Source organism: Hibiscus syriacus, unplaced genomic scaffold (assembly GCF_006381635.1).
Source record: "Hibiscus syriacus cultivar Baekdansim isolate YM2019G1 unplaced genomic scaffold, ASM638163v2 tig00111947_pilon, whole genome shotgun sequence".
Classification (NCBI taxonomy): domain Eukaryota; kingdom Viridiplantae; phylum Streptophyta; class Magnoliopsida; order Malvales; family Malvaceae; genus Hibiscus; species Hibiscus syriacus.
Genome location: NW_024063219.1, coordinates 12,081 through 84,169, shown reverse-complemented (window position 1 = coordinate 84,169; position 72,089 = coordinate 12,081). Strand labels below are relative to the sequence as shown.

Genomic DNA, 72,089 nt, shown 5'->3' with positions numbered 1-72,089 from the left:
TCAGTTTTGGGACTACAAAAATCGAAAGATCAACAGAAGCAGAGATGTTATTTTCAATGAAAATGTGATGTACAAAGATAGATCAACCATAGAATCAAGTAGCTCCAATACCGAAGCTGAAACAAAGGAATTTGTTGAGTTCGAGGAGATTTCTGGAAATGATGTTCAAATCAGACCTGAAACAGTTCAAGAAGAACCAGGCACACCAGAACTAAGACGCTTCTCCAAAATTCCTAAACCAACCCAGCGTTATTTGCCTTCTTTGTACTACTTGTTGCTGACTAACAATGGTGAACCAGAGTGTTACGATGAAACAATGCAGGTGGAGGATTCAGTCAAGTGAGAGTCTTCCATGAAAGATGAAATAGACTCACTTATGTCAAATCAGACGTGAGAATTAGCTGAATTACCACCAAGCAAGAAATTGCTCCACAACAAGTGGATTTACAAGATCAAAGAATAGCATGATGGGAGCAAATGCTACAAATCAAGATTGGTTGTCAAAGGTTTTTAGCAGAAAGAATGTATTGACTACAATGAAATTTTCTCTCCAGTCATAAAACTATTTACAATCAGACTGGTGTTGAAAATTGTAGCTGCAGAGAATTTACATCTTGAGCAGTTAGATGTGAAGACAACTTTCCTTCAATGTGATTTAGAGGAAGAAATTTATATGAGGCAGCCAGAAGGATTCATAGAGACAGACAAGAAAAACTTGGTATGCAGGTTGAAGAAGAGCTTGTATGGTTTAAAACAAGCTCCTAGATAGTGGTACAAGAAGTTCGATAGCTTCATGAGTAGCAGTGGTTTTACCAGATGCCAAGCAGATCATTGTTGCTACATCAAGAGGTTCGACAACAGCTTCATTATTTTATTATTGTAATGCTCGTTACAGGCTCAGACATGCAAGAGATTATAAATTTGAAGCAAAAATTGTCGAAGCAGTTTGCTATGAAGGATCTAGGCACTGCAAAGCAGATTCTTGGGATGAGTATTAAGAGAGACACAAAGTCGAGGACTTTGATGTTATTACAGGATGAGTACATCAACAAAGTACTCTCCAGGTTCAACATGCAAGATGTTAAACTAATAAGTACACCTTTAGGTGATCATTTTAGACTCTCCAAAGAACAATAACCAAATACGGAGAAAGAACGTGCACACACGGTGAAGGTGTCGTATGCCTCAGCAATTGGAAGTCTGATGTATGCCATGATTTGTACTAGACCAGATATTGCTCATGCAGTGGGAGCTGTTAGCAGGTACATGAATAATTCGGGCAAGGTACACTGGGAAGCAGTCTAATGGATCCTCATATATCTGTGGGGTACCACAAACAAAGCACTTTGTTTCAAAGGTAGAGATACGATACTGACAAGCTATGTAGATACTGACTTAGCCGGAAATGTTAACATCAGAAGGAGCACTATAGGGTATGTCTATACTCTAGGAGGAACCACAGTGAGTTGGGTTTCTCAACTACAGAAGATAGTTGCTCTCTCTACAACTGAAGCAGAATATGTCGCTATTACAGAAGCCAGCAAGGAGATTGTTTGGCTCCAAAGTTTCTTGGAAGAGTTAGGCAAGAAACAAGAAAACAATGTCTTGTATTGTGATAGTCAAAGTGTTATCCATCTAGCAAAGAATCCTTCTTTTCATTCCAGAACGAAGCACATACAATTGCGATATCATTTTATCCGGTCTTTTCTGGAATATGAGATTTTGAAACTTGAAAATATTAGTGGAGCTCAAAATACGGTGACCATGAACAAACTGAAGTTGTGTTCAGCTTCAGTTGACATGCTAGACTAACAAGACCAGAAATGTTGTTGCATTGATCGAGGTGTGAAGACAGATTAAAATCAGTCTTCAAGTGGGAGATTGTTAAAAAAGTCTAAAATGGTTGCTAAAGGGGGAACCAAATTCGGTGCAATAAATTTTGGTTGAAATTTTTAATGGCATAAGTGCATTTTAGTCATTGTACTTTAGGGAATTTACAAGATTAGTCCCTAAGCTTCAACTATAAATACCCTCACCCATTTAGGTTCAAAATCATCCCAAAAATCCCAAAATATTCTAGTTCTCTCTCAAGTGTGTTTTGTAAACACCTGTAAATTTTCTCTTTAGTAAAAGATCTGCAGTAGTCCGGAGACGTAGGCAAAATTGGCTTAACTCCATTATCAATTTCGAGTATTATTTTTCGCTTTTATTTCGTATTCTCACTAATCTGGTTATAGGGAAATTACTTGTTATCGTTTATTTCCCAACACCTACAACACAGCGTGCATCATCGACTATGAGCTTAACTTCAGGCTTCTCGAATCTTTTTCAAGCACAACATGCAATATGCCATGCTAGTTAGCCTACAGCTCTATCATTATTCCAACATTCCTCCTGCTTCTTCCTTTAGACAGACATTCACTTGCTCTCGAAATAATGTAAAAGCTGACTTTGACAAAGGCTTTGTGAATCCATCTGCAAGTTAATGTGTTGCAGGAACATAACTAACATATAATTGATTTCCAATAATTTCTTCCCTAAAAAAATGCACATCTAAATCTACATGTTTAGATTGTGCATGTTGAACATGATTCACACTTAATGATATGGCACTCGTGTTATCACACCAAACGATTGGCTTTTCCTGCTGTGTTACTTCAATATCATTCAGCAAGACATCTATCCAAGTAACCTCTGCAACTGCATCTGCAAGGCTACGATATTATACTTCTATGATGGATCTGGAGACAACCTTTTGTTTCTTTGTACTCCAGGACACCAGGTTAACACCGAGTAAAACACAATGACCTGACACAAATCTTCGATAATCCACACAACCACCTCAATTAGCATCCGTGAATACTATATCTCTTAGTGCTTCATTTGATGGCTTGAAGAGCAAACCATACTCAATTGTGCCAGCTAAGTATCTTAGAATACGTTTGGCAGCCTGCAGATGACTCTCGCATGGTTCATGCATAAATTGAGCAATCTTGCTCACGCTATACACTATGTCTGGTCTTGTGTGACATGCATAAAGCAGTGCACCAACTATACTTTGAAACTCTCGAGCATCTTCAATAAGTTTTTTAGCATCTTTTTGAAGTTTATTAGACACTACCATAGGTGTGCTGGTAGGAGTTGCCCTTGTCAAACCTGACTTCTCCAACAATTCTGAAATAAACTTCTTTTGAGACAATATAAGACCATTAGTATTACGCTGAACTTCAATCCCCAAGAAGTAATTCAAATTCACCAAGGTCATTTAACGAGAAATTAATTTTGAGTGACTGAACCACTCGTTTAATTGCAGCAGTTGATTGACCAGTGATCACAATGTCATCGACATAAACAAGTATATAGGTGACTTCTCCTTGAGCAAGTGAAATAAACAAGGACACATCTACCCTTAACACATGAAACCCATATGTATCAGACTATCTTTCAGCTTGTTGTTCCAGTTTCTGGGAGCTTGGCGCAGGCCATACAAAGCCTTATGAAGCTTACATACAAGCTTGGTGCCATCCTCAGCCAACTTCTCAAATCCAGGCGGCTGTTGCATAAAGACTTCCTTATTTAAATCACCATGGAGAAAAGCGTTATTAACTTCTACATATCGTAGTGGCCACTTGTTTGTTACAGCTATGGATAAAACCACATTTAGAGTTGGGAATTTGACCACGGGACTAAATGATTCCTTGAAGTCTTGACCTGATATTTGCATAAATCCCTTTGCAACTAACTTGGCTTTGTAACGTTGAATTGATCCATTGGGATTTTTTTTCAGCTTAAATAGCCATTTGCAGCCAACTGCTATTTGACCAGTTGGCAATGGAACCAATGTCCATGTGTCATTTCGTTGTAAGGTAGCAAGCTCATCAAGAACGACTGATGTCCATTGACTAGACTTTATTGCTTGGTGAATGTCAGTAGGTATAATAATATCTTCCATAGCAAGGAACATATTAGGTTTGAAAATACCATGCTTACTTCTAGTAACCATAGGGTGAGTGTTGGTTAGTGGTACCTAATCAGGAACACTAACATCCTTGGCTGAATGTTGAGTTGACTCATCAAATCCTCCAGCACTGGCCATAGAAGGGCTACTCATGTGTGGATTTTCAGTCGAGTGATCTGAAGATTCAACTACATTACCCAATTCATTATCATGACCTGCTTCAGTCTCAGCATGGCTTGCCTGAGATGATGCACCAGTATGTTCTAGACTTGGTTCTACTATAGTAGGACACTCATTATGCCTTCGAGGAATGACCTCTAGCGACATTGACCGTGGAGATGATGTCATGTCACGATCATTACCCTGTTTAGCAACTGCAAAGGGAAACACAAGCTCATCAAATTTAACATGGCTGTTAATAAAAATACGACCATTGGCTCCAAGATATTAAAACCCTCAATGCTGAGAGCTATAGCCCATAAATGTACACTCTTGAGATCATGGCATCAATTTATGATTTTGAAAGTCTCACAGATGTGGAAAACATCTACAACCAAAGACTCGTATGGTTGTGTAGTCGGGTTTCTTGTTAAATATCTTCTCAAAAAGAAATATTCTTCAACACCTTAGCTGATAGTCTATTTACCAAATATGATGCTATGGTTACTGAATATGACTAGAATTTAATTGGAAGAGATGTTTGTGACAACAACACAAGTGCCAACTCAATTAGATGTCTATGCTTACGCTCAACGACTCCATTTGGCTCAGATGAGTGAGGACAAGTGAATATATGCAAAACTCCTGCTCGAGCTAACTCATATGTCCAGCTTCTATATTCACCACCCCAATCGCTTTGCACGACTTTTATTGGTAGTGAGAATTAAGTCTCGACCATGCTCTTGAACAATCTAAAGGAAACTATAGCCTGTGACTTATTCTTCAACAAATATACCCGCGTATGCCTGGTACACACAACTACAAATGAGATGTAATACCGAAAACCAGCTGAGGGGTCAGGTGAAGCCCCCCAAAGATCTGTGAAAACAAGTTGAAATTGTTCATCATACACCATGGTTGAGTCAACAAAAGGCAACTTGTGGCTTTTACCCAAACAGCAAACAACACACAACTGATTTGCATTATTTGGAATGTTAACAACAATAGAATTACAAACTATTTTCAAAGTAGAAAAGGTTGGATGACCTAATCTCCTATGCCAAAGCTCAAACGAGTTACAATGACTATGAACTGCATAAACCTTAGCATTATTACAAGCACTCAGCTGATTATCCAAGGTAAAAGTATAAAGTCCCCCTTTCTGCCTTCTTCGAAGAAGCACATTGCATATTACTTCATCTCGAACACAACAAGTATTAGCATGAAACTCGAAGAAGATGTGATTATCCTTAGCAAGCTTTGACACAGAGAGAATGTGTTTAGTGATTTCAGGAACATGCAACAGATCAGTAAGTGGTAAGGTTTGAGAAGACGACCTTAAGACAGACCGACCTACTGATTGAACATTAAGAGTGGAATCATTTCCAACCACGAGATTACATGGTCCATCAAGATCAGTGGAGTGGTTGCTTTGAGAAGCATCAGGAGTGACATGATGCGTCGCACCCGAGTCCATGATCCATTGAGTATGAGATGATTTTATACTTGTAGAAGGAGCAACAGAACCCTGTGTAGACACTAAACTGACTCCAGAATTACTAGCACAGTACGTACAAGCAACACTATCAAGGTTAACATAGTTAACACTGCTCGAGTCATCCTTGTATTATGTTCGAGCATTATTGGCAAGAATTCCTGCAAAGTCACGGTCAAAACTGTACCAGCATCAATCAACCGAATGGCCAAATTTACCATATAGCTGACATTGAAGCCGTGCACGACCTCGACCACCACGCATTGATGACTGTTGTTTGAATTCATGAGAGGTTTCAGATCTAGTAGATATACCATGAATTTGTCCTTGAGCCATATTAGCACTCATAGGGAGATTCTCAGGCTGCGAATCAAATCCTGCTAGTTGTGTCTCTGCACCAACCAACATAGAATATACTCGATCAAGTGAGAGTGCGTTAGTTCTCGACGTTATGACTGCCATAAAGGATTGATATTCTCTTGGCAATTCTTTCAGAATACTAACCACATGCTCCACCTGCGAAACCGGGCTGCCACATGATGCAAGTGCATCACAAACCTCTTTGATTCGAGTGAGGTACACTCGCATGGAGTCATCACCCCTCCTCAGTGATTGCAGCTTATAATGCAAGTTCGTCATACTAGTTGTGGATTTGTTAGCAAAGAACTGAACAATTATACTCCACACAGTTGTTGCAGTCTCAGCTCCAACAAACTGTGACAGGAGAGGAGCACTAATTGTCGATAAAAGCCAAAAGGCAAGAGCATTATCTTGTGCCATGTAATCCTCAAACGCCTCGTTAACAATCGATGTACCTTCAACATTGACAGTAAACTCAGGCGGAACAGGCATCGTGCTATTGAGGAGCAGCTCCAAACGATGACTATGTACCGTAAGTAGAGTCTGTTGCCTCCACAGCAGGTAGTTCATCTCTTCTAGCACCACATTAACCTTCTTATTGGTAAACATGATGCTCAGCAGGATCTAAGAACTTAAGCAACAACAAGCATAGAAGCCCCAGGATCTTTAGCGAAAGATACCATGTTGAGAAATGAGAATTATTTATAAAGCAATTACTGTAATTTTCCTTAATGAACCAGTGAAGTATTACATGACTTATATAGCACTTGATTGCTGAACTGAGAAGCAACCTTCTTAACAAACTTTGACAAATATAACCGTGCAACAATATTCTAACAGTCTATGGTTTTGATTGCCTACAACACAGCGTGCATCGTCGACTATGAGCTTAACTTCAGGCTTCTCAAATCTTCTTCATTCACAACATGCAATATGCCATGCTTGTTAGCCTGCAGCTCGATCATTCTTCCAAAAAATGGGAATTATGATAAGCCTGGTTGTTTTCAAGTTTGAATTTGAAAGTCACTACTAGTAAAGCTTTCCATTAATGACATGCATAGTTGGTGCAAACACAAAGTGAGAGTGAAAATAGAGGATGAATGATTAATACATTATTGACGTATAAAGGCAAACAGATGATGATGGACCAGACTAAAGGGGAAAAAGGAGGGGAAACAAACATATATAGAAATTAGGCATATGATTGTGGTTGTCATCGTCATGCAAATTGGAAAACTGGGTTCCTTTATGCACCCGATCAAGAAGAAAAGGCAAGCGAAATACTGAAGGAAAAAAAAGCAATCCAATGGACCTGGTTTTTCTCTACAAATTCAAACTCTTCACTGACATTATTGTCTCGGTTTCTTTCATCATAATTGTTTGTGTTCTTTGAGCGCAACATTGGCCTTTCGTTGTAATTGTTTATAGTTCCATTCAAACGCAGTGGTGAAACCAGAAATTTTTTGGACTAAAATTGAATTATACTTTTTTATGGGAGTCAAAATACAATTTTGCCATTATATTAGTTTATAGCTTTATAATTTTTATAAGCAATAAATTGCAGTTTTATTATTTTTGGGGAATAACATGCAACTCTACCATTTATTAACTTATATTTTTTTATATTTTTCTAGGGGCTTATACATAATTTTACCATTTTGGAATAAAATAATGTATGAATTTTGTTTGTTTATCTTGAAGTTTTCATACATACGATATCATTCATTTAACTGATTTACGTTATTCATCATTATGTCTGATAATTTTATTGGTACAAAAAAATCAATTAGTTAATAATTATATTATTAAAAATCTCAAACATTAATAAAATGTTTGAAGATTATTAAAAGCAAATCAAGAAAAATAGTGAATTTTTAAGGGTAACATGTGTAGGATAAAAGAGTGCATACAAACCACAAAGATGAAGCTGATGATGAGGCCATTTTATCAATGGAAAAGAGCCCCAGAATAGCAAAATTCCATGCTCAAACAAAAAAGAAGCAAACTTCCAACATCATTTGTACAACTAAGCTTTTACCATTGGGTGTTTGTCATGTCTCTTAAAACAGCCATACATGTCAGTTCCACATAATGCCAAGCAAGTCTCGGACGTGGACAAACATGAACATCATGGATTAAATATGGTTTGATTCCAACAGCATGGATCTGTGTCATTTGTTGTTGTCGTGCTGATTATAGGGGTTGATTTTAGGGTCTAAAAGCTAAAATGATTAGATAGGCAATGCTCCAAAAAGGTTGCCATGTGATTAGACGGGTCGACCAACCCAAAAACAAAATGGACGACTCAACATTCCAAATTAATGAGCAAAATCCGGTACGTAACACCTAATTTCGTCTGGATAGGTATATACACCAGGCCCACGTATCACAAGTCTAGATATGTATCGTTCTCAGGCCTAGTCACCAGGCCCACGTCAACAACATTAATTGGGTTGAATCCTCTGAATGTGTAAAAAGATTGTTGTTGTCTGAGGCATTCAGATTTAAACTTGCAGCGCTTCCCCGTTTAACCTTTTTGTTTGAGGTTTGCAGGTACATGGAAATGCAGGTAAACGTTTTTGAATCTGTTTAACAATGAAGCTGAGTAAAATCATCTTAGTTCAAGACAGAGCTCACTTCTTTAACACCCATGAAAACTATAATGATTCACAGCTGAACTTCTAATTCTTTTTGTCCAAAGTTGAACTTCTAGTATTTACTTGTAACACAAGCTACTTCTCTAATCGACCTAAATGTAACATTAACCGGAAGTTTGATGTGATTTTATGAGTAGCTGATAGCTTTCTTCTGGTAGGGAAACAAACCTTCACGCAGTAGCCAATTTTACTCCAGTCACAAAACTCTACACGCATGGCTTAAGTGTACAAAGCTTGGAAGTTTTACAGAATCCAACTTGTAAAGGTAATGCTCTCAATACATAATCGTGTAACTCGAGCAATGTATGTATTGTCTTAGGTGTGGAATCAACTATCAAATTGATTGAGATAAATGAGATAATAAGTCCCTTAAATAATGTCTAGGATTTAAACCATAATATTATAAATAAACCAAAGTTGATTTTACGAGAATCGTCAAATGATGGATCTTATAAGTATTTAATATTGAGTAATTAATCTAAATCAGATGCATGATTAAACCAAAATAAGATATAATTGTGTTAGTGTTCACAAAACAATAAGCTATTTCCTCACTACCCGGATGATGAATGGGGGTTCAAAGGTTGAGTTATCAGCAATACTCCGTGGACAGTGAGATCCTAGTGGTTCCTGCCCATAATTTATTTATCAAATTATCTCCAAACATAAGCCTGAAAACATTGATTAGTTGTCTAATGCCCCAATTATTTCAAATTCATCAATTTAATTGTAATGTAAAATAATAATAAATAATTTATCTAAATTATTCTAAGGGTCTGTTTGTTTGGTTGTAATTGGTTTTTTGGAAAATGAATTACTAGAATTTGAATTACTGAAAAATGAATTACTGGAATTTGAATTACTGAAAAATGAATTACATTTTTGGAAAATGTTTTCCGTTAAATGAATTATATTTTTCTAAAAAAACATCTGGAAAACGTTTTATAATGTTTGGAAGATGTTATTTAAACATTTTTTTCACTAGTTGATGAGTTTTTTTAAAATTAATTATTACAAATATTAAATACAATAAAGAATATTAATTATCATAAAACTTAATATTATTATTTTAAAATATTAAAATAATTTATTTATTATTAAATATTTTTTTATAATTTTATTAATAAAAATATTAATATTGGTATATTTTAGTGAAATAAAAATATTATAAATTATTTATTAAAGTAATAGTGTTATATTATATTTTAAAAATATTAATTAGTATATTTTAAATATCTTTATTAAAATATTATTAGATTACTATATTAATATTAAATATATAAATAATATTATTCATTATTAAATATATAGAAAAATATTATATATTTATTAAAATAAAAATATAATATCTTTTATTATTATAATATAATTGATTATTTTATTATAATATTAAAAAAATAATATTATATTATTATAAATATTAATAAATATATTTTAAATATTTTAATAATTAATATTTTGATGAAAATGATATTAAAATATTTTATTAATATTAAATTAATAAAATAAAATTATTTTGACTATTTATTCTTTGAAGTGGAAAGTTCGAAAAATGACTTACGTAAAATCAGACCGTAAATCATTTTCAAGAAAACACAAAGGAAATTCTGTTAACCAGAAAAATGAATTAAATTGACCAACCAGTTTTCCTCTAACCAAACACTGGAAAACATTTTTCGGAAAATAAATTACGTGAAACAAACACGAGAAAATATTTTTCAAAAAACGAATTACGTGAAAAAAATACGGAAAAATATTTTTCAAAAAACGAATTATATTAAACAAATACGAGATTTTGAAAAAAATCAATTCCGTAATTTATTTTATGGCATTATAAATATAAATTTAAATACAATTAGTATTTGTCTAATAAATCGAGGCCTTCTACTTTTTCTTACCATGCATATAACGGCTGCAAAATCAGCCATGCTTCTTCACCTTATCCAAGCTACCCTAAAACCCTTGCAACCAAACCCCTTCTTCTATGGCAATCTAACCCAAATTCTCCATTTCCCATTATCAAACACTTCAAAAAAATAAAATAAAATGCTTCAATCCTTTAATTCAACCAATCCTTCAATGGAACTCTCTTCTTCTCTTACGCCTTTCCCAAAAAAGCTCTCCGAAATCTCATTCTCCTCATCCCTCTCTTCCTTCCCACTTCAACTCCGCCAAAAGCCATCGAAACCCAATAATCTCCTCGTCTTCTCTGTTTACGTCGACCCATCGCAAGATCTTCCCAGAAACAGCCCGCAAAGACTCCTAAAAGAGCTTGTCCAGCGTAAAAAAACCACAGCTCCGAGGAAAAAAGTACCCCCAAAAAGGTTCATTTTAAAACGTCCCCTCGATGACAAAAAGTTGACAGAAAGGTTCCTGAACAGCCCACAATTATCCTTAAAACAGTTCCCTTTGTTAAGTTATTGTCTGCCTTCTTCGAAGTTTAACAATGCTGACCAGACTTGGATAGACGAGTATTTGCTCGAAGCTAAGCAGGCTTTGGGGTACCCATTGGAGAAATCCGAAGAGTTGGGAGATAATAATCCCGCGAAACAGTTTAATACTTTGTTGTATTTGGCGTTTCAGCATGTTCTGGAGTTGGCTCTGGCGGAGTTTTTCTTGCAGAGGTATCCGAGGGAGTCGCCGGGGCCCATGAGGGAAAGAGTGTTTGGTTTGATTGGGAAGAGGAATTTGCCTAAGTGGATTAAAGCTGCTAGCTTGCAGAATCTAATCTTTCCTTATGACGATATGGATAAGTTGATTAGGAAAGAACCGCCTGTGAGGTGAGTTTTTTCATCTGTTTATCATTTGATGAATAATTTGCTTATTAGATATCAGTGTGTAGAATTCATAAGTTTTTGAAGTTTCATACATTGGGGAAGGCCATCTTTTGGTATTTCTAGTTCCAAATCCAATATTTTGAATGAGTCTGGATTTTCATTTCGACAATTGGTGTACTTAAGTGTTACATAAATGGGATAGAAATAAAACCATTAAAGGCCTCTTTAGCTATGCGATGGTTTGACCTGTCTTTTTGTTGCACATGGTTGTTTTTCCTTGTATCATTACTCGAGTAGAATTTTAGTTTCTTGAATCCAGGCTAGGTTAGCTCAGGACCTACTCCTATGCATGTTGGACTCATAACTGCATGGCTTTTTAGATTTTTTGTCTTGGTGCTGTGCCTTTTGCAAGCCACACATCATTTTGCACTAGGTACATTCCTCTGTTGTCCTTATGGTTTCATCTTCCTGGTTCACAGCTGCTTTTGCATGGCAATGCGATTTGGAACTGATAGCATGTGACTAGAATAAAACTATCAATGCTTGCAAGGAAAAATATATGTATTTAGTTCTAGTTTAGCTGCTTGGTGGTTGCAGTAACTGCTCAAATGTATTTTTTGAGTATTACAAAGTTGAAGCCAAAACTTGCTCAAGCATATCTAGTCTTGCACTTGGTAAATGCTGCATATGTTTGTTGTGTGCTCTAGATAAAACAGAAAGTGTATCAAATTGGAAACATATGATAGGAACCGCTGTGCTATTAAGGTGGCTCCCTTCATTATTATGCATATTCTTTGTTATCTGCTAGTGATGGTAGCTTCCAAATTTATTTGTATTTGTTGGGAAAGGGGTTTTGCACATCAAGCAGTTCATTGACCAAGATCTGTTTGTTAGGATGTAAAATATATTGAAGAGATAGTCTCAATTTTCCTATTTTTAACTACAAATGCACAATCAGAATAACACCAGAACAGAGAAGATCTAGAAGATCAGAAGTTATGGACCTCTGCTAAATATCAATGTCAACAATACTATAAAAATATCAGGTTAGGAAAGTGATGGCTATCTTGTATTGCAATTGTTTGGTGGTTGATATAAAGTTATATTACCTTGTATTTTGATAGGCATAATGTTGCAGTAATCTGGTTTACTGGCAAGAGCTGTTTAGATTTCATAAGAGAAACATTTTCAGTGTGGGTGCATGCTGCATGTTTGTACCAAATACGCTTGAGCTTCTTGAAAGCTCAAATCACTCGATGCATTGGTTGATGGCATTGCAAGATATGTAACTAACTAACAACACATGTATTGGCTACTAACTTTCGTTCTTATGTCCAGGTCTGTCTTTTGAGCTTTGTTTGGAGCAATATACTTATGTTTTGGTATGCCGGAAGTGTATCGCGTTCTTTTTTAAGTATTTGGAATGGATCCAGAAGCCGAGGAATGTCAGCCACGGTTAAGGAGACAACTTGAAGATGTAGATTATGTTTCTGTTGAATTCGAAGGTAATAAGCTCAGTTGGCAAGATGTTGCTACTTATAAGGCAAGCTTTGATTTTCTTACCCTTCTTTTGTAGGTAGCTTATTAGTTAAAATGGAAATCATTAGAGGAAAGGCAAAATATAAGAAAATGGATGGAGTAAAATGGGTAAGCATTCACACTGATAGTACGAGGAAACTTAACTAATTCATTTTTGTTACAGCCACCAGAAGATGCTCTTTTTGCTCATCCAAGGCTATTCAGGGCTTGTGTTCCACCAGGTATGCATAGGTTTCGGGGAAATATCTGGGATTATGACTGCAAACCTCAAGTTATGCAGACACTGGGGTATCCTTTGGCACTTAAGGGTAGAATTCCCGAAATTACTGAAGCCAGGAACATTGAACTTGGACTTGGGTTACAGGTTATTTGACTGTTTATTCTCATTCTCTAGATCCAATACATTATTCACTCATCTTTCTCCTGCTTGATTCTTCATGCTGTTTCGTTTATGGCATTACAGATTTGTTTTATGCATCCATCAAAATACAAGTTTGAACATCCTCGGTTTTGCTTTGAGCGGTTGGAATATGTTGGCCAAAAGATTCAGGTAATGATTTTTGTAGCTTTTGCAATGTTGGACACATGCTTGGGCCTGTATTTTCTTTATATTATTCAATGACATTTCAAATTAAAAGAATGGTCTAAGAGTATGATTTTGTTATGGTTTTCTGTTTTCGAACTCTTTAGGATCTTGTTATGGCCGAGAGGTTGCTGATGAAGCGTCTAGATGCCCCCGGAAGATGGTTGCAAGAGAAGCATCGCCGCGTGCTTATGAACAAGTTCTGTGGGAGGTATTTGCGGGAAAAATATCTCCACCGATTTATCATCTACTCGGACCAAGTTCAAGATGCATACGAGCACAATCGAAGGCTCCAAAACCCTGCCACAACTGCTGTTAATCAGGCCCTCCATGGATTTTCATACACAGTCTATGGGAAGCCAGATGTGAGGCGCCTCATGTTTGAGGTTTTCGATTTCGAGCAAATTCAACCGAAATCTGTGTAAATATCTGGGGAGTAATTGTGAGAAAGCTTAAATCAATTTATTCCCTTAGATCATACAGTGAAATGTATCACAAAGCTACAAAGTGTTGTTATTCTGATGAGAAAAAAAACTCGGATTAGCTGCAATTGTGATTGTGATATTAGGAAAAAAACCGACCAAGACTGGTAAGCAAGAAACACCGTCAGCACTTCTTGTGATTATTGTTTTTGGAAACACGATGTTAGTTTGTTTTGTAGTTTAGGTAGGATATATTTAGTTGATTAAACACATTTAGTCTGGTAAAAACAGCAGGCTAGTCTTATTATCTATTCTGCAAATTTACTTTCGGGAGGCAATTCCCGATAATGTTATAAATGATCCAAGTTAATATAATGTAAAATTGGTTGAAGGAAAACAATATGCTTGAAATATGTGGAAAGACGAGGGATAGAAAGTGTTTGAATATAGTTTATTATCTTTCCATCGACTATGAAGTCTGAATTTATAGTTTGATGTCTCTTAAATAAGAATTTAATATCTGTTGTAAATGAATTAATAAATAATTCGATCTCATAAGACCTACAAATCAACGTTCACTAATTAATAATATCGAAATAAACTCGTCACGAGAGGGTGATAAATTCATCTTATACCATAGCAAATATCATAGAATACAAAATAGTGTTAAAGTTGCCTATTAGTCTAAAAATAATAAGCTTGAATTATTGACCCAATTTTACCTACAAACTCGCCCTCGATATTTCTTTTCCGAAACAAATAGGCTAGATCCGTGGTCAACCCAACTCAGCTCAGCTCAGCTAGAAAAAGCTGAAAGCCCTCAACTACCCTCCGTTCCTCTCCAAAACCAAAGGTCCCGAACCTAAGCTTAGCCGAATATCATTCAAATAAATGGGCTGCCTTGGCTTGGCTTGGCTTGGCTTGAATGAATGAATAATGCCCGACGCATCACCACCACCCCTCCAATTCTACTCCGCCTCTTGTTATTTTGTGCCATCTTCGCTTCCCGCCCTCCGTTCGCCCTCGACTGTTACGATAACCGTGAGATCGACAGATCTCCTGTCCCGATCGCCGGAAAGTAATGTCTAAATATCGCGTTTATACTGACGTTAACGTCGTTCGTCCCAAGGAATACTGGGATTACGAGTCCCTCTCTGTTCAATGGGGGTAAACTTTTCTAAATTAATTCCTCGAAATATCTTCTTTGAAAGAAGTTTGTTCTTAATTCTAATTGATGTGAATTTAAGATTCGGTAGTCTAGCTTAAATTAATATAAATTTCTTCTAAAACTTACAAACCGAACTTAAGAATTTCTATATTGAAATCCAAATGTTTAATCAATTGTTCGATTTGGTTTCAATGATCAGCATAAATTGATATCGGTTTTTGTTGTGTAATCTGTTCTGTTTTAGGAATCAAGACGATTATGAGGTTGTTCGGAAAGTTGGAAGGGGGAATTACAGTGAGGTTTTCGAGGGTATTAATGTCAATAACAGTGAGCGCTGTATAATCAAGATCCTCAAGCCTGTGAAGAAAAAGAAGGCTACTGGTTATTGTAATCTGTCAGATTTGATCGAGTTTTGAGACTTTCGAGTAGATTTACAAGCGGTGAAACTTGAGGCATAGCTGCGATGATCAATGATCTAACCTTTATTATTGCTGTTATTATTATTACCATTGACAGATTAAGAGAGAAGTAAAAATCTTTAAGAATCTATGTTGTGGTCCGAATATTGTTAAACTTCTTGATATTGTTAGAGATCAACATTCCAAGACACCTAGCTTGATATTCGAGTATGTCAACAATTCAGATTTCAAAGTTCTCTATCCAACGCTGACAGATTATGACATTTGCTACTACATATATGAACTTCTCAAGGTAAAATTACAGCTCATTCAAAAAAAAATTTATAGTACTGTGCTCCATCATGGTACTTTTGTTGGGTGATTGTTTGTATTCTTATTCTGTACTTGATTTGATACGGAATGCTCACTCTTTTTAAGATTTTGTAGGATTCCTGGTTTGCATTTTTGCATTATCGGGATGATAGGAAAAACTTCTTTGCTTTGTAGGCATTGGATTACTGTCATTCACAAGGAATAATGCATAGAGATGTCAAGCCTCACAATGTCATGATAGATCATGAGCTGCGCAAACTTCGGTTGATAGATTGGGGACTTGATGAGTTTTAGCATCCTGGCAAAGTGTATAATGTCCGTGTGGCTTCTAGGTAATATTTTGAAGGCATCATTAATCATATGACTAACTTTCCACTCATAGCCTTGATATGTTTTCAAGTTTGATTTTTTTTACGACTTTAAAAGCAGAATCAATCCATGATTGAAAAAGAAAAAAGAGAACTCTTTTGGGGTTTATTAGCTTTTACCTGAAATTTTTTCCCCGTAGAAATTGATTTTTGTTTGTATTACAGGAAAATAGATACTACAAAATTTATCACAAAAATCATTAAGCAAGTCAAGCTAAGGGAAATTAGATAAGCACATCCTTTAATTTTCTTATCAAGAGGTACTAACTGGACTCCTTGACCTTGAGGAATAAATTTACCTTTTTATTTTATTTTTTTATTTTTAAGGACTTACAGGATGTCAAAGATCTCAGATTCTTTAAATTTTGCAATTTTCGGATACGAAAATTTTCCAGAAAATGAAAATCCTAAAATTTTTTCCAAGCAACTCTATAGACAGATTTCTATGATGTGAATCTAATTGCTCAGTGAATTTCTTAGTTTACACTTTACAGTGCCATGTACAATCTGGATTCAGTTTCGGGAAGTTTTATTTCTGTCCTTATGTCAGGTATTTTAAAGGGCCTGAGCTTCTGGTAGATTTACAGGACTATGATTATTCTTTGGACATGTGGAGCCTTGGTTGCATGTTTGCTGGAATGGTGAGAAATAGCATTATTCGAATTTGAGTGTACTGAACTTTCATTTAAAAGATCTATCTTGGATGCATGATAGAATATTTATGTTGTTTGATTTGTTTGTCATACTTTTCTATTGTGTAGATATTCCGGAAGGAACCATTCTTCTATGGCCATGACAACAATGATCAACTAGTTAAAATTGCCAAGGTAACGTGCTTCTGCTAAGTTGTCTATGTTTTTCAATAATGTTGCTGAAGATTAAATTTTTGTCATAATTTTTCTTGTTAAACTAACATTTTGGTTTAGATAATACACCATTTTCTAACTTCCATTAGTTTGTTTCTTTGTACCTCGCCCATCTCAGTTACCTACCTTTGTTTTTACAATCTACATTGATGCAGGATTGAACCAATAAACAATTTATCCATTTGAAAGGTTTTGAGGATCAACCAGTTTCTTACTTTAGGTTCACAGGTCTTCCTTAGTATCATGATCAAGGCTTTTACATGAGTAATATCCAAATTTAAAGTCCATATTCAATACAGCTACATCACCTCTACAGATGAGGGAAACATGCATATACATCAGACTTTGGATGCTTTGCTTCCGCATGTTTCCGGCACTTCACCTCAGATGTTGTGCAAATAAATGTCTGCATGCAAACCTTGCACTGCATTTTGCATGAATAAATCATTACAATCAATCACCGATTATTATAACATCATTCGGACAAGAAGTTCAAGTGCTAAATCATTGTAATTCCAACTACGTACGTATGTAGAATGACTAGATTTTAAAGTAATCATCTAGGTCCCAAGTTCAAATTAATGCTTTCCTCTCACTGCAGCCTCATCTGCTAAAGGTTTGAAAAATCTACTTCCTAGTAAGAACTTAAATGTGATTGGAACGCACTACTGCATCACACCACTGGTTCTCACCCTTGCAAATGCTTCATAAATAATGCAGAGACGTCTCAAGCCTCTAATGGGCTCACAGAGTACTTCTATATTAAACTCAACATTCTATCCGTAGCCTGATAGGAGAGAAATTGAGAGGACAAAAAAACAACCAACCCCCAACACAAACTGTGCTTACAGAAAAGAATCAAACCTAAAGCTTCATAGACTAAACATATACATGAAAAGAAACAAAGCCATTTAAATTCTCAACTAAGAAGTAAAAGGTCCGTTTAATATTTCAGACACGGGTCCTAAGACAACTTGTCATTGTAAACACAAGCATGGCGACCATTCTACAACATGAAGATTAATTACTTACATGAGAAGAGCACTTGGAGCCACTTTCATGAAGGGCATGTTAGTTTTAAAGGGTTGGGGATGAGAAAATTTTTAATCCAATGATAAAGGTACAACATAACCATTTAATTATAATTGTCATAACCGTTTTTAGGTGGGGCAATTATTTATTGTTTTAAAAATAGTTACGACTTTTAATTATGGAAAATGAGTATTTTTAATTAAATTGGATAAAATTGGATAGAGTCGGTTACACGTGGAAAAAGATTAGCACCCCCACAGCGTCCAAAATTGGTACTGTTTCCCTTACACGCTGTCGTAATGGTGGAAATCCTGAATCAAATATCAAGTTAAAATATGATCCATATATTAAATATTAGTAACTTGCTTCAAATTAATTAATTAAAGAAACTATTTATTTGAATAATAGATCTATAAAAAACATGAACATAAAGGATTAAATGGTAAAAACATAGACTCAAAAGGCTAAAATAGCTAAAACAGAAATTTAAATGACATAAATAGCAAAAGTAGAAACTTAAGTGACTAAAATAAAATAACAGAAACTAAAGTGTCAAAATCAAGAAAACATATATATTCATATGCTGGAATGAAAAACACACATAAAAGTTCAGGGATTAAATAAAATTATACCAAAAATACATAACATGTGTCATAAATGATTCATCGGCCATCGTGTTGTTGCACTGATGTGCCACCGTCCGATCGTCCTGAAATTTCAGTATGTTGTTCGTGTTGACCTCACGCAACTTTTTTCCGTTCGGAATGTTGATCGGAGGTCCCAATCGCCAGCGAGAGGTAAAAAATTGTTCGGATTTGTTTTCTCCGATTCACCACCGTCCACCGTCCGATCGTTCTGAAATTTTAGTATGGTGTTCGTGTTGACATGACACAACTTCTCGCCACTTGGAATGTTGATCGGAGATCCCGATTGCCGGCAAGAAGCCAAAAACCATTCGGCTTATTTTCTCCGATCTGTCGTCACCCACCGTCCGATCGTCCTGAATTTTCAGTATGTTGTTTGTGATGGTCTTGCGCAACTTTTGAATGTTCAGAATGTTATCGGAGATCCCAATCGCCGGCAAGAGGCCAAAAACCGTTCGGATTATTTTCTTTGATCCATCGTGGTCCACTGTCCGATCGTCCTGAATTTTCAGTATGTTGTTTGTGATGCTCTTGTGCAACTTTTGACCGTTTGGAATGTTGATCGGAGATTCCAATCACCGGCGAGAATCCAACAGAATCACTGAAGCTTTTTTCCTTTTCTCTCTCCCGTATTTCTTCCTACGTTTTTATCCCCTGGTGTATTATCTGGTCTGCCCCCCACGTTTTGGCTCCCTCCTTTCTTTTTTATTTTTCTTCTCCCCCTGGCATTTAACCCCTCTCTTTATTTTTATGGTGGTCTTCTTGCATGCAGTGGTAGATGTAGTGGGTTAAGTGGGTTGAGTGGGTTTATTTTAGTGGAGAGTTAGGTGTGTTTTAGTGGAATAATGGAGATAGTGGGGGACAAAAATTGGTGATGACAGCTGCTCCTCTTTGCTCATTGTTGTGAAACAGGAATAGAGCAAAGAAATAAAACAACAATTTTTAGACTATCAATAAGTCTCGAGCTCCGAATTCTTCTTATTATGAACCATTCACTCTTCTTTAAAGGCATCAGTTGAGGTTGAGCAAACTCTTATTTGATCGGCTCCCATTTCTTCGAATAATCATTGTTTGTTGACAACATTCTTCTTAGAGGTAATTTTGATACTAAAAATGATGCTGCTCATTTACGTTGAAGAGATCTGGCTGATTTCAAGTAAATTATTTGCTGAAGATGACACTGTTCCTTCTCGTTGAGGAAGTCTGGTCAATTTTGGATCAGTTGGGTCCTGATGGGCTATTGGAGCTGAAGCAAAAACCTGAATCAAAATGTAAATGTTGTATTCTTAATAATAATAATAATAATAATAATAATAATAATAATAATATTTTTTTGGATGTTGTTTGATTTGGGGATGACATGGTTCCTACGTGATGAGGAGACCTAGTCAAGGGATGACACAGTTCCTACGTGATGAGGACTGCATGCCATCTTTAGGGATGATAACATGGTTCCTATATGATGAGGATAATTGATTATCTAAGGTTGACACGACTCCTACGTGATGAGGAGATCTGGTCAGTGGATGACAATGTTTGTCGTGACAGTAGGTCAATCCACTGGGCACGATATCCTTCTTCGTGAAGTTGAAATCGTGGGTGACTCATTCGTCGTGAAGTTGAGCATTGACTTGAATATTCTTCGTTGTGAAGTTGAAATCCAAGCTTGTGCTGTTTCGAGTCCAAAATCCTTCGTCGTGAAGTTGAAATTGGCTCTAAAACTGGAAAGTTTATTGACAGACACTTATTCTTTGAGTTGGATATCCTTCGTCGTGAAGTTGAAATCCAATCTAGAGATTGACGCTGCTTGTGTGTATGATTCCCTTCATCATGAAGTTGAAACCGTGGATGTGTGGGCATGATATCCTCCATCGTGGAGTTGAAATCGTAGATCCGTGGGTACGATATCCTCCATCGTGGAGTTGAAATCGTGGATGGCCTTTTTATCGTGAAGTTGAGCCTTGACTTGAATATCCTTCGTCGTGAAGTTGAAATCCAGGTATTGTATGTTGCCGGTGAACACGATTCCCTTCGTCGTGAAGTTGAAACCGTGGTTGTGTGGGCACGATATCCTCCGTCGTGGAGTTAAAATCGTGGATCCGTGGGTACGATATCCTCTGTCGTGGAGTTGAAATCGTGGATGGACTCTTCGTCTTGAAGTTGAGCCTTGACTTGAATATCCTTCGTCGTGAAGTTAAAATCCAAGTATTGTATGTTTCGAGTCCAATATCCTTCGCCGTGAAGTTAAAATTGGCTTTTAAATAAAACTGGGAAGTTGTTTGTTGACAGTCAGTCGCCCCTTCGTTGTGAAGTTGAGCTTGTGTTGTCTCGAGTCTAATATCCTTCGCTATGAAGTTGAAATTGACTCTGAATAAAACTGGGAAGCCCATTCGCTGTGAAGTTGAGCTTTGAGTTGGATATCCTTCGCCGTGAAGTTGAAATCCAATCTTTTGCAAGTTGTTTCGAGTCCAATATCCTTTCCTGTGAAGTTCAAATGGACTCTGAATGGAATTGAAAAGTTGTTTGTTGACAGACACTCATTCGCTGTGAAGTTGAGCAACCATCATCAATTTCTGAATGTACTTTTCAATTGAGTATCTTTCTCTTGAAGTTGAAACTTGACTCTAAAAGATGCAAAAAATATGTATAAAAAATATGTATAAAAATGATGAATTGATAAATGAAACAAAGTCGTTCATCATCTCATACACAAAAGTCTTCGCAGAAGAGGTATCTCCAAAAGGATAGATTTTCAGGATTAAGTTTTATTCACATGAAAACAATGTAATTAATGCATGATAGAATCATTTCGAAGTAATTCTCCTTTATGCTTCTTGCTCCCGGCATACCTCAATTGCTCAGGCTCGTCCTCAGAAGATTGCTTCGAGATGCCCCGCATTGTTTATTCTGGTATGAAGGTTCATGGTCAAGTGAACATTCAACGTCTGCAGGTTTTATTGGTAAAAAAATGTTGGTTTTGCGTCTAAGAAGACAATAGTGTGACTTTTTTGACTCAAAGGTATCGGTATGACTCTCCATGGATTATTCTGGGTAAAGAATTGATGGATTTTTTTAATAGGATAAGAAAGGTTTGATCTTGCCATATGTCAAAAATCTATAATTCTTGAAGAATTAAAAGAATCCTTAATTCATTTAATATTCGAAGAACTAAAGATTAAAATTTGTTCAATTATTTCACCTTAGAAGGTAGTATAAATTTAGTCGTTTAGAATATTAAACAAATATGAAAGATCAAAAATGTGTTCAAACAAAACAATACTCTCAGTGCAAATGGTAGATGTAATGCCCCCTTCTTCGATTGTCCATGCCCTTGAATCCATCAGGTTTTGAATCTTGCGCTTCAGTGCCTTGCCGTTCTCAGAGGGATGTCTGGAGCTTTCTCTCTGATAATTATGCACGATATCAACATCGTAACCCTCAGGATATGGGGACTCTTTTCTCAGATCATCCTGACAGGCTTATCCTTACAGTCAGCTGATCAGGCTCCTACTGTACTGGTTTCAATTTTTCTTTAATCGTTCAAATATTGCTTCAATATGGTGTCACATGATTAAGAACACTGCATCGAATCCTCCATGAAGAAATTTCATGTTTATGAACATGCTTAAAATGAAATGTAGATGTAAAAATGCATGAAATGCTCGAGGCATTTATCCAAAAACATGTCTGTTATTATAAATAATCTTTATTGGGACAAAAGTGTTTTATCTTTTAAGAGACAAAAATATTCTGACAGCTTCTGACATGTTGACTAGTCTTCTACCTTCGTCTGTCACCGGTTGAATAACCTGTCGAACCGCTCCGACTTCTCTAGATGAACCGTGCAAATGTTGAGTTGCTTTTTGTACTGGTCCAAGAAGTCTCGAATGACTGCATTTCTGGCATTTATCTTTTTGTTAAACTTGTTTCCAATGAATACGTCATTAGAGCCCTCAATTGATAAGTGTTGAGTTAATCGATTGACGGAATCGGCCAAGAGGGGGGTGAATTGGCAATTAAAATTTTGTGGAAGCTTTTGCAGAAAATTGAAAGTAATTGCACAGCGATTTCGAGTGGTTCGACTTTATCAACCAAAGTCTACGTCCACTACCTTAGTTATCCACACTAAGGATTTTCCAACAAATTCACTAATTTGTTCTTTCTTTTGAGGCCAAAGAGATAACCTTACAACTCCCTCAAGAATATACCCCAATTCTTGAGAACACTTTTTTCTCAAAGAGAAGATTACAAATTTGCAAACTCACAAGAAAAACCTCACAAGGAAAATATGTTTGCACAATTTTAGAACAAAGGAAGAACACTCAATAATAAATACAATTGAGCACAATAAGTGTTCTTGAAAGAAAAATAAATATTGAATGAAAAATAGGCTTGAAATGCTCAAACTTGAGGTTTGATGCTTTCTCTTTGATTCTCTCTTGATTCTAATTGCTTGATGTTTCTTGTTATTGATCAATGGCTTCTAAGCTTGCTTAAATACACCTTGAATCACTTCTGAAAGTTGGGGATGATTAGTGGAGTCAATAGAGTCGTTTAAGTGTGAAAACAATTAATTAAAACAGTTGGGAGCGTCAGTGCATCGATGCATACCCATGGTGCATCGGTGCATCAGTGTAAAATTCAAATATTTTGACCGTTGGACCCTTAGTGCATCGGTGCACTAAGAGTGCATCGATGCATCAAGTGCATTCGATGATTTAAAATAGCCATAGTGCATCGATGCATGGCTGGTGCATCGATGCATCAAATGCATTCGATGTTTTCATAAAATCCTCAGTGCATCGGTGCATGATATGTGCATCGATGCATGAAATGCATTCGATGTTCAATTTAATTCATGGTGCATCGATGCATGGATTGGTGCATCGGTGCATCACTCTGAAAAATTGATTTCAAGCATGATTTTGGTTCAAAATACTTTGTGAAAATTGTTTCAAAAATATATTAAGTATAAAACACAATTTTACACATTTAGTAAGGTTTGAATTTGATCTTAAAAGACTTGGAGTAATAATTTGATATTCAAGTAATTAAATCGAATATACTTTTAGAAAATCATTTGTAAAATCTTAAAATTCATTTAACTTAATTTGTTATATCGAAACATCAAAATGTTTTCAACAATCTCCCCCTTTTTGATATAACAAAACTCTTAAGTAATTTTAAGATTTTCTTTGAAAATAAGTTTTGAAATCAATTGAAAAATTACTCCAAATCACTCCCCCTTACTATAACACTTCTCCCATTTAAAACTTTTAACACTTTGTTAAAGAGGTTACTAAGAAGACATCCATAAATCAATGTTTCAACATGTTTTGAAGAAACAATGTTTATGATGTCCACTAGTTGACTGAATATAATGTGGGGCAGATTTATTTTGATTTTATTTTTAAGACAATACATCCACCATAAATCCCTAGCACGAAGTGTGGAGTACCTACCTCCGGATGGTCTAAACCACCAAAAGATCATCAAATGGAGAAAACGATCATGATGAGATCGTAGAGTACTAACACTGGAGTTTGGAACATAGGGATATTCCACATTTTCATTCTCATTATATACACCACTATCATCTAACCCAAATCGAAAAGCTATAGTCTCAGGGTCAATATTAATATATTGGCCTAAAAGATAGGATCTAATGGCTATAGTTCCACATTGAGTTTCATTTTGAATACACGCCGCATTGGAATAGAAAATGCGGACCAATTGCTGATAGACGATAGGTTTAAGCTAAAACAATTTATCAAACTTCCAAGCTTTAAGAGCCGGAAGGTATTCGAAGTCAATGTCAACCATGGTTTGAAGCGAAGGAATACGCTCTTCGCGAATTCTATAAGTTTGGAAAGAATTTCTGTACCTAGAGTACAATTCATCTCTATGACGCTCAGACATGTTAAAACAAGATCCTAATAGAGATGAAGGTGGAGGAGGAACGAGATTAGAAGGTTGGTTTGAACGAGAACGACTCGATGAAGTTCTAGGGCGTTTAGGATTTGACATTGTTTAAAGGAAATCGGAATAAGGAATATCACCTGCAATTTGAAACACATGTATGCATAATCAATCCCAAAACTCAAATGAGTCCTCAATAATTCAAGATTCTCTAAACCATATCCTAATGGGCATGTTTTGAAAACTATTTAATAATATTTGATAATCATAATACAGTTTTCATGAAAACAACACAATTAAATAAAAAATATTACTAATTTTTGAAATCAATATTTTTTTTTAATTTCGAAATTCAAAGAAAAATCTTGAAAAAAATGTTTGTTTTTTACGAAATTGATAGTAAAATCTAGTTTAGAACCAACAAACAATCAATGCCCGATATAATGTTCATCCTAGAACTAATCAAAACTAGTTCTAAAATCAAAAATCAATAAAATAGAGGTTTTTAAAATATTACCTTGAAAATTCGGATTGAGAGGGATGAGGAGTTGTTTTGCACGATTTAATGCTATAAGCAGGTTTGAAAGTTGAAAAACTTGAAGATTCCGACGAAAAACCATTGATTTTGAGCAAGAATTGAGATTTTTAGAGAGAGGGGGATGAATAACGAGAGAGTTTTAGTTTTAGGGTTTGAGAAAATGAAGAAAATAAAGCATTTTAACCCAAAACCCGACGGATGCATCGATGCATGACCCTGTGCATCGATGCATGACCCTGTGCATCGATGCACATTCAAGGCGTGCATCGGTGCATCAACATGATGAATCGATGCACATTCAAAGGGATGCATCGATGCATTGTTAAGTGTATCGGTGCATGAAGCATAAAAAGTCAAAAATCCGTTTTAAATACTTAAAATGCTAAATTAATTAGCTCTAGTGGTATTGGCGACTCATATATTAAAAATTAATCATGTTCAATCAATTAAATTAATATTTATTTGAACATAAAATTAATTTTCATCAAGAATCATAAACTCCCACTAACTAGTAGTAATGAATGTAATCAGAAATTACTATTATAAGCATTTTTCATTTAGTCTTAAAAGTGCTAAAATTATTTTAAACACTAAGTGAAGATAGGTTAGTTAAACCTAATTCTCTCCTAAGTGTCCAAAAACGTTCCTTGTCCAAAGGTTTTGTAAAAATATCCGCTAATTGATGCAAAGTATCAACAAATTCTAGAACTACATCTTCCTTAGTGACATGGTCTCTAATGAAGTGATGTCTTATTTCAATGTGCTTAGTTCTAGAGTGTTGGATGTGATTTTTAGTGAGACAAATAGCACTAGTATTGTCACACTTGATAGGAATGGTACATACTTCAATTCCATAATAAAAAAGTTGTTGTTTCATCCATAAAACTTGTGCACAACAACTACCAGCTGAAATGTATTCGGCTTCAGTCGTAGATAATGCAACACAATTTTGTTTCTTTGAAAACCAAGAAATCAACATATTTCCAAGGAATTGGCAAGTACCGGAGGTGCTTTTCCTATCTAATTTGCATCCTCCATAATCCGTATCAGAAAAGGCATGCAAGCTAAAGCTAGAGTCTCTAGGATACCAAAGTCCTAAACTAGGAGTGTCCTTAAGGTATCTAAAGATTCTCTTAATAGCTAGTAAATGTGATTCCTTAGGGCATGATTGAAATCTAGTACATAAGCAAACACTAAACATAATGTCAGGTCTACTTACAGTTAGATAAAGTAGAGATCCAATCATTGACCTATATAATTTAAAATCTACACATTTACCTCCTTCATCTAAGTCAAGCTTTGTTGAAGAGCTCATTGGAGTGTCATGAGGTTTGCTATTTTCCAGTCCAAACTTCTTGAGCATATCTTTGACATACTTAGCTTGATTGATGAAGATGCCATCTTTTCTCTGCTTGATTTGGAGTCCCAAGAAAAATGAGAGCTCCCTCAACATGCTCATCTCAAACTCACTTTGCATTAGCTTAGAAAATTCTTGGCAAAGAACATCATTAGTATAACCAAATATTATATCATCAACATAAATTTGAACTACTAATAAATCTTTACCTTTATGCTTTAAAAACAATGTAGTGCCAACCTTCCCTTTTGAAAAACCTTTTTCAATTAAAAAGTTTGACAATCTTTCATACCAAGCTCTAGGAGCTTGTTTTAAACCATAAAGCGTTTTGTCAATTTAAGAATATGATCCAGAAATTTTGAATCTTCAAAACCTAGAGGTTGTTCCACATACACTTCTTCTTTTATAAAACCATTTAAAAATGCACTTTTAACATCCATTTGATATAGTTTAAATTCATGAAAACATGCAAATGCTAATAACATTCTAATTGCTTCCATCCTAGCTACGGGAGCGTATGTTTCATCATAGTCTATGCCCTCTTCTTGAGTATACCCTTGAGAAACAAGTCTAGCCTTGTTTCTCACTATATTACCACTCTCATCAAGCTTATTCCTAAATACCCATCTAGTACCTACAGTAGATTTATTACTAGGCCTTTCAACTAATGTCCATACTTTACTTCTCTCAAATTGATTTAATTCTTCTTGCATAGCCATAATTCAATGTTCATCATTTAATGCTTCTTTAATATTCTTAGGCTCTATGCATGAAATAAATGCAACATAATTACAAATATTTCTAAGAGAAGATCGAGTTGTTAACCCTTTGGATGGATCACTTATAATCTTACCATCCTTGACATAGTTGTACTTTCTCGGATAAGATACTTCCCTTTCTTCAATGGTTGGATTCTCAAGAGGATCATGAGTTTCCTCATCTTTCGTTTCTTCTTTTGATGATGATTCTCCAACGTCATGTCTAATGTTATTTGTATTAAAAATACCTACATCATCATTCAAACAAGAATCCTTCCTCGAAAGGAGATTATCATCGAAAACAACATGTATAGACTCTTCTACAACCAAAGTTCTATTATTAAATACTCGATAAGCTTTAGAATTTAAGGAATAACCCAGAAAAATTTCTTCATCACTTTTAGCATCAAATTTGCCAAGGTTTTCTTTACCGTTATTTAAAACAAAACATTTACATCCAAAAGGATGAAAATAGCTAATGTTAGGCTTTTTATTTTTGAAAATTTCATATAGAGTTTTCTTTAAAATTGGCCTAATCATTACTCGATTTACAACATAACAAGCGGTATTTGTGGCTTTCGCCCAAAAATATTTTGGCAAATTATTTTCACAAAGCATGGTTCTAGCCATTTCTTTTAACGTTCGATTTTTTCTCTCAACAACTCCATTTTGTTGAGGGGTTCTAGGTGCTGAAAAATTATGGCTAATACCATTAGAATTACAAAACTCATTAAATCCAATATTTTCAAATTCAGTGCCATGATCACTTCTAACACTAGTGATAGAGTAACCTTTTTCGTTTTGGATTACTTTTGAAAATGTGATGAAATTTTCTAATGCTTCATCTTTAGTACTTAAGAATAGAACCCAAGTATATCTAGAATAGTCATCTACCAAGACAAATGCATATTGTTTTCCACCCAAGCTAGTAGTCTTAGTTGGCCCAAAAAGATCTATATGGATAAATTGTAATACTCTACTAGTTGACACATCATTAATGGATTTAAAAGAAACTCGCTTTTGTTTTCCTTTAGCACATGCATAACAGATTTTATCATTATCAAATTTTAGTTTAGGCAGCCCTCGAAACAATTCTCCTTGAACTAACCGTTGCAAAACACTCATGCTAGCATGTCCTAGTCTCCTATGCCATAACCAACTATCATGCTCATCCTTTGCAACTAGGTATAAATTAGTCATTTCTATAGAGTCTAAATGCACCATGTATATGTTTCCTATTCTATGACCAACAAGCATAATCCTATTAGATGCAATGTCAATGACTTTACAACCATTAGTTTCAAATATGACATTGAATCCCTTATCACATAATTGAATAATAATCAAGAGATTATGCTTTAATCCATTCACATATAACACATTTTTAATTTGTATGGAAGAGGTATTACCTATTGTACCTATACCTTCAATGTGATATTTTGAATCATCACCAAAAGTCACTTCTCCTCCATTTTTGGCGTTAAGCTCTATGAACCGATTTTTGTCCTCGGTCATGTGTCTCGAGCATCCACTATCAAGGTACCATGAATTTAGATTTGTTTCTCGTGCCTTGTAGCAATGCTCCTTTTCCTACAAACATAGATTAATATTTGATTTTTGGTACCCAAATTCTTTTGGGACCAATTCATTAGTTTCCAAAATCCTAGTCCCCTTAGGTATCCATTTGTGTAGGATATCCTTATCTTTAGTAGTAATGAGCTCTTTAGGAACCCATATACTTCTAACGATTTTTCCATTAGAGGTTCTTTGGGGACCTCTATGATCGTAGTTTTTAAAACTTTTTCTAACAAAGTTGGATTTTGAATTTTCTCCATTTTCAAAACGTCTTGTTCCAACTTTATCAAAAGAAGCTTTAAGATCATCAATTTTCTTTTGATGATCATCCCTTTGAAAGTAAATTTTGCAAATCCAAAATTTTCTTTTTTTGTTTTACTTTCAAGATCGTTGTTGGTTTTGGATATGATTTTATTTTCATTTTTCAATTTTGAAACATCATTTTTATATTTTAAAAATAATTTCTCGTAATTCGAAGCCAACCCATTATATTCCTCTAATAGCTCATCATAAGATAAATCATCAAAATCAGATGAGTTAGAGGTTACCTTAGAATCTTCCCCGAATGCCATCAAGCACAAGTTTGCTACTTCTTGTTCCTCTTTATCGCTCCATGTAGCCACATGAGCCTTGTGCTTCATTTTTGATTGACCATTTCTCTTCAATTGTGGGCAATCATATTTGACATGCCCCGACTTTTTGCATTCATAGCAAATGATTGGGTCATTCTCTTTTGGTTCATTTTGAGGCCTTCATTTCGTTTGAATTTTCTTCCTCGGTAAGGTCTCATCATTTTTCTGAACCGTTTGGCAAACAATGCCATTTCCTTGTCATCGTCATCTTCATCCGAATCACTCTCATCTTTTGTGGATTTGAGAGCAACTCCAATGTTTTTCTTCTTCTCCTTCTCCTTTGGTGTCTCTTCAATCTTATCGAGGTCTACCTCATCTTCAAGAATTATTTTATAAGTGAAGAGTGAACCGGTTAGCTCTTCAAGAGTTAAGGACGTTAAATCCTTAGACTCGATGATTGTCATCTTCTTTGATTGCCATGATTTTGGAAGGGAGTAAACTAACTTCCTCACAAGCTTTTCATTTGAAATGATCTCTCCATATGATTTGAGACCATTAACAATCGTTGAGAATCTATCCGTCATAGCTTTGATATCTTCATTTGGTTTCATCCTGAAATTTTCATAGCTATGCGTTAGAATACTAATTTTAGATTTCTTTACCTCATCGGTACCTTCATGAGTGACTTGAAGTTTGTACCATATTTCTTTGGCGGTTGTACAAGATGAAACTCTTCTGTATTCATCTGGTCCAATAGCACAAAATATAATATGGATGGCTTTGGAGTTGAGCTGAAATATTTTTGTCTCTCCTTCACTCAATAATCTTGGATGAGTGAGAGGCTTGAAGTATCCTTCTTCTACGATATTCCATGCTCCCATGCCACTTGCTTGAATGAAGTACGTCATTCTATTTTTCCAATAGGCATAGTTAGCCCCATTAAAGAAATGAGGCTTGTTGACGGGCATCGAATCGAGATCGGAGTCAAAGTTTGAAGTAGAGGCCATTGATGACTTTGATTATCGATGTAACTCTTCCCGAATCGACTCAAGAGGCGATTAAACTTTCAAATGAGTTAGGCTCTGATACCAATTGTTGAGTTAATCGATTGACGGAATCGGCCAAAAGGGGGGTGAATTGGCAATTAAAATTTTGTGGAAGCTTTTACAGAAAATTGAAAGTAATTGCACAGCGATTTAGAGTGGTTCGACTTTATCAACCAAAGTCTACGTCCACTACCTTAGCTATCCACACTAAGGATTTTCCAACAAATTCACTAATTTGTTCTTTCTTTTGAGGCCAAAGAGATAACCTTACAACTCCCTCAAGAATATACCCCAATTCTTGAGAATACTCTTTTCTCAAAGAGAAGATTAAAAATTTGCAAACTCACAATAAAAAACTCACAAGGCAAATATGTTTGCACAATTCTAGAACAAAGGAAGAACACTCAAGAATAAATACAATTGAGCACAATAAGTGTTCTTGAAAGCAAAATGAATATTGAATGAAAAATAGGCTTGAAATGCTCAAACTTGAGGTTTAATACTTTCTCTTTGATTCTCTCTTGATTCTAGTTGCTTGATGTTTCTTGTTATTGATCAATGGCTTCTAATCTTGCTTAAATACAGCTTGAATCACTTCTGAATGTTGGGGATGATTAGTGGAGTCAATAGAGTCGTTTAAGTGTGAAAACAATTAATTAAAACAGTTGGGAGCATCAGTGCATCGATGCATACCCATGGTGCATCGGTGCATCAGTGTAAAATTCAAATATTTTGACCGTTGGACCCTTAGTGCATCGGTGCACTAAGAGTGCATCGATGCATCAAGTGCATTCGATGATTTAAAATAGCCAGAGTGCATCGATGCATGGTTGGTGCATCGATGCATCAAATGCATTCGATGTTTTCATAAAATCCTCAATGCATCGGTGCATGGTATGTGTATCGATGCATGAAATGAATTCGATGTTCAATTTAATTCATGGTGCATCGATGCATGGATTGGTGCATCACTCTGAAAAATTGATTTCAAGCTTGATTTTAGTTCAAAATACTTTGTAAAAATTGTTTCAAAAATATATTAAGTCTAAAACACAATTTTACACATTTAGTAAGGTTTGAATTTGATCTTAGAAGACTTGGAGTAATAATTTGATATTCAAGTAATTAAATCGAATATACTTTTAGAAAATCATTTGTAAAATCTTAAAATTCATTTAACTTAATTTGTTATATCGAAACATCAAAATGTTTTCAACATTAAGAACTATGTAAAGTTCATTTGTCTTTTTCTTGAATTTGTCAACAATGTCCTCCAATTTCAGTTATCGTTTTGACATTGTTGTCTTTGAAGGGACTCCCAAGATTAGTAACCTCCATCTTGCCCCTGCAATCTATGTCAACCAGTTCTTCAAAGGTTGACTTTTATTTTGCTTGATGTAGACCTGGTTCATTCTGATTCCCTCGTAATGTCGCAATGTAGTATACTCTTCGATTGTGGGCACCACGTCTTCTGGATTGAATGTAACACATAGTCGCTTTGTAGATTCTCCTTTGTATTTTTCATATCTTGTATTACAACCCCTTTGTCCATTAATAAAAACTATTCATGTTTAACAAACACATTTTTGTAGATTAACACCTCTTACATTATGTTATGACAATGTAATTGCAATGTAGAGAATAATGAAAAAAAATGACACAAACAAAAGAAGGGAGATAAGTTAGTGTACACAAAAAAAAGTGAAATTGGTTAGTACATGTAAAACAATCGGTATAGATAAAAATGTCATTCAAAGATGAATATAACACCTACCCCGTCATGATATCTACTCGAGCATACTTTTATTAGATAGTAATCCTACCCAAACATGATTTCTACCTACAATGATGTATTTACAAGAAATAAATCCTAACCGCATGGTATCTAGTTCGCATATTGTCATTCAACAAAATTTAAAGCGAAAATAAAGGTTTATAAACGCTCCTCCTTTGTGTACACTTAATTTGGCTACCTATTGACGGACAGAGGTTCGGTATGACTATACCTATGGTGACCGTTCTACAGTTCACTATAAGCATGGTTTCGGCTCTATGAGGAAAATGTACTCGAATTGTCCTTGATGTCGGTGCCCCTTTGGGAAACCAAACCCTCGATCCTCACCCATTACAGGTTTCGAGCGGAACGAGTTCAATTCGAGAGGATACATTCCCTTATGCCCATATGGAGAATAAATTCACACGAAAGCATAAGGTATATGAATCCCGAAGGTTACTTGCTAGGCCCATACGGAGAATAAATTTCCACGAAGGCGTCGCTTTCACCCCCACTTAAAAGGGTTCGGAGCTCGGGTATAGAGCTTATGTTATGCAAATGCTCGTGATGTGTGTGAGGAGGAACATTCTACCCTTTGACTCAAAAGTAAAATGAAACCACTCGATAAAAATTGGACAGATCTGAAAGCAAAAAATCAAAATGTTAGTATAACAAAAAATGAAGCAACTACAAACTTCAATAAAAGGATCATAAGTTAACTAAATATTCGAACTCATAATTTCCACCAAACGACAATGTGTAAGCGACTTACAGCCTGACACTCTAAGAGGTCCCCAGCGGAGTCGCCAAGTTGTCATAACCGTTTTTAGGTGGGGTAATTATTTATTGTTTTAAAAATAGTTACAACTTTTAATTTTGGAAAATAAGTATTTTTAATTAAATTGGATAAAATTGGATAAAGTCGCCATCAACCTTTGGGTTAGGTAGGTCGAATACTTAAAAACGTCCTTTAAAACAATTTTAAGAAAAATCATTTTTTAAGACAAAAGTTAGTCTGCGTTTACCAAAGATTCGATTAAAACAGGTTCGGGAGTCAGTTACACGTGGGGAAGGATTATCACCCCCATAGCGTCCAAAATTGGTACTATTTCGCTTACACGTTGTCGTAATGGTGGAAATCCTGAATCAAATATCAAGTTAAAATATGATCCATTTATTAAATATTAATAACTTGCTTCAAATTAATTAATTAAAGAAACTATTTATTTGAATAATAGATCTAGCAAAAACATGAACTTAAAGGATTAAATGGTAAAAACATAGACTCAAAAGGCTAAAATAGCTAAACCAGAAATTTAAATGACATAAATAGCAAAAACAGAAACTTAAGTGACTAAAATAAAATAACAGAAACTAAAGTGTCAAAATCAAGAAAACATATATATTCATATGCTGGAATGAAAAACACACATAAAAGTTCAGGGATTAAAAAGAAATTATACCAAAAATACATAACATGTGTCATAAATGATTCACCGGCCATCGTGTTGCTGCGCTGCTGTGCCACCATCCGATTGTCCTGAAATTTCAGTATGTTGTTCTTGTTGACATCGCGCAACTTTTGACCGTTCGGAATATTGATCGGAAGTCCCGATCGTCGGCGAGAGGCACAAAATCGTCCGAATTTGTTTTCTCTGATTCACCACCGTCCGATCGTTCTGAAATTTTAGTATGTTGTTCGTATTGACATGACACAACTTCTCGCCACTTGGAATGTTGATCGGAGATCCCGATCGCCGACAAGAAGTCAAAAACCGTTTGGCTTATTTTCCCCGATCTGTCGTCGTCCACCGTCCGATCGTCCTGAATTTTCAATATGTTGTTCGTGATGGTCTTGCGCAACTTTTGGCCGTTCGGAATATTGATCGGAGATTCTAATCACCGAAGAGAATTTGGCAAAATCACTGAAGCTTTTTTCCTTTTCTCTCTCCCGTATTTCTTCCCACATTTTTCTCCCCTGGTGTATTATCTGGTTTGCCCCCCACGTTTTGGCTCCACCCTTTCTTTTTTATTTTTTTCTCCCCCTGGCGTCTAACCCCTCTCTTTCTTTTTATGGTGGTCTTCTTGTATGTAGTTGTAGATGTAGTGGGTTGAGTGGGTTTATTTTAGTGGAGAGTTAGGTGTGTTTTAGTTGAATGTTGGAGATGGTGGGGGGACAAAAATTGGTGACATAATAATATTTTAAATTCTTCTCCATTTTTATCTTTCTTGCAGAACAAACCCTTTATCAAAACTAAACACTAACCAGCCAGCCAAAAAATTAAAACAACCCACGTAATTTGAAGGGACAAATTATTAGAAAATTCCATTGAACCTTTTCCTCTGTCTAAAAAAAGATATCTTCATGTTTCCCCCGGGGGGATTAGAAGATAAAGCAACTGTAAAACAAGACCAAAAAGGTAATTATATGGACACCAAAATCACCTGAATCGTCATAGCTTCCTTGTTTGATTCTAGCTGGCTTCCTGAAAACATAAAAAATATATAACCAATAGAAGGATCTAATTATCTGAAACCAAAAAATTTCCATAGTTTGTACACATTTCTTTCTAGTTTCTGATGAGAAAACAAAAAATGAAACCTTTAGTGGCGGCTTTATTGAAAAACCCCAAACTGATATGGGTTACCCGATCCGATTCGAGGTGTCACATTAAGGCTACCGGATCGACCCACCGTAAAAATCCAAGAAAGAGTAAAATTTTCTTAAACCATTCCAAAGTGTAAATAATTTATAATTAAAATACAAGTTCAAGAATCATTCTGGCGATAAAACTAATCTTCAATAATATACAGTATCAAAACAAATTTCATACTCTATACGAAAACAAACCATGACTCTCATGCCCCCTAATTACACTGGTATTGTACTCCACAAACAACGCCAAAGGAACTCCCGTTACTGATATCGATAGCTACACTAGATCAATTTTTTTAACCTAAAATGATGAGTAAAAAAATAAACTTTGGGAAGCTCAGTAATACAATACTACCAGATGATGCTAAAGTTTAGAGTTTTCTTATTGATTCATGCATCTAAAGGTTTTCGTGAAAAGTTGAGGTTCTACTGATATTACTTCAGGAAACAAATAAGAAGCTTACAGTTTAGAGGAAAAAGTTCAGAGGGCCAGGTTCAGGAGATCATAATAGGACGTCTAGTGTAACACCCCAACCCATACTCGACCCGGATACGAGTCTGAGATGTCACATTGACTTTTTGAAACACTTTTCTTACAAAATTACAAACATTTGAACTTATATTAAGAAAATACGATCATATACGATTAAATTGTGTCCGTTATAAAATTTTAAGGCAAAAACATATTTATGAACAGTAAAATACGGTATGAACAGTAAAATTGTGTTCGTTATAAAATTTTAAGTCAAACATTATACAAATCTAAAAAGAAAGTTGTCAAGTGGTCCTAATAATTGTATTTTATGAATGTTTTAGAGAAAGACTAAAACATAATATGAAAATATAAAATAAAATACTTACAGTATAAGAGTAAATTTGAAAGATACAATTATACTAAAATTGATAAAATATATTTATTTTGTAAAAGTCTTTAAAAGTTGAAAAGTATGTTTTCAATTTTTTCTTTTGCTTTTCTTTCTTATTTTTAATCTCAATATTACGTGTTATGTGATATATTATTAGAATATCACGTGACTTTTTATAATTAAAGAACAAAATGGATAATATACTTCATGAAAAAAAATAAAGGTCAAAATTAAATAAAAAAATCTTTAAATACCAAAATGATAATGATGTATATTTAAATGAAAAAAATATCAAGCAGCGGTAAAATTATGACAAATATCCTAATAAATTTAAGAACTACAATAGTTATAAGTAACATCATATTTATAGGTAAATTATTTTCTTTTTCTATAAAATTATTTAAGTTTATTTTCTCTAAAATTTTATGAATTTTAAATTAAGCGGACTTTAACGGGTTTCGCGGGTAGCCCGCGGTTATACCCATTAAACCCGCGGGTTTAACGGTCCGGGCTAAAAAGCCCGCAAATTAAACGATCTTCAATTTTTGAGGCCCGAAGACCGCACGGGTCGCGGGTTAAACGGGTAGCCCGCGGGCCTTAGCCCATATACCCAGCTCTAATACCCTGCTACAGTACTGCTACAATACTGCTACAGTACCTCGGCAAAACATGTATAAGACTCATAAAATTTAAAATGTTCATCATTATACATTTACCATTTACATATTTACGTTTAAAACATTTCAAAACTCGATCAGAGCATATTCAATACAAATCCTTTTTATTACATACCAACTAAATTCTATCTAATAAAATACATGTAATTCGATCTACATTTCTGATCTGATCTTCGGTAAGGAGAACTGACCTATCTTATTCCTATTTACTTCTCTTTTCGCTTTCCAAACCTACGTGTGAAACAATCACATGCTAAGTCGATGACTTAGTGAGGTATATAAACATATAATAAAACCATAAAACATTTCATATTATTAAATATATTCATATAACTAACTCATCATTTTCATCCTTACCTCATTCTATTATCATTCATATCTCTTAGTCATTTTTAATTAAACAATACACACACAACAACATATATTATTATTCACATTCTTATTTATGTACATCATATAACACACACATCATTATCAACACGTTTAACATTTCACATTCATTATCATTAATCCTTATAATTTAACACCTTTATACATAACATACCATGCATTAACCAAGCAATACACCATTACATAAATCTTGTGATCTATTCTATATAACAAATCACACACACACACACACACATATATATATATCATATTTAGTATACTTATTAAATTTCTTTATTAGCCCATGTACACTGTTGAGAACTTAATGTGTGTGAGTGCACTGAGGTTGTACACATCTATGTTGTCACCACAACTCGTATAAATGTCCCGAATGACTATCTAGAGGTCATAAAGAACCTCGGCAACTGTCCATAGGTCCCGAAGAACCTAGGTAAACTGTCCATATGTTCCTTAGAACATAGGTAAACTGTCCATATGTCTCGAAAGACATATGTAAACTGTCCATATGTCCCGAAGAACATAGGTAAACCCTCGAGTCTTGGCATGTCAACTATACCCCTAGCTCTCATATCACATATCATGGGCAATATCATTTATAACAGTTCATATATTCACGCCACTTATTCATATCATTTCTCTTCTAATCCCATACTTCTTCTTTTCTGTCACATATCACATGTGCATATAATCACGTAGTTTACTTTCATGTAATTCATGTCAATTTTCATATGATTTCATATTCATATGTCACATAGCTCGTATCACTTTTTATGGTTTCACATAAACATATATATCATATTTTGTTCACATATATTTCCCATATATATACATCACATAGCATATATAAGCTCATATATCTCATAGTTCTTTCACATAGCTCACTATCATATTTTCATATCATATATCTTATAGTAGATTCTTATATCATCACTTGTTTCCTTTATACCTATTCACAATCACACTAACATGTACTCACACCTATCACTTGTTAAGAATCCATCCAAAAACAACCAAGTAATTATCTGATTGTTTCTGCTACACGCAAATCATGTAAATATAAACCTGTTAAACGAAGTCAATTATCAATTGTTGCGAGCTCTTCTCTTCGCCTCCCCTGGATCGAACTTAGTTGAGATAGATAGATGGTAAGATTAAATGTTTAGTGTTCTCTAAATACCCCTGCCCCGGCGGTCGCAAATATGGTTCTGCCTAAGCCAAGTGTCATGGAGGAACGGAGCTGCCTCATGGGGTTTCAGTCAGGGCGTCAAAAAGATGAGATTGACGGTGGCATGAGCGGATTCATTATTTGGTAAAAGTGGACAAGCGTCTGTATTGAAATTCAATTTTTTTAAATAATTATTATTTTATTGTATAGGTACATTCTAAGTTTTTTTTTTCTGTATACTTGTATAAAAAACTAATATTATTAATATACGTGTCCACTTGTAAAATAATATTTCTGTAATCGTTACTACGTATGAGCTGCAGGAGCTGGGAACCTGGTACGAAGATAGAGGTTCCTTTTGAACAGGAACTCTTGGGCTAAGACATCTTTTCACGGTTCTTGGAGCTCCAATAGCAGCTGCAAGCTTCAATCCTTGAAGGGCAAGTTCAAAAGATCACTGGTTATGTTATTTCTCGCCTTGCAAGAGCCTCTAATATTTGTGCTTGCTGCTGGAACATGAACTCTTTTCCTCGCGTCACTGATTGTATTAAGAATTTATGTGGTACGATCGTCTTCTTCAAAGTTTAACCCTTTTTGTTGCTGCTGTGCTTCAGAATGTTTCAGTCATGGCCATTTCTTAATCATTCTAGGGAATTTGATTAATGGGATTCCTATTACTTAATATTAAAAGATGATTTTATTATAATAGAATAATAAGTTGATAAAAAAAACTAAAATAATTGAAAATATGATTAATGGAGATGAGCACTCACAAGTGTGGGATATGCTGTCAAACTGTGATGAGCACTCGCATATGGTGAAGTACTAACCACTCCAAATACTTTTAAATCCTAATTATCAAAGGCCCACATCTGTAAACTATAAGCGGTTGGAATGGAGATAATATGAAATATCACCGAACAAAATGGAGAAACAGATGAATCACCGGAAAAGAAAAGATTCTCCAAAGATTTAATCAAACTTCATTATCAACCTATGCAATAGAGACAAAATCTATCATCACCTTTCCCTTTGTAATCAAAAGAAGACATGCGATTTGGATTTGAAAGAAATAATTATTCTCCAAATGCGTTGAATTTAATATATATATATATATATATATATATATATATATAAATAAATACTACTTTATATATCACTTCAATCCCTCCTATCCAAATTCACTCCTTTTCAACTTTCCAATATTTTCATTTGTTCGAATCTTTTATTGCTTCCTTTTATTTTTTTATTTAAATTATAAATTGAATGACTGTGTCGTCGTGTGCTTTAGTGATAGAGTGACAGTCACGAATTGCCGTTTTCATGTCTCGTTAAAAGTCGACACGTTAATCATGTTCATCACTACCACCGTCACCCTCATCCTCATCGTCTTCCTCCACCCATAACAGCTCTGCTACTATTCTTCAATCATTATCTTTAGCATCACAATTCAGAATTCATATTTTTTCTTAAAACAAAAATTCATTCATAATATAATAAATCTCATGAGACAGATTTTATAGGTACAACAGCATGCACTTTGAACTATATGGGAAAAATACAAAAATATAATCCAAAAAGAACAAAGAAAAGTTGAAAAATGATAACAGAAAAGAAAAAGAGAAGCATGCGTGAGATTGTTCACGAGCCCTTCTTTCTTTTTCTTTTCTTTAAGCCTCATCAACAAAGCTTGCATGTCAAAGCTCCTTTAACCATTCATACGTTCGATGACGTGATAAAGCTTGCTTTCCTTCTCGCTTTTCTTTCATTTTCTTCTTTATCTTTTGTTCTTGCTGCAGTAGCTTCGTTTTCTCTTCCATGGCGGCATGCAACATTGTTTTTTCTTTTTCATTGTTCTTCTTCATCATATTTTTGATGACCACTATTTTGTTCAGTGGAACTGTTTCGACTGCATCCACTGAACATTTACATCCACTGAACAACCCTTTTCTTAACATCCCTTTGATCGAATCTAGCTGATTAATGTTACTGCTATTAGTATTACTGCTATTGAGACTGCTGTTTCGGCTGACAGAATTTCGATTCGAATTGTTGTTACGGATTTTCATATAGTCTAGTTTAAGTTCTGGTGCTCGAACCAACCCCAACCTGAAAAAATCCCACATCGATGACGTCTGGTTTCGGCTGCTGACGTTTACTGGTCGAGTTTCGGACAACCTTATCTGTGGTTTTGGACTTGGATGTGAGTTGAAGTTGTTTCTGGTTTCGTTCGGCTTTGATTTGGGAGTTGTAATTGAATTGAAATCCCTTGCTGTAACCATGCTGGAATTACTGCTACTATTCGTTGAGTAATGGCTACTTCCGGTGCTGCTGCTTCTGCTACTGCTATCGACACTTGTGAACCTACTTAACGAACCATAGTCCATGGACCCGGACCTTGGCAAGAACCGACTCGTTTTCTGGCTATCTTGATGATGGCACCTTGCTGAGCCACGGTCTGAACTAACAGAGACACGAAAGGGTAAAATTTGGCCTTCGAAGAACACATCATCAGCCGCACACATTTCTGGTTTTGTGGACAAAAAGTCACCACATGAGCCAAAGTTGAAATCCTCTTGGGTTTTAATGGCTTGGGATTCGCCGTCTTCTTCATTCCTTGGTTGGATTTGATTCTCTTCTTTAACCAAATTGAGTGGCAGATCACATAATGACAATGCTTCTTCTTCTTCTTCTTCTTCTTCCCCAACTTCCCTTTTTTGTTGTTCGTGGCAGTTAATTGCAGCACACTCCATGGATTGGAACCTAGAAAAGTTCATATAAACTTGAACCTTTTTCTTAATTCAAAGTTCAAACTCTGTTTGGTTTTGGCTGGGAAGTTACAAAGGGTGATGAATATGGGGGTTTTATATAGGAAGAGCAAGGTTTAATACTGAATTGTTGAGAGGGAAAGGGGAGACAAATAGAATATAGAGAAGTAGAAGGTACTGCAAAAGGAGCAAAGAAGAAACAATAGGGCAACGACCAGTGCAGGTGAAGAAATCAGGGTGTTGCTGTATGGGAGTGAAACATAGAGGACTATTCAGGTTGGCCACTATCCAAGCTAGTACTATTTATGCACTCTCACTTTCATTAGCACTGTTTTGGAAGACAAAAAAGGGATTAGATTCCATCCTCTAGTGGGGCTTAAAACCTCAAGGGCCAAGGCCATTGTTAAAAAAATGATATTGGCATCCAATATCCGTGTATATTTTATTCTGTATGTTTTAGAAAAATAAATATGTTTTGGAGCATCACATTTGGAATGAAAAGTTGAAATTGCAATGTCGAGTTTAATTCACAATGATAAACATCTCTTTCCTGCAGTAAGAAACATGAGATTTTAGGTTACCTGGTTCCTATTGACAGCCTCAAACAGTGTGTTTGTTTTACTTTTTCTGTTGCGACAAAAAAAAGTTCAGTTTAGACTTTATTCTCTTATGTTTCTTCTTTCCAGAAATGTCTGAGCACATGTAGGAAGAAGTTAGATGATGGAATTCAAATATTAGACGTGGTGATGTTAGTTTATAAAATTAATTGTATTAAAGCGAGTTACCTAAATCCATTAGTGGCAGTTAGGGGCACAAAAAATCCGAATATCCGATTTTGCGAAAAAAATATCTGAAACCGGATTTGGGAAAAACCGGTTTTTTTTAACCGGATCGGATTTTTTTAAACCGGTTATTTTAACCGGTTTGGAGAAAAAAACCCAGACCGATTTTTTAACCGGATAAAAAACCGGTTTTTATCCGGAAAAAAAAACCGGTCTGGGTTTAAAAAACTAGCCGTTAATATAGCCGTTTGTGACCGTTTTTGACCGTTTTTTTCTTTAAAAAATTACTATTTTACCATCCTAAACATGTATAAATAGGTTGGGGATGTATTTGGTTGATTACAACTTTCTCAAATCTTATTACACAACACTTAAACATCTCTCAAATCTTAGTTTTGTAATTTTTTATTCATCATGAGTAACACTGCTGAATCTTCCGTCGGGGGAAACCTTGAAGTCGTGAGAGTGATCGAACACACTCGAAACAAAGATATTTGGGATCACTACGATTTATGTGAGATGTCAAATGGCTCGAGGAGGGCGCGTTGTAAACTTTGTCTAAAGTTTCTTGCATCGGAAGGAAACACAACGTTGAAGAACCATTTGACAAAACCATGCAAGGCACTTCGCTCAAGATCGGATCCTAGTCAATCGAATCTTACACCGCAAGGTGGTGTTTTTGTTTACGACAACGAAAAATTACGAGAAGCGTTTACAAAGTTCGTGATTACAAAAGCATTGCCGTTCGACCACTTTGATGATGAAGATTTCACGACAACAATTCAACAACTAATGCAACCACGTTATACTCAAGTAAGTAGTACTACCCTTAGAAGAGATGCTATAAAAATGTGGCGTACGGCGAGGGAAAAAATGATTTTAGGATTCCAAGAACACCGTTATGGTGTGTCGCTTACATGTGACGTTTGGAGTTCCCCTCATAATACCGGAAATTCTTTTTTAGCCGTTACGTCACATTGGTTAGATCAAGATAATTGGCAAATGATGAAAAGAACAATCGCGTTTGAATTATTCGGTGAGCCGCATACCGGTGCTAATTTATTTACACTTTTAAAACGGGTAATTTGTCTTTATAAATTAGAAAATAAAGTTTTTTCTATATCCTTTGATAATGCATCGAATAATACAAACGCGGTTCCAAGATTGAAAATATTACTTTCACCGATTTTAGACGGTGCGTTTTTTCATACCCGTTGCGTTGCACACATAATTAATTTATCCGTGCAAGCCGGTTTGGAGGTTATTGAGCCAATTAGATTAGAATTTAAAACAATGATAAAATCGATTCTTTGTAACAACAACAAAAGACTAAATGATTATAAACGATTTTGTAAGTCTGTTAATAAAAAAAGCTTTGGGTCCTAATTTGGATTGTCCAACTCGTTGGAACTCAACTTGGATGATGATGCATACTGCCTTAAGGCAAAGGGAAACATTGCAAACATTTCACGACCGGCCCTCCAAACCGGTTAGAAACCGAACCGGTTATTTTATAAACCGGTTTTTTTTCTATGGGAAAAAACCGGATCGGATAAAAACCGATCCGGATCGGATTGAAATCCGAATTATGTGCAACCCTAGTGGCAGTTAGAGATGCACATAGCTGGATTTAAATCCGATCCGGATCGGATAAAAACCGATTTGGTTTTTTCACTAAGCCAAAAAATTGGTTTATAAAAAAATCGGTTCGGATCATAACTGGTTTGGAGGGCCGGATGATGTAACCGGTGTAACCGGTTTCGGTTTGAAAAAACCCGATTTTTTTAAAAAAACCGGTTTTTAATCCGGTAAAAAATCCGGTCATCCAATTTTTTCTCAAACCGGTTATACTATCCGGTTTTAAAATATCCGATCCGGTTTAAAAAAATCGGTTTTTCCCAAATCCGGTTTCGGATATTTTTTTACACAAAATCGGATATTCGGATTTTTTGTGCACCTCTAGTGCAGTGGACTGGAGTTTGAAAATTGAAATTGGAAAGACTGCATGATCAATGAGCATCATTTAAAACTATTTCAAAAAATTTAAATAACTGATGAACTGAAATCAAAATGAAACTAGTAATTAAAATTCAGGCTGTTATTCAACCAACCTAAACAACATCAACTAAGGGTGTTTGACAAATTGATAAATGAAATAACGCACGATCAAATAACTAATGGAACTCATATACATAGAACCCTAAAATGTCTGCTCCTGTTTGGCTGTCTGCACTTACAAATCAATCTGAATATCTAGTTTAATCTGAAAAACAGTTGAGTCAAAAAAATAAGCTATGGGAACTTTATTCACCGATTCATAAATTCACCCCGAGCTCGCTACGAAGACCAGGCGGACCCACATGTATGGAATTGTGTTCTTACATTCACAACTGCACATATAAAAAGAAGAATTTGGACAAGAGGACTCCATCGAATCCTCCACAAATTGAAAACTTTCTTTTTTTTTCCTACGCAAATTGTAAAACCATGCAGCAAAACCTTCAAAATGCATTATTTGAAACATCAAATGTATACAAACTGTATCAGACTCAATGCCTTGGGTGCCGTGAAAGTTGTTTTCCTACTTTCAGCCTCTTCCAGCACTACCATGTCGTTGGCTTCTAAAGTAGGTCAGAAGTGCCTGAGACTGCAACCAACAGCAGCTTATGAAAATTTTCAAGGTAAAAGAAAGAAGGTTTTATCGGAAAAAGAAAACAGGAGTATACCTTCTCTCTAGCTCTTGGGGTGCCGGACTGGGACAAGGCCACTAGTGGTGGAACAGCACCTTCTTGGAGCACCATACTGCAGAACCTGCCACTGGTTGTGCAGAGTTGTAAAAGTGCAGCAGCTGCATTTTCCTTCCCTCTCGCTGAACCCAACTCAACAACCTCGACCAGCACAGGAATCCCACCCTCCTGCCCAATAGCATTCCTCCCTTCGGGAATTGTAGCAAGGTTAGCCAAAACAGCAACTGCCTTATCAACCATTCCAGCTGCTGGGTCCATCAAGTCTACAAGGTGTCTTACGGCACCAGCTTGCACAATTTGGGGCTTGTTTTCATGAAATATTGACAGATTAAACAAGGCAGTGGCTGCATCTTTCTTTCCCCTAGGAGTACCGTTCCCCAATAAATCAACAAGAGGCTTGATTGCCCCAGACCTTCCGATCTTGACTTTGTTATCCTCAATGACCGAAAGGCTGAAGAGAGTAGCAGCTGAGTTTTCTTTAGCTTCAGGGCTTCCTGTCTCAAGGACATGAATCAGAGGCTCAATTGCATTAGCATCAGCAATAGCTGTTTTGTTGTTATCATTAATTGATAAGTTAAGAAGTGCTGTAACAGCATTTTCCTGAGTCTTTGTATCCGGTGAATGAAGCAAATCAACTAACAGGGAAATGGCCCCACTATTTGCTATTATAATCCGATTATCCATATTGTGCTTAGCAAGTAACCTGAGTTGAGCTGTGGCCTCTCTTTGATTATCAACCGAAGTGCTCTTCAAGTCATCTACCAACTTCTTAACCTGGGTTTCAATGCCAGAAAGGTCAGCCCTGTTCTCAACACCAGGAGAAGAAACTATCCTTGGAATAAACCTCTCTGATGGTCGGCGCCAGATTGTTTGGCTTCGAGATAGTGCTTCTACCAATCGAGGAGGAAATTCAGGTTCTCTCTGTGGGACTGCTGTACTGGCTGTAGGTTGTGGGTCAGATTTAACCTCCCCAGAAACATCACTATTGTAGGCTGCAAAATGACTTTCAGAAGACTCATTGGCATCTCCAACCGATCCTCGAGGAGAATCTGAATTAGGAAGAGCACTAGAGGTTGAACCAGATCTTGAATGGTTCTGAGATGAATGTCCAGCATTGTTAGAAGGTGACACAGGGAGTTCACCAACAGAATCATTATACCTTTGTTCCAACTTTGAGTTGCCTTCAGCACTATTTATTGATATCCTTGCAACATCCAGACCCTCTCCATTTCCAGCTATACCTGGCAAGGAACCCTCTGAGGTAGAACAAGGATGTTGTGGGGAGGTTTCCTCCCGATGAATTCCACTGGATGTTACTAGTTTCTTACCAGCTTGACCTCTAGACCTTGGCTCAGGCGATAATGGTTGGCTGTTTCTAGGAGTAAAACTATTTGAATCCCTTGACAAGCCAGACTCTGCAGCCACAAGAAGGGGATAGGACTGGTTTAAATTGGACTTCATGGGATTAGGCAACTTCACATTGTTTGACTCACACCAGTTTGCAATTAGTGCCTTTACTGTGTAATTAGGTATAAGATTGGTATGAGTCAAAGCTTGCCGTGTTTTGGGGCACACAGTGAGACCAAGACCTATCCAGTTCTTAATGAACGCCCGCTCATAGGTTTGTCCAGATGCCACAATCACTGGATCAGTCATTAGCTCGAGGGAAAGAGGGCAGCAGAAATCAGCAGGTATGGGAACCGGACTACTGGTCTCAGATTGTTTCATTAATACAAGACGATCATGCATGCGGGTTACAAGAGCAATTATTTGATCAATGAACTCAGCTTCTGCAGTTTTATCAGCTTGTTCAGCATTCTCCTTTAACTTTTCAAGGGCCACAGCTTCTATCAGAATCTCCTGGTTAGACCTCAAGCCCAAGTTCTCTGCAATTTTCACTATTATGTCTGAGGATGGTCCAACACTATCCACTTGATCCTGTATGGCTTCCCTGATGAAAGATGATACTTGGTCATATGCTACATGCTTAATTTTCTGCAAGCAGTGCTGCAAGCAATTGCCAATAGTTAAACATCCTGAAATGTGGATTCCCCTTTAGCATTCTTCAAACTCAGAAATCAAATCAAAATGGAAGCTAAATATCCTCACATCTCAAAACTGTATATTTGCATGCCATTCACTCTCCAATAGATGACTTCTTTGGTTATCATTGTGAGAATACAATAATTACGCTCTATTCATAAAACTTAAAACACAATACAAAGAGTAAAAGCTTCATATAAAAGCAAAAAAACCTCAAGTAACTTGGGTCATAAATTACCTCAAGAGATGCTAAACTCAATTCATCAGGCAGGTGCTGATAGGAAGACTTCAAGAAATGGAATACATCCAGGCTAGAATTCCGAATCTTTGATATTAATGACTCAACCTGCAGAACCTAGAGATCAAGTGGAACAGAGGACGGTTATCCAAGTGCATTTAATTAAAAGCCAACACTAATTGATTAGTAGCTAATAAGAAAAATCTATTCTTCTAAGTATAATATTATTTTCTGAAAAGGCAACCATCTATAGCATTTTTCCACCTAAATATGAGCGAACATTCAGGAATCAGGACTTGGGGGCTAAATATATTCCAAATGCTATACATTCCAACAATTACACTTACGGAAAACATGATAATGTTCTAATAACCATAAGAAATAAGAAGAAAATGCAGACATCATAGACCATAGAGGCAGAAATATGTCTGACAAGTTATGGCACAAGAATTAACTGTAAAATTCTAGCAATAATCTACAACATTCATTTCAATACCAGGGTTATGCCAATGCCTAAAAGGTTAAGTAGGTGCTTCTTCCAGCCATAAGTGGATTGAAATTGCCAAGTGAAGTTGTGAACTTAAAGGAACTAGTAACTTACAAAGTAAACTTTACTCGAAAGGGGTTGCCAGCTTTCGAATTGCTCCCTCAATTCTTCTATAGAGAGGCTTAATCTTTCAAATGCCTTATCAAGCACTTCAACGGAAGTAATTTCTGAATCAACAATTGCACTAAGAATTGGCTTCAACAGCTTTATTATCTCTTCTGCTCTCTGGCAATACTTCTGAACCAGTTCTGAGTTAATGTTCTCAGAAGATGACACATTTAAAAACGAGGAAATGTTACTGAGAAGTGTGTTCAACAAAGATATCTCCATATGATCTGGGTAACCAAAAATAGAAGCGAGAGAGATCACAACTAAGAAAGAGGAGCAGAAGGAGAATTGATAATAATAATAATGATGATAATGATGATGATGATGATGATAATAATAAGCAAACTACCATGCACAGCATGCAAACAATATGATATAAGTATCTTTGTCAATAAAATACAGGAAGCTTGGAGCCTAATTACTTTGGTTCAACAACATGATTTCTTTCACAGCATTCAATTTAACCTAATGCAAAATCATCAGTAAACACGAGAATATTCTAGCAACATCACCATTACCGCAGTTATTTTTCACATAACAAAAGTGATACAGAGGCAAAAAGAATAAAAAGTGGAACGGGAAAATCCACATAAAGTAAGGACAGAGCACATACCGTGTTTCATAAATTCCAACAGAAAAATCCTTTCTCAAAGATGGATTATGGATCCTTTGGAAACCATATCATTCCATAAAAATTATGAAAACCCTTTGAACACCAGTACCGTAGCTTATGTAACACACTATCTTGATACCAAGAAACAGCCAGGTTCTTGAAATTTCATCTACGCCAACTAGCAATCCTAATACAGAATCAAAAACAATAAATAGATCAACCAATATGCAAACCATCAAATATAATATTTATCAAAAAAATGCAAACCAAAAAGAAATAATCAAAAGCAGCCACCTCAAACATAACACAATGCCTGCCCACCCACCATCAAGGAGAGAGAGAGTTGACTAAAAGCAAGCCAAATTCTTCTCAAAGATTATATGAAATAACCATCTTCTCAAAGATTATATGAAATAAACAAAGGCTAGGGAATAATTGAAATTTGCTAACTGTTCAATGAATTCATCTTTACTCCAGTGCCTCATAAACTTCGGTACTGCAGGCAGAGTCTCTCTTCACTAAAGTCCAGTTTTTTAGGAAATTAAAAGTTAGGATTTGGATATATTTTTCCTATTTTTAGTAATCATTTGCACTTCTATCAAAAGTTAATGCACATCAGATGTACCTTTTGGAATAGAGAAAAGACACTATTCGAACAAAAATAACCAGATAGGCCTACTAGGATGAAGAAGCATCCATACAAGTTCAGCAACCATATGATGATTTAAACCCAGAATTAGCATTCTTCAACTCGATGATATAAAGACAAATATAAAACATTACAGCAACAGCATTCAAATTCCACATGCTACTGGATTAAAACTAGTGCGGCAGTAATGAAACCAACAAATTTATCTAAATCATTACTCCCAAAACCTATATGAAATAAATGAAGGTTAGGGAATAATTGAAATTTGGTAACTGTTCCTTCAATGGATTCATCTTTACTCCAGTGCCTCATAAACTTTGGTACTACAGGATGTGTCCCTCTTCACTAAAGTCCAGGTTTTTAGGAAGTTAACAGTTAGTTATTTGGATATATTTTTTCCTATTTTTGGTAATCATTTGCACTTCTATCAAAAGTTAATGCACATCAGATGTACCTTTTGGAATAGAGAAAATACACTATTCGAACAAAAATAACCATATAGGTCTACTATGATGAAGAAGCATCCATACAAGTTCAGCAACCATACGATGATTTAAACCCAGAATTAGCATTCTTCAAATCGATGATATAAAGACAAACATAAAACATTACAGCAACAGCAACAGCATTCAAATTCCACATGCTACTGGATTAAAACTAGTGCGGCAGTAATGAAACCAACAAATTTATCTAAATCATTACTCCCAAAACCTATATGAAATAAATGAAGGTTAGGGAATAATTGAAATTTGGTAACTGTTCCTTCAATGGATTCATCTTTACTCCAGTGCCTCATAAACTTCGGTACTACAGGCAGAGTCCTTCACTAAAGTCCAGGTTTTTAGGAAGTTAACAGTTAGTTATTTGGATATATTTTTTCTATTTTTGGTAATCATTTGCAATTCTATCAAAAGTTAATGCACATCAGATGTACCTTTTGGAATAGAGAAAAGACACTATTCGAACAAAAATAACCAGATAAGGTCTACTGGGATGAAGAAGCATCCATACAATTTCAGTAACCATATGATGATTTAAACCCAGAATTAGCATTCTTCAAGTAGATGATATAAAGACAAATATAAAACATTACAGCAACAATATTCAAATTCCGCATGCTACTGGATTAAAACCAGCGCGGCAGTAATGAAACCAACAAATTTATCTAAATCATTACTCCCAAAACCTATCTCCAAATGGTTTCTAATATCATTTATATGTCATAGTTTATAATTTATGTACTTTCCATGTTGTCATTATTTATATAGTAGTCATATAAAAAGTAAAAATAATTTGAGCAAAGAACAAACTTAAGCTGTTTTTCACAACTTCCCAGCGGCAAGTATCACAAACAAATAAAAATTAACCCTAAAAATCCATCATCGCTCCTTAAAATATCAATTATCCAAAAACGCACCTAACCTTTCAAATTCATACAATAAAACAACATGATCGTAAAGAGAGTAATTAGATCAAATGGGTTTCGTTATTATTCCGAAAATACCTGACTCCAAAGAAGTAAACAGATAATTAGACCCAGGAAATAAGGAGAAAGATTCCAAAGCCAAAGAAGGAAAGAAAAAAGGAATGGTACCTTAATGCAGCTTTTGAATTCTGGGTTTTCCCCCTTTCGTGGTCCGCTAACCTTTCCAAGAAGAAAAAAAAGATTAATAAGTCTCAGATTTCGCTATTCTGTCGCTGGGGTCTTTAGGCAAAATTTTCCCTCTTTTCCAGTATCTTATTGGGCATTAGTTAAATGTTTTATCATTTTTTTTATCTTGCTGAATTGATCAAATTATACATCTAAATTTAGTGAATGAATATCTCATCGAACATTTTTACATATACAAAGATATAAATTTAAGATCTTATTTAAATGATATAAAACTACTTAAACTAATCTTAATATTTTATTATTTAATTGTATTGCTTGAGTTGCCTAGTTGGAAATTGACGGATTCTCTTCGTTTTTGGAATTTCTTTATGAATATTTTGACTTGAATTTGGAAATTTATTTTGATTATATTTTTGCGATTGGCCAAGAGGAAATTAGATGTATCTGCGTTATATCTGACTCCGTCAGCGTTAATTATTAAAGTATAGTAATTATATTTAGTTGTTTTTTCAAGATTCAATTCAAAAAAATTTAATTATAAATTACTCATTTAATATCTAGATTATTTACTTAAACTTATAATTTTTTAAAATCATACTTATTTTTTATATTAGTATTTTCGTTCAAAATTTAACTTTAAATTTTGAAAAATTAAAAATTTAGGTACTAAAATGGGTCAAAACAGATAATTTAAGTATTAAATACGCGTCAAGTTTTTAACCGTGGGTACTAAAATGAAACAAATATTAAACATTATGTATGATTTTGAAATTTTTGAAAATTTAAGTACTAAAACACATAATAAATGATAGTTTAGTTACTAAATACGTTGTTTACCCAAACATTAATTATATTTTTAGTGTTCAAATTTTTTATTAAAATAATAGTCTATAATTACATTAGTTCAAATCCTCTGTTAAAAAAGATTTTCTAACAAATATGTAATATGTGACATTAGTCATCTTTTTTCTTATCTTGATTTTTAAGCAAGCAAACACAAAAACAAATAATTTTTTTAAAATTAGCTTATTTTCAGAAAACAAAAATAATCTTAAGTTTTAAATTCTTTGATTTTTAAAAATTATATATTTTAAGTGCATCGATTTTAATTTATAATTTCATTTTTAGTTTTTTGTTAAGTTAAAAATATTAAGTTTCAAAATTTTATTAAAAAATACTTAGATTATTTTTTGATAAGAAAAAATATTTAGATTATGAAAATGAATTTACCTGGAAATGAAATCAAGATCCTAATTTTTAAATTACTTTCAAAATATTTTAATTTCATTTTTATTGACAGTCTGAAAAAAAAAGTTGAGTTCGAAGAATTCGTCAATGGAGGGTAAAGATATTTTTTAACGAATAACCTAAAATAGTTACAGGTATAAATTTAAACAGTTATTTTGAGAAAAAAATTAAATTAGAAAGAAAAACATTTTAAATACTTATTTTTTAAATTAAAAATGGAAAAGAAATATTTTTAACAACAAATGCATCGTTTTTAAGAAAGTTATTGGATTAAAGTCAAACATAAAATTAAAATATTTATGTCTTGTAATTGTTATAAGATAAATACCAATAAAAACTAGTTCTATATAAAAAAAAAAAGTAGCGAAGTTGCTAATCATATGACACCCAAGGTTATACGAAGATAGATATTTACATTAACTGAAAATTAAAAATAATTTTAAAATTTATCATTAATTATATGACAATAATTATAATCGGTATACATCATAATCAATTATTATAGATATTCAATTCAAGGAGCAGTTATATTTGATTGTTCAGCCTCTCTCTCTCTCTCTCTCAGCTTCAAGAAACCTACCATGGTTGACTGTCATATATAGGTTCCAGTAATAGTGCTACTCTGTCCAGCTGCTAACAGCCCAATAACTCAAATATACTCCTTATTTTTCTTCAGGATATCGGATTGTTTATATATGCACAATAAGAAGTATCTGCAAAGGCTTAAAGCAAAAAAAGTCATAATATATGGATTTAGTTTGATAAAAAAAATAGATTAGAGACGTGATAATAGTTTAATTGACTAAAAAATAATTTAGATAATTAAAGCAAAAAACCATAATACAAGTACTTATTTAGTTTAAGCCTTATTTAGAGGATTAATGTATTTTTAATTAAATTTTACATTATATAGAATAGGAAAATTCTACAACGCTCGACGAGTACCGTTAAACATCATTAACGATGAGCACTGCTACGTACCATTAATTTAATTTATAAAAATTTAAAATTCTAAATAACTCAACATATAATTATAAATTAGTTAAAAGTTTAAACGTAAATTATTTAAAATAAAATTTTAATTCATTATTTTCTATTTTTAAAGAAAATTAAATAATTTTTAAAGGTAAATTATAGATTTTTTTTATTGTTAAAAGAAATTGCTCACTTTGCTCTCAATGTCATCCAGTTGCTCACCTTGACCCGGAACCAGCATCATGCCTCTCTGCAATACCATCGATTTCCTGCATGAATGCGAGGATGAGTGCAATTTAGTAAATGCAGGCAATGTTTATAAATGGTTCTGAAATCGGAAAAGGCGGTATATCACCGGCAATGTTTCCATCATTTTCGTATCTCTCCGAGCTCGAATCTCTCCTTGTCCCCTCCACCAAAGTAACAACCAGAAAATGCTAGCATATCAGGCTCAAGTCTGTAATTGAAAATGTTCGAGTCAGATACTAAAAACATGTCTTTGCCGAGCTTGAAATCATATTTAAAAATGTTTCTCTATGGCATGTGTATGAACCAATGTGCTTTTATTGAATACACTTGCACTCAGATGTTCGAACCTGCAGGAATCATTGATGCCTCTGTTGTTCTGAGTTCTGACCATTAAATTTTACATAAACTATCCATGTACTGACACCCGTATCGAATACATTTTCGAACATGAATTCGGGGTATGATTCTCCAATTACGTGGAAAGGCTTTGAAAATAATTGAGGATTTGAGAATACCATAATGTCCAAGAATTTAGAACAAACCTCAGATGAAGTGCAATAAAACGAGTAGCCTTCTCACGCATTTTTCATGACAAGCTTCTGTCCGAGTTCTGCTGAGGGAATTGGGAGGGAAGGGAAAGGAAGGATGGTGGAACTGTGGAAGAGCAAGAAAGGGGTGTGCGGCGGCCCAAGTGGGGAAGCTAGGGAAGGAGAAAAGTATACTAAAAAGGGTAAATTAGAAATTTGTCCCTAAATTACTTTAAATTTAATGATCTCTAATTAGTATTTTATCTAAAATTTAAGGGTCAAAGTAAAAAATAAATAAACTCCTTTTACTAATATGACACGTCAATAAAGGTTTAACGGCCTTTACGATAAGTGACCGATCTTAATTAAAACAAAATAAAAGTGGGTATGAATTGTATTTTTTTGAATCCAATGATCATACGATTTTAAAACTGAAACAAAAATGACCAATTTTGTAGTCTACCCCTTATTTATTTTTTCAATAATAACAATATTACCTTATGATGTCACATTAACATCATATTAAATTTCTAACGACGAGATACAAAATAAAACTTAAAATAAAATTAGGTATATTTTAAAAAAAATAACATTTAGGTATCAAAACTAAACAATAATAATAGTATAAATACTAAACATGAATTTACTCTAAATAAAATTACTAAAAAGCTAAATTACTGGTCAACATGTTGAAAGGATGGACGGAGATGGTGAATGCTTGGGCACAGAGGGACCCTAAGTTATGGGATGATCCGACAAGTTTTAAGCCAGAGAGGTTCGAACAAGGCAAAGAAACGAGTGATCCGATATATAAGTTACTGCCATTCGGGATAAGAAGAAGAGCTTGCCCAGGAATGGCGTTAGCCATACATGTGCTGGGGTCGACATTGGGGCATTGATTCAATGTTTTGAGTGGGAAAGGGTGAGTGATAAGTCAATCGACATAACCGAAGGGCAAGGGATCACCATGCCTAAAGTTGAACCATTGGAAGCCTTGTGCAAAGCAAGTCAGCCCGGTATGAAGCTGCTTGCTTAGTTTCTGAAATTATATGGGATTCGTCAACTTCCTTTTCAGCTTTCTGTAACTCTTCATAAAGAACGCTACCAATGACAGTGCTTTTTCATTCAAATTGCATTTCATGATTTTACCTTTACATTGCAACAACTTACAAGCAAAGAACATTGTTTAAACCATTCCAAAATCTCTGTTCTTCCGGAAGTACAAGTAAAAATTTATTTAAGAAAGGCTGGCAATTGGTAACATCCAAATGATGATCTAACAGCCCTCACTTCGATTGGGCTTGGAAGAAACAAAGACCTGATCATATACATACAAGCAAAACTGTCTTGATCATCATTTAACAGATGAGCCTTTTAATTCTTCTATTTGGTTAAGAATAAGCCCTAAATGAATACCTGATCTTCTTCAAGGGCGGGAATCCAGTCATTTGTTGCTGGGTTGCTTTTGAAAACTGGCTTGTTGGTTGAATTTCCAGCGTCCTGGCCATTTCCCAGCTGAATACCATATTCATTTGCTTCACCCCCTCCTTTCATCACTCTTATAAACCCACTTCCTGTCTGTCATCAATAAGACAAGACACTTCAGGGTTCAGACAAAGCAATATCAGTGTAAGAAGATAAAAGGTCAAGACACAAAAAAAGGAAACCGTGTGATGCTCTTTTTCAATGGAATTCATCTCCCTGTAATATTCTGTCTCCACAAATTCATCTTGTTCCACTGAAACTCCCCCCTCTGAAATCTTCACCTAAGAAATCAAAATACAGAACTGAAACGAAGGGACCCAAAAGAGAGAGGGTAATAAAGAAACTACCCATCCTAGTACTGCCTTGTACTTGTACTTGTACTGACCCCAGATCATCAAAATAAATAAATAAAAGAAAGAAACTAAAACGTTAAGGAATTGTGCGCGTACATGGGACTGAGATTGAAGGGACCGTAACTTGTCGAGTTCGGGTAGCGTTTGGTCGAAGTGTGAAGGGAGATTGGAGGCGGTCGCTGATGCTAAATCCGGTTCACTCCTGTTGGGTTTGGTGGGTCGTTTTGGGACCATCGAATCGAACTGGGCTCTGACTTGATCGGTGATTTGCTGTTGTTGATCAGCGTCCAAAACTTCATCGCTCCGGCTTGGTTTAGTCGCCGTCCATTGGCCCGCCATCTTGATCTTTGTTTTTTCTTTTACCGGTTGTTAGATTGTACGAGAAAGAGGGAGAAGAATAATGACTGTTGATGGTGAAATGGGTCGGCGACCTTAATAAATTTTGAGCGAATATAAAAATCGAAACCGTGGGCTACAAATACTGCTTACATCAACGTTGCCGGCCTGAGTATCTGTCAAATTCCACATTTCTGACTTGGATTTTTGAATGGTATGGTTGGTGTAAGCATTGGATTCGACGAATCAGATTAAATTTAGTTTTATCCTTCACGCTTAATTAAAGAATAAATATTCAAATTATACCATTTCTTTTAAACAAGTGTTTAACATTATAAATATCATTATTTTAGGTATTCAATTATAATGACCGTTGCACGAATTAATTTACCACATTGATTAAAAGAATCATTGTTGTTATTAGAGATCATAAATTCAACCACGAGAGGTGTGCAAATCCAGGTACCCAATTTTTTTTATTTTTCATTTTCAAATTACTAATTTTAAAAAAATATACACAAATTTAAATGTTCGAAACTTCGAATTACATACTCTAATATCCTAACATAAAATTTAATAGTTCAAAATACAAAATATAATAATCCATAATATAAATAATTCATATATATATATATATATAAACTAATCGGGTACTCGGGTAACCGGGTACCCAGAAAAACTAGATTTTGTGACCCGGACCCGACCTGGCCGAATAATTTTTTTTTAGAAAATTACCTGATTTTTTAGGTTCGGGTTGACGGGTCAGCGGGTCGGGTAGTTTTGCACTCCCTTATCAAGCACCAAAGGTTGCAACAAGATTATTGATAGTTCATTATCAAATAATTGAAAATATTTAAAACATATATTACTTTGTAATAATCTTAGATTAATAAAAAATAAGTTTATTCTAAATAAAACCATAATGATCGTTAAATAACTAGTGTGGGTAATTTTAATTTTTTTAAGGAGCTTGGTCTCTTACTTTATCGGTCCATTCGATTTAAGTACTTCTGTCATTAACTTCCGTTAATCTATTAATAAAAGTTTGAGTTGACAGTAAAAATATTCAAAAATATCCACGTGTAATAAATATATATATTATTTAATTAAAAAGTGAGCAATGATACTTAAGGGTTTATGAAAATTAAAGAAAAACAAACCAGTAGAACTCCATATTTATGAAAATAATAACAAAAGTGATGTTACCTGACGATTCAAAAGACAGCAACAAACAACAACTGAGGAATAAAAGAGTACATGATTTTGAGTCTTGAGGAGTGATGGTGGCACGAAAGTGGTGACTGGCGCCCCGATTTGATGAGGATACACAACTAAAGATAGAGGAAGAATTTAAGTTAAAGAAGATGATAACAATAAATTAGGGATTGAGCAATAGAAAAGTTGAGGATATATGATTTTATCGTGACATTTTCTTAAAAAAAATTATAAATTTAGCGTCTATTGCGGCTTTTGAAAGATAAACCCCACTAAAGTACTAGTCTATAGAGACATTTTTGAAAAATACCACGTTTTATCATTATATAGCGATGTTTTTACAAGAAACGATACAAAAAGTAAATGTCTATTACGATGCTCTAATGCAAATGTCGTTAAATTTGACATTTAGTGGCGTTGTTTGTACAAACGTTACGATATGAATAATCTTAAGGTATTTGTGTTGTAAACGTAGCTAAAAATGCAGTTATATACTAAGGATGGTAGACGGATATAATTTTTTGGATTTCACGTTGTATCTTTCGAATAACACAGGTTGACAATTTTAAAAATAATAAATAAAAAATATGTTATTTAAAAGAAATTCCTTTCCCTCACTGTTCGTCCCCACTCACAACCCCCACCCCCGGGCCGCGAATCTTTCTTTAATGGACTCCATTTAAAATTACCTCACCCTCTTTTCTCCATTCCTTCTTGGATTATATTCTTAATTTTTTTCTTCCCCTTTTAATTTCAGTTTTCAATTTCCTTTTTTTGATATTTGATAGTTTGATGGCGAAAGTCTGTCGGTTGGCCAGCAGCAGAAGCGAGCGGTTTCTCGGAAGCTTTGGCTATGAGCACGGCCCAGGTGACACTGCCATTGACGAAGCGGAACTTACCCACCATCCTTTGTCCCCATTCAAATTTTCAATCTACATGGACTGACGCAACAAATTAATCAATTGTAAACGCCCCCAGAATCTCTAAAATATAGCTATTAAGGTTTATTTCCAGATTAAGGATTATTTAGGTTTTAGATGTTAGATTTTCAGGATTAGGAATTTAAGTTTAAAAATTTAAAAATTTTGAGATTTAAGATAATAGTAATAATGATGACAAATCATTAGATGATCAACGACGAATGGATAGTTATTTGACGATGGATGAGTGATTAGAAATGATAGACTACTAGAGTAAAGAGGATTAGAATAATTTTTTTATAATAATTTTTTTATAAATTATGAGATATTTTGTGTAAATTAGAAAATTTTATGATTTTTAAATATAAAAATAACATTTTAAATTTTTTTAAAAAATAAAAATTTTAAAACTAATAAAACCTAACACGTGTCATTTAATGTGATGACATTGATAATAAATGAATTATTATTATTATTTGATGTACCGTGTGAAGATACTAATTTTTTACCCATATCATTATTATTATTATTATTATTATTATTATTATTATTATTATTATCATTATTATTATTATTATCATTATTATCATTATTATTATTATTATCATTATTATTATTATTATTATTATTATTAAATATATTAAATACATATATAAATATTATTAAAAAATAATAATAATTACAGGCCCAATTACAACTGGACCGGCCCAGTTACAAACCAACCAGAACCGGTCCAGATCAAACCAGAAACCCTAAATATTTGGGTTTCCGGTTAGGGTTTCCTAACCCTAATTTAACCGGCCGCCTCAGCTCACAACCGTTGGATCTTGCCAGATCCAACGGTCCAGATTGCCCCAGATGGAAACCCTAGGGTCTGATACCCTAGGGACACGCGGCCGCCGTTGCTATCTCGCCGCCTCCGCCGCTGCCACGTCCCAACCGAAGACTCCAGAAGATAGAATACCAGCCGTCCACGCCATGGCTACTCGGTGAGTCACCACTGGTAGTCCGTGACTCACCGAGACCCATCTTCGGACCGGTCCGACGGCTACAACGGTGGTGGCTATAAAAGCCACCACCCGAACCTGAAAAAAAAAAAAGGAAGAGACAAAAACAGGAGAGACACAGAGACAGAAAAAAAGGAAAGAAAAAGAAACAACAGAAACAGAGAGAGATACAAAAACTACCAACGATCCCAGTCCACAACAACACAGCAAAAACAAAAACAGAAGGAAAAAGAGAGGAGAGAAGCTTACCAAAGAAGCCTTGACCATCGCCGGAAGCGCTAAACATTGCCGGAGAACCGAAAATACCGAAGGTATTTTCATAGATTTACTCCGATTAGGAGTCTTTTTGGGGAAACAAAGGTCGGATTCGGTCTTAGGGTGTTTAGATCTACGTTTTAGGTAAATTTAGGGAATTTCCGACCACCGGAGGCGGTGGTCGGCGGTAGAATTCGCGGCGGCAGATGGCTGCCGGATTCCCTCCGGTGAGGGAATCTAGAGAGAGGCCAGAGAGAATTCTGGCTCTCTCTCTGCTTGAGAGAGAAAAAAAAAAGGAAATGAAATAGCTGGCCCGAAGGGCCAGCCGATTTGGACTTTTATAGTCCTTCCCGAACGACGTCGTTTCGGGAAGGACTATGCGCGTAATTATAAAATAGTTAAACCCCGTCCGCAGTCCTCCGAACTTGTAAACTTTATATTTTAGTCACTAAATTAAATTTATAATATTTTTAATTCAGTCTTCGAATTTGAATTTCTTTTATTTTAGTCCTTCATATTAAAATAATATATTTAGGATAAATTACAGATTTAATCCCTTAATTTTAATAAGTAATATTTTGATCCCTAGTTTATATTTTTAATTTATTTGATTCTAATATCCTAGTTTTAGATAATTTTATTTTAGTCACCAAATAAATAAAATAAGGAAATAACATATTTAATCCCTATAATTTTGATTAATTATGAATTAGATTTTTAATTTTATTTTTATTGTAATTTAATCAGTTATTTTATATGTTTTCATTTATTTTATTGTTTTTAAATATATTGTTTTAGTAGTATTTGTATTTTTATATTGTTAAATATTTTTATATTCAGAAAATATATAATAATAATTTTTAAATATTTATTTTTAATATCGAAGAAAAGGACAGTCTTAATACAACTGGATGTCCTATTCTGATATTTTAAAATAAAAAGTAAACAATATTATTTAAATTAATATTTATCAATATCAAAGAAAAGAGCTGTCTTAAGGCACCTAGAAGTTCTTTTCTGATATTTTTAAATAAATAAATATTTTTTTATAATTTTGAAATAATAGAATTATAAATTAAATATATTTTTGACTTTTTAAAATTTTAATAATAGAGACAATTTATAATTAAAAAAGTACCAATTTTGGGCGTTGTAGGGGTGCTAATCCTTCCCTAAACGTAACCGACCACGAATCCCTTTTTATTATTAAAAAGAACGAATTTTTGGTTATAAACGCAGATCAGTTCATCTTTTAACTGATGTTTTCTTAAAAACTCTGTTAAAAGATAATTTTTAGGTATTCGACCTACCTAACCTAAAAGGCCGATGGCGACTCCCAAATTATTTTCAAAACCATTTATTCACATCAATTTTCCCGCCAAACAAATAAATTCGTGCCCGGACGAAAACCGGTTACGACAGCTTGGCGACTCCGCTGGGGACAGGTCAAACTTTTAAAAATCAATTATAAAATTGTCTCTATTAATTAAAAATTAAAAGTTCATATATTTAATTTTTAATTCTTTCTTTTTAAAATTTTTATATATATATTTATTATTTTCATAATATTTATATGTTTTATTTTTATTTGCAAGTATTTTATTTCATTATTTATTTTTCTGTCGAAGGTTTGAACATTTCTCCTCACACACAACACTTGCATTGCATTACATAAAGCTCTATAATTGAGTTGTCCCTTCTAAGTGGGAGTGAAAGCGACGTCTTCGTGAGAATTTATTCTCCGTGTCAGACCTAGCAAGTAACTTTCGGGGTTCGTATGCTCTATGTCTTCGTGAGAATTTATTCTCCGTGTCAGGCATAGAGAAATGTATCCCCTTGAATTGAACTCGATCCACTTTAGTCTGTGATGGACTAGGATTGAGGGTTAGCAGCCTAAGGGGGCACTAACATGGACAATTCGAGTACCTTTACTCTTAGATCTGAAATCCTGCATATAAAAAACCTTAGAAACTCTTCCGATCAGAAGTCATGCCGAAATTTTGTCCAAAATAGGTGTACACACAGGAGAAATGAATTCTGATTTTCATGTTAATTTATTTATTGATTAAATTACATGTTTATTTAAATTAGTTAAATTCAGAAAAGCATGTTTAAATAAAGAATATTTATGTAAATGTTATTATTAAATTTCTTTATTATGTAAACTAATTTATTTTCTTTTTGTGTGTTCTTTATTTTTCTGTTTGCATTGCATCATACAGGATAAAAGACATTGATCCTTGTGTTAATTGTCTCATTGGAAAGCCTTCATATATGGATAAAAAGTGTTCAAGTCAAGTATTTCTAAACTCAGAAGTAAGACAGTGGGCTGAGGATTTACAAAGACAAGAAGGAGACAGTCTGCAGGATGATTATGTATCTGACTTGTCCAGTTATGCTTCAGTTTCACTAAAAAGAAATGATTTGCAAGATTTGCGAAGCATTTGGGAAAGTTGTGATTCAAACAAAAAATTGCAGTTTTATCAGACTTACGGAGACATCCCATATTTGCTCTATGTTGAAGTTGATGATGAATTACTCAGAGCCCTAGTTCAATTCTGGAATCCAGGGTACAATTGCTTCACTTTCAATAAGGAGGACTTGGTCCCTACTATTGAAGAATATACAACTTTGTTACATCTTGAAGGTGCTTTGGAGAATCGAATATATTCAAAGTCAATTAAAACTCAACCCTTTCGAGTTAAATTAGCAAAGATTGCTGGGGTACGAGAAGAATGGGTAGCATCCCGTACAAAACAAAAAGGCGAAAGCGAAGGCATTGCTTGGACCAACATTAGAGAACTTATTCAGAGCCATCCAGATATTAAAGTACGATTCGATTTATTTGCTCTGGGTATATATGGTATGGTCATCTTCCCAAAAGTATTGGGATATGTTGAAGCTGCAGTGGTAGATTTGTTTGAACAGCTACCGAAAAAGATTAATCCTGTTTCTGCAATTCTAGCCGAGACCTTCAGATCGTTAAATGCTTGTAGAAGGCTAGGAGGTGGACGATTCTCAGGGTGTACCCAGTTGTTATATGTTTGGATCCGTAGTCATTTCTGGAGGACAGAAAAGGTTTCATACCGACGCTTTAATACGGATTATTCACCATTAAAAGAATTTCTGGAGCAGGAATGGCCGAAAGAAATCAAGAAGGATATGTGGATTAATGCCTTTAGAAATCTGCAAAGCAATGACATTGTTTGGCGAGCCCCGTGGCAAATACAAAGGGAATTTATTTACAAATGTGGAGATTATAACTGGATAATGCTGCTCGGATTATGGGGAGGAATTGGATATGCACCACTTCTGGTTATAAGACAGTATGAAGGTCGTCAATTTGTACCTATCACTGCTGGATTACAGTCATCTGAGTTCGCATTCCACAGCAAAAATTATAAAAGAAACATCATGGAAGCCGTTACAGCTTGGAAAACAACTTTTTGCATCCGAGCTAAAGCAGCAAAAGAAATGTTAACTCCTGATTATGAAGAATGGAGATCTGTCAGGAAAAACGAAAATATTCCTCTACCAGATCAAAATGAGGATATTTCTATGGAAGATCGCATCAAGGTGGTTCCATCAGAGATTGAAATCTTGAGAGCTGAGTTTGAAGCAGAAAGAGAAGGTTGGTCGAAAGAGTTAGAGCAAATGAGACAAGATAAAGCTATGTTGGGGGTTGACATTGACTTTCATTCATCACAATGTGCAATGTTGAGAAAAGATAAAGAAAAAGGTGAGGATGAGTACAGATCCTTACAGAAAAATTACCAAGAGTTATATAAATCCCGAAAAGCATCAGGACCCAGCCAATCGACGGTACAGATGACCAGAGAATGGAACATCGAGAAAAGACGAGTTGAAGATCTGAAAGGAAAGAATAGCCGTCTACTCAAAAGCCTGGAAAAAAGAAAGCAAAAAATGGAAGATTTTGAGGTCGACAGACGAGAGCGAATTATAAAGCACAAGGCTGAACACCGTGAGATCATGAATGAAATGCAAAGAGAAAGGGATCGAGCCAAAGATTTAGAAGAGATGAAGAATGACATCTTTGATAAATTTGAAGGCGAGAAAAATATCATGTTTAAGGGATTTGAATCTGAAATGAACCAGTTGATTGCTGAACTTGAAGTCAGAGGCCAAAAGATGGAAGAATCCAATATTGAAAAGGAAAAATGGGAGCTGGAAAGGAAAAATTTCAATACCAGACTGGAGGTAGAGCATGAAGTGGCTAGCAATTGGATGCAAAGATGCAGAAATAAAGATGTTCAAATCCAAAAGCTTAATCAAAGAACGCAAGAAGCACGAACAAAACTTAAAGAGGATCTGGATCAATCTAGAAACAAAAACTCAGAGTTTAATGCTTACATTTTGCAACTTGAAGAATCATTGTTTCAAGAAAAGGTTCGTCTAGGACCTAATGATCTCAAAGAAAGTAATGAGGAAAATGCTTCACTACGAAGACGCATTAGAGATCTTGAAAAAATTCTGCACAATTGTCAAGTCAGAATCACTGAGTTAGAGCAAACTCTTGAAGGAACGAATGAACAATGGCAAAAGTCAACTGAGTTCTATGTCGAAAGAAGTGAAGAAAGAAGCAATATGGTGTTCGAGGCCATGGTTCAAATGAGCGAAGTTGCCAGATATGTTGGGGAACTAGCTATTGAAGCCAAAATAATTGAGCATCAAGTTGATCCAGTTTCTAAGTGCGGAAAGAAGGTGTCATGGTTAATGAAAGAAATTATAGAGCTTAATAGGAAAGCTACGCCTTATCTGTAGTTCTGAACTATTATAAAGAAACTTTTGTATGCCGATGAAAGTTGTTCTATGACAGTTAACTTTTTGGGATCAATGTTTTTACATACATTTTGCATACATTCATCATTCATTTCATAATTTTCACTATGAATTATTTTATTTATTAAGTTAAAATTCATTAATTAAAATTTGGAAAAAAATAATATGAAAAGATTTTTCAATCGCAGTTACTCTGGCCAAAAGAGAAATACTACATCACTACGGTACTAGACAAGCTACTAAGAAAATTATGGAGGATAAAATACAGCGTATTGAGGAACAGCATCATAAAGAACAAGAAGAAATGAGAATGAAGCTGGAAAAAAATTGAAGCCAGTATTGCAAATTCACAAGACAGTATGATGAAGAAGATAGAGGACATGTTTAAAAGGCAGGCTATCAGTGGAAAAATGCATGAAAATCCTGTATCTTTTGACCAAGAACCCATATACCCTCTAGGTTTTCCACCAGAACCAATTTATCACTCTGGTACTCCACCTATACAAATCAATGCTCGTACATCTGCATTACAAGAAGCCAAACTACATGAAGATCAACAAGTGGATCCTGCATCTTCAAGCAAAAATCCGCTTATATCCGATGTGAAAATAGGGGATCTTAATACTGAGCATTTGATCCCAGATTTGAATGAGCTGAATGAGAAACAAAAAGTAAATGAAGAACTGACCAGACAGATCAAGAGCTTAGAAGAACGAATGAAATCTGTGGAAATAACTGAATCATTCTATGGGTTTGATGCTAGTGAATTGAGTTTAGTTCCAGATCTAATCATCCCCATTAAGTTCAAAGCTCCCGAATTTGATAAATATGACGGTACTACATGCCCTTCATCCCACATTACTATGTTTTGTCGCAGAATGGCAGGATATGTGAAGGACGAGAAATTTTTAATTCACTGCTTTCAGGATAGTTTGACAGGACCGGCTTTAAAATGGTATACTCAATTGACCAAAGCCAACATTAGATCTTGGAAAGATTTGGCTAAAGCATTTTTAGAGCAGTACCGCCATGTGACAGACATGGTCCCTGATAGATGGACTCTCCAAAACTTGGAGAAAAAGAATAATGAAACATTCAGACAGTATGCCCAGAGATGGCGTGACAATGCGGCTCAAGTTCAACCACCTTTGTCAGAAAAAGAGGCCACAGTAATGTTTGTCCATACATTAAAGGCTCCTTATTTAAACCATCTAATGGGGAATACAACCAGAAATTTTGCAGATTTGGTCATATCTGGAGAACTCATTGAAAATGTCTTGAAAAGCGGCAAGATTGAATCGAATGATGGGTCTAGTTCCAAAAGACCTACATACCGGAAAAAGGAGAATGAAGTCAACAATGCAAATTCTTACAGCAAGGATTCATCAAAAAGCGTTACAATAACCCAACCAAGGGTTAAGAAAGAGGAAACAAACACTAATCGAGCAGAGTCCAGAGGATCTCGAAAGGAAAATGAAAGGTTTTCTTTTACACCTTTACCAGTACCGTATGCAGAGATCTATGATTCGCTGTTAAAAGCAGATGTTATACGGCCTTATCCCTTGGTTCCCATGCAACCACCATTCCCTCCTTGGTATGATACAAAGGCACACTGTGTTTACCATGAAGGAATTACGGGTCATTCCATTGAAAACTGTTTAGCATTCAAAAGGGTGGTTCAAAATTTGATCAACACTGGGGAAGTTGGAATTCAATACACCATCTGCATCAAATCATCCATTGCCAAATCATGGAGATAAAAACGTAAATGCAATTCAGGAAGAGAACAGAAAGAAAGCAAAGACTGACATTTCTGAAATTAAATCTCCGTTTGTTTGGGTATTCCAACAACTCTCTTTAGCCGGTATAATTCCACAACAATTCAAGCCAAAGCAGAATGAAGGTAAGAATTATTGTGAATATCATCAGGAGAAAGGGCATAAAATTCAACTATGTCCTGAGTTTAGGGATTTGGTGCAAAAATTGATGAACAACAGAGAAATAGAATTCTTTGAAGAAGAACCAAGGAAAAAAGAAGATGATGTTTGCTCATCAGAGGATTCTAAACCAAGTCAGAGAATAAATGATCCTGTGATCATCAATGTAAAATCATCTACGACGATTCCTGCACCAATAAAACCAAAAGTAGTTATCACCACTCCTCTACCATTTCCATACAAAGATACCCGCAGGGTACCTTGGAATTATACTACTAATGTTTCAATGGTAGGAGGATCTGTTTCTCTAGATAAAACAGAAGAGAAAATACAGAGTTTGGGTATCACATCGACATCTGAAGCAGTGAGCGAGGTCGGTTTCTTTACAAGAAGTGGGAGATGTTACTCTCCCGAAACATCCAATGATTCAGAACAAGTGAAAGCAAAAGGAAAAGCCATGGCAATACCTCAGAAGGTATTTGAGGATGAATCCCTTCCAGCATTTAATGAGCCTGTGACAGAAAAACAAGCTCAAGAATTTTTGAAATTCCTGAAACATAGTGAGTATAGTGTGGTTGAACAACTACACAAACAACAAGCGAGAATTTCTATTCTTGATCTCTTGATGAATTCAGAAGCACATAGAAATGCTTTGATGAAAATTCTCAATCAAACATTTATCCCCGAAGATATATCCCTCAATAAACTTGACAGAATTGTGGGACATATAGCCGCTGACAATTACATAACATTCACGGATGATGAAATATCAGAAGGCGGAATGGGGTCAGTAAAAGCTTTGAACATCACGACACATTGTCATGGTCATGTGTTGCCAGGAGTATTGATTGACAATGGGTCTGCTCTCAATTTAATGCCTCTAGTCACACTTCAAAGAATGCCTCTGGATCAATCACACATGAAGAGTTATCAGAATGTGGTGCGAGCATTTGATGGTACTCAAAAAGAAGTGCTTGGGAAAATGGAAATACCGTTATTAATTGGCCCAGTCGTGTACAATATTGACTTTGTGGTGATGGACATCCACCCCACATATAATTGTCTATTAGGGAGGCCATGGATTCATTCAGCAGGAGCCGTTCCTTCTTCATTACATCAGAAATTAAAATTTGTTGTTGATGGACAACTAATATGCGTCAGCGCTGAAGAAGAAATCATTGCGTCTATAACAAGCGATGTTCCATATATCGACACCAATGATGAGGCTCTTGAATGCTCTTTTCGAGCTCTTGAATTTGTAAATGCAACTTTTATTGCAGAAGGAAGCAAAATTCCATATCCCAGATTGTCTGATTGCACCAAGATGACGGTACAACAAACTTTAGGCATCGGAGCTAAAGCTGGGAGAGGTCTAGGAAAGAATCTTCAAGGGATTTTAGTTCCTATCAGTATAAAGATGAAAAAAGATCGTTTTGGGCTAGGGTTTAAGCCCAATCTTCAGCAAAAGAACAAAGAGATGAAAAGAAGATGTGAAGACAGAAAGGCAAAAATTGAAAGGGGGGGAAATCTTTTGGAAACCCATGTCTTTCCCACAATTGAAGTCCACATTCAGATCAGGGGGAACAATTAATATAGAACAGCAGCTTGTTGAAGCCTATAAAGAAGAGAAGTTGACGAAAGATCAAGACATAGTTGAAGAAGCTATGAATGGATTATTTATCAACATGATCATGAATGACAACAAAACTGGCAAATACTTGGATAAGATTCGACCATGTCTTCCTGGAGAAACACTCACCAATTGGACCATTGAAGATCTTCCTATAGTTTTTAATATTAATGCAGAGTAATATTCAGAACTAATCTTTATGTTTAGTTCAAAAATATGAAAACTTTTTGTAAAGGAAATTATGTTAAATATAAGGAATTTTCTTTAAAATTTTCATTATGGCAATCATTCTTTACATTTTCTTACATTTTTTACATTTTATTTATTTCATAAATTTACTATATTCTTTCAGAAATATGTCCGACTTAAATTTGCAGGTGTCACCGTGTTAATAGCATGTGTATTCCTAAATTTAATCAAGTGATAAATTTAGAGCATCCTATATGTCTGGAAGAAATCAATGGTTGTGAGGATGAACTGGAATGTGATGTTCCTACTGAACTATTAAGATTGGTAGAAAAAGAAGACAAACAAATTCTACCCCACAAGAAGAGGTTGAGACTGTGAATTTGGGAACAGATGAAGAAATAAAAGAGGTGAAAATTGGTACCACTCTGACAGTCCAGATAAAACAAGAATTGATAAATCTCCTTCAAGAGTTCAAAGATATCTTTGCATGGTCTTATCAAGATATGCCTGGTTTGAGCACAGATATAGTGATACATAAGCTTCCAATCAATCCAGAATATAAACCAGTCCAACAAAAGCTCAGAAGAATGAGGCCAGAAATGTTGTTGCAAATCAAAGAAGAAGTGATGAAACAAATCAATGCAGGTTTCCTACAGGCATCTAAATACCCAGAATGGGTAGCTAACATTGTTCCCGTACCAAAGAAAAATGGGAAAGTTCGAATGTGTGTGGATTACAGAGATCTTAACAAAGCTAGTCTGAAAGATAGCTTTCCATTACCCCACATAGACACATTGGTGGACAATACTGCAGGACACGCATGGTTTTCATTTATGGATGGTTTTTCAGGATATAATCAGATAAAAATGAATCCTGAAGACATGGAAAAAACAACATTTATAACCATGTGGGGCACATTCTGTTATAAAGTGATGCCATTTGGATTGAAAAATGCAGGGGCAACATATCAAAGAGCCATGGTAACTTTGTTTCATGACATGATGCAAAGAGATTGAAGTATACGTGGATGACATGATTGCCAAATCCCGAACTGAAGAAGAACATATTCAAAATCTGAGGAAGCTTTTCCAGAGATTGAGGAAGTATCAATTAAAGCTCAACCCCGCTAAATGTACTTTTGGGGTAACTTCCGGAAAACTTTTGGGATTTGTGGTCAGCAAAAAAGGAATCGAGATTGATCCAGATAAAGTAAAAGCAATTCAAGATCTTCCACCACCCAATACAAAAAAAGAAGTTCGAGGCTTTTTGGGAAGATTAAATTATATATCTCGTTTCATTTCTCAATTAACTGACAAATGTGATCCAGTGTTCAAATTACTTCGAAAGAATAATCCTGAAGTTTGGAATGAAGAATGTCAAGAAACTTTGGATCTTATTAAGAAATATTTATCCAATGCCCCAATTTTAGTATCACCAATGCCTGATAGACCATTAATTCTCTACTTGACGGTCTTCGAAAATTCGATGGGATGTGTACTAGGACAGCATGATGAATCAGGAAGGAAAGAAAAAGCTATTTATTATCTGAGCAAGAAATTTACTGATTGTGAAATTCGATATCCACCAATACAAAAATTATGTTGTGCTTTGGTGTGGACTACTCGAAGACTCAGACATATATGTTATACCATACTACTTGGTTGATATCAAAACTTGATCCTTTGAAATTCTTAATGGAATCACCAGCTTTGACAGGCAGAATGGCTAGATGACAGATGTTATTATCTGAGTTTGATATTGTGTATGTCAACCAAAAAGCGATAAAAGGAAGTGTCATAGCTGATTTTCTGGCCAGTCGTGTATCAAATGATTATCAGCCTTTGAACTTCAATTTTCTCGATGAAGATTTGTTGTGCATATCTATGAATGAAGAAGTCAGAACAAATGATGAATTTGCAACTTGGAAGCTTTATTTTGACGGAGCATCTAATGCTTTGGGACGAGGAATCGGGGCAGTATTAATTTCTCCAGAAAATATTTATTATCCCTTTACGAGTAGACTGGAGTTCTTTTGCACCAATAACATGGCGGAATATGAAGCTTGTGTCATGGGGTTGAAAGCAGCTATAGAAAGAAAAATCAAATTTCTCAAGATATATGGAGATTCATCGTTAGTGGTGTATCAATTGCGAGGAGAATGGGAAACAAAAGATCCCAAATTGTTGGAATACCGAAATTTTACCCTTGAATTAATGAAAGAATTTGAGAGATTTACATTCAATTATCTCCCTCGAGAAGAAAATCAAATGGCAGATGCTTTGGCTACATTAGCTGTTATGTTTCAGGCAACTAAGAAAGTTGATATGATGCCAATCAAAATGCAAGTGTATGAAATTCCTGCACATTGTTATAGTGTGGAAGAAGAGGTAGATGGTAAACCATGGTATCATGATATCCTGCAATATATCAAAAATCAAAGTTATCCACCAAATACATCGGAAATTGATAAAAGAACCTTGAGAAGAATGGCTGCTGGATATTTTCTTGATGGAGAGATTATGTATAGAAGAAGCAGTGATCAAATGCTATTGAGATGTTTAAATACCAGCGAAGCTCGAAACGTCATTGAAGAAGTACACAGTGGAATATGTGGAACACATGCAAATGGTCTTTCCATGGCCAGAAAAATAATGAGATATGGATATTATTGGGCTACTATGTACACAGATTGCATTGATTATGCGAGGAAATGTCATAAATGCCAGATATATGCAGACAAGATTCATGTACCCCCATCTCCTCTACATGTAATGACAGCAACCTGGCCATTTTCTATGTGGGGAATAGATGTCATTGGGTCAATCACACCAAAAGCATCGAATGGACATTGCTTCATCCTTGTGGCAATTGATTATTTTACCAAATGGGTTGAAGCTGCTTCATACACTAATATTAAGAGGTCCACAGTCTGCAAGTTCATAAAGAAAGAGATAGTTTGCCGATATGGCCTACCAGAGAGGATCATTACAGACAATGCTCTGAACCTGAACAACAAAATGATGACCGAACTTTGTGCACAGTTTAAGATCAAACATGCAAATTCAGTGGCATATCGTCCAAAGATGAATGGGGCAGTTGAAGCAGCAAACAAGAACATCAAGAGAATCATTACAAAGACCACTGAAACTTACAAAGATTGGCACGAAAAATTACCTTTTGCTCTATATGCATACCGAACTACTGTTCGAACATCTACTGGGGCAACACCGTTTTCTTTAGTCTACGGGATGGAAGCAGTATTACCAATTGAAGTTGAGATTCCATCGCTCCGAATATTGAGAGAAATAAAATTGGATGAATCTGAATGGATCCAAGCTAGATTTGATCAATTGAACCTTATTGAGGAGAAAAGATTGAAAGCTGTTTGCCATGGACAGATGTATCAAAAACGGATGATGAAGTCTCATGACAAAAAAGTATATCCAAGAGAATTCCAAGAGGGTGATCTAGTATTAAAAAAGATCTTGCCTATACATAAAGATTTCCGTGGGAAATGGATGCCTAATTGGGAAGGGCCATACGTTGTGAAAAAGGCCTTTTCCGGAGGAGATTGATCTTGGCAGAAATGGATGGAAAAATTCTGAGAAATCCAATAAACTCGGATTCTGTCAAGAAATATATGCTTAAGAGAAAAGAAGAAATAGAAAAAAAAGAAAAAAGAAAAAAGAAAGAAAAGAAGAAGAAAAAGAAAGGGGGGGTCAAGATGAAAACCCGCAAAGGGCATCTTGTAACCAAAGGAAGGATTTGAGTTGAAAACCTGAAAAGGCGGCTCAAATACAGGTTGATATTAGGCATCTGGCAATTAAACCCTCTTAAGATTTTGACAGTTTGGAAGAAACTTCACATCTACAAGCATTTCAACAACGTTGAGATCTTCCAGACAAAAGCTTACATCATTACTCTAAATTGTGTCAACTTGATTAATTTAGAAATACTTATGCTTATAATTTGTTGAGACATTTGAATTTTTATGCTTGCCATAATTTGAATACAATTCTATCTATTTCAAGTTCAATTTATTTGAGATTAATTTATTTTGGAAATTCAATTTATTCTTTTCTATTGAATTAACATAATTTTGAAATAATTTAAAGATTTCTGAATATCACTTTATGTTAATACTTTTAAATACATGGAATACAAAGTAGGCAAATCATCACTAGCTTAAAGCCATGAACATCAAGATTGTTACAAGTGGTGCTACCGACAACAAGGTCGAATCCGCCAAATCTACTCATCAATTACTCCAACTGATCACCATTCAGTTCTTGCACATCTGTTTTCAAAGATATACTAAGACAGTAGAAGGTGATCTTTGCAGCACTGATTCCAGCAAAAAGAAACAAGACATAGATATCACTGGAAAATATGTCTCTATACGGATCCTTGTGTATGGTTTTTAAGGAAACCTAGAAGCATTTCCACCTCATCAGGTTCAAGTGGAACAACTTTATTCCTTCCAACCCATACTAGATTCCATTTTCAGCACTCATCAAGAACATACTTCTGGACACTCGAAAGTGGCTCTTTTTCATAAGCTTCAAGAACCTTACAGATCCTTTCTGTCAATTTGGCACTCTTGTACTATTTATAACAGTTCAACTTTGTTCTGGATTCCAAGAAAGCCATCATTCTTTGTCAATGGAAAAGCATCAGCACATGGATGAAGCAGAATAAGAAGATCTGTTCTTAATTGGCAGAATATTTTTTTTTTCCAGTGTAATAGCATGGAAATGCTTCGAATCTACAATTCTGGCTCTACATCAATAGCATAGTGATA

The 72,089-nt window shown here is 35.1% G+C and overlaps 3 protein-coding genes and 2 pseudogenes across 3 annotated transcripts; 2 read left to right on the top strand and 3 right to left on the bottom strand.

The window, feature by feature from the left end:
• Positions 1 to 10,547: 10,547 nt before the first annotated feature.
• On the top strand, positions 10,548 to 14,050 carry LOC120173370 (annotated as a pseudogene).
• A 641-nt stretch (positions 14,051 to 14,691) lies between these two features.
• Positions 14,692 to 17,188, top strand: LOC120173358 (annotated as a pseudogene).
• A 22,210-nt stretch (positions 17,189 to 39,398) lies between these two features.
• LOC120173402 (putative uncharacterized protein DDB_G0289963) lies at positions 39,399 to 40,805 on the bottom strand. The gene is made up of 2 exons (XM_039180585.1): positions 39,775 to 40,805; positions 39,399 to 39,474 (listed from the first exon to the last, which is right to left on the bottom strand). Exons 1-2 carry the CDS (start codon positions 40,803 to 40,805, stop codon positions 39,399 to 39,401), a joined length of 1,107 nt encoding a protein of 368 aa, XP_039036516.1.
• A 3,215-nt stretch (positions 40,806 to 44,020) lies between these two features.
• Positions 44,021 to 48,029, bottom strand: LOC120173409 (U-box domain-containing protein 4-like). Its single transcript, XM_039180592.1, has 5 exons — positions 47,899 to 48,029; positions 47,232 to 47,512; positions 46,631 to 46,747; positions 44,329 to 46,356; positions 44,021 to 44,249 (listed from the first exon to the last, which is right to left on the bottom strand). Exons 1-5 carry the CDS (start codon positions 47,906 to 47,908, stop codon positions 44,190 to 44,192), a joined length of 2,496 nt encoding a protein of 831 aa, XP_039036523.1. The 5' UTR covers positions 47,909 to 48,029; the 3' UTR covers positions 44,021 to 44,189.
• Positions 48,030 to 54,278: 6,249 nt separating this feature from the next.
• LOC120173379 lies at positions 54,279 to 55,458 on the bottom strand. Its single transcript, XM_039180571.1, has 4 exons — positions 55,096 to 55,458; positions 54,829 to 54,927; positions 54,578 to 54,739; positions 54,279 to 54,479 (listed from the first exon to the last, which is right to left on the bottom strand). The coding sequence occupies exons 1-4, from the start codon at positions 55,336 to 55,338 to the stop codon at positions 54,438 to 54,440; spliced, it is 546 nt and encodes a 181-aa protein (XP_039036502.1). The 5' UTR covers positions 55,339 to 55,458; the 3' UTR covers positions 54,279 to 54,437.
• Between the last annotated feature and the right edge of the window lie 16,631 nt (positions 55,459 to 72,089).

What these genes read in the sequence shown, in the direction of transcription:
- LOC120173409 (XM_039180592.1), bottom strand. An exon ending in TTTCGAGTAAAGTTTACTTT is followed by an intron (nt 46,748 to 47,231) that starts GTAAGTTACTAG and finishes CTTGATCTCTAG; the next exon opens with GTTCTGCAGGTTGAGTCATT. An exon ending in TGAGTTTAGCATCTCTTGAG is followed by an intron (nt 46,357 to 46,630) that starts GTAATTTATGAC and finishes AATTGCTTGCAG; the next exon opens with CACTGCTTGCAGAAAATTAA.
- LOC120173379 (XM_039180571.1), bottom strand. Translation starts at nt 55,338, where the DNA reads ATGGCGGGCCAATGGACGGCGACTAAACCAAGCCGGAGCGATGAAGTT. An exon ending in CCCTTCAATCTCAGTCCCAT is followed by an intron (nt 54,928 to 55,095) that starts GTACGCGCACAA and finishes TTGATTTCTTAG; the next exon opens with GTGAAGATTTCAGAGGGGGG. An exon ending in CCGCCCTTGAAGAAGATCAG is followed by an intron (nt 54,480 to 54,577) that starts GTATTCATTTAG and finishes GTATATGATCAG; the next exon opens with GTCTTTGTTTCTTCCAAGCC.
- LOC120173402 (XM_039180585.1), bottom strand. Translation starts at nt 40,805, where the DNA reads ATGGAGTGTGCTGCAATTAACTGCCACGAACAACAAAAAAGGGAAGTT. An exon ending in GCTTTATCACGTCATCGAAC is followed by an intron (nt 39,475 to 39,774) that starts GTATGAATGGTT and finishes TAATGATTGAAG; the next exon opens with AATAGTAGCAGAGCTGTTAT.